The 57567-nt window shown below is 41.0% G+C and overlaps 1 long non-coding RNA gene across 3 annotated transcripts; it reads right to left on the reverse strand.

Moving 5' to 3' along the window:
- Positions 1-5247: 5247 nt before the first annotated feature.
- On the reverse strand, positions 5248-23168 carry LOC132655284 (uncharacterized). 3 transcript variants are annotated; one of them, XR_009593046.1, is made up of 6 exons: positions 23098-23168; positions 22843-23015; positions 21875-21946; positions 14772-14842; positions 12661-12789; positions 5248-6918 (listed from the first exon to the last, which is right to left on the reverse strand). It is a non-coding gene; the product is annotated as an uncharacterized LOC132655284 (long non-coding RNA). The 3 variants fall into 3 exon arrangements; XR_009593045.1 differs by lacking the exon at positions 23098-23168 and having other exon boundaries at positions 22843-23024; XR_009593047.1 differs by lacking the exons at positions 12661-12789; positions 23098-23168 and having other exon boundaries at positions 22843-23024.
- Between the last annotated feature and the right edge of the window lie 34399 nt (positions 23169-57567).

The raw sequence follows: 57567 nt of genomic DNA on the forward strand, positions 1-57567 counted from the left end.
GAGCAAAGCAACAAGGTTGCAAATTTCCTGATCTCTCAAGTCTTGAATTCCAGGAGCTCAGGGAAAGCATTCCTGTTACTCAGAGTCTTAGAGATTTCTCCCCGTGTGATGTGGGGAGTTCTGGAATCAGAAACTGGAACGACAGGAATGCCTCTGTGGATGTCTAACTCATCCATGGCAACAGTTAATATTGATGAAGGGGGCACGAAACACCCCGAGGAGCGGACGTGGAAAACATCGCCACATTGTGACAGAAGAGAATTTGTGGATGCTAAAGACAGGTCACTTTAGTCACAAACCCACAGAAAGGCCCATACTTTTGAGGTTCCACAGATAGCCATGCTGGTCAAAAATGCCCCTCCATGAACTGAGTTTCTGATTATAATTAGGACTGTTCTGTTGAATGTGAGTCCTAACAGATGTTAACTGAAAACTGCTAACACAGGTCTCAAGGGTGGAGAAACTTAGGACGTGGCATAAAAGTGAGCACTGCTGAAGCATTTAACATGTGCAGTGAAATTCTCTGCATGGCCAACCCTAAATATACCAAAGAACAGGAATCCCCAGAGACTCACTTTGGGAAACATCGCAGCAGATCTACGTATGACAAAGAGATAAAACTTGGAACTTTTTGCAAGAAATGACCAGAAGACATAAATACATATGAACCTGTTAGCTTTTTTTTATTTTAAAAATTAAAAAAAAAAAAACCTTTTCATTTTGAGCATGCTTTCCTAGAAAGAATTCTTTTAAAAGATAAATTTGAGGTTGTGGTGATGGCTCAGAGGTTAAGAATCTATGAGAAACACAGTTCAAATCCCCACTCTCCACATAAATATTAGGTAGGCATAGTGTAATACCAGCCTCCGAAGGTCAAGACAGAGAATCACTCAGAGCAAGCTGGCTAGTGAGACTAATCATATCAATGAGCTGTAGGTCTGATTGTTTCATTGAGTAATGTTCTCAGGAAAATAAATGAAGAGAATTCCTTCTATCGCACACTGGAAAGTGGTAGAAAATTAAAAACAAAACAAGCTTCTGCAGCTTCCCAGGGGCATCTTACAATCTCTAGGTATTTCTCCTAAGATTGTTTTAACGTGCTGTAACAGCTCTGTTCTTCGTCTGTGCTTTGTCTATGGAGACTAACATCCCTGCTGAGAGTTGGGATAACATTCGTGAGGACAGCAGGGAGACTGTAGATTAGGATTCATCTTGGTGTACTTCCGCTATGGCTCAGTCATGTGACTCTGCAGACTGAAGGCAAACTGAGAAGCCTTTGGCTTTCCACAGCAGGAAGTTAAAAGGGCGTGTGCTCAATGTTAAGTTTTGAGTTTCCTTTCTTTTCTTGAAGTGGAAGTGTGTGGTGAGCATAGCCACAGAGTAGAAGCCGGGAGACTTGAATTCCAATTCCAAATCACCCTCTATGAGATCTCTATCAAATTCTCAGTTGTCTTACCTATTAAATGAGAATTTGGTTCTAGTGAAGACCCCACCTAGATTAAATGGCTGTGTATCTGGTTAACAGCACATTAATCATCAATGTAAACCAAGTCACTAGGGAAAAAAAAAAAACTTATAGAATTTTAAACCTGCAAAAAGGACCTTTCTTATAATTCAGGATTTCTGTTGCCACAATTCTCAGTGAGCTAGTTATAGGAAAAGTGCATAGCATCTTTTAAGGAAGTTTTCTCACCTCACAAATCTTTGTTGCACCTCCCCTTCTTCCAGCGAACACACAAAACCCTGGAGTTGCATACTGCTGGGAAAAATAGTGAAGGGTCCCGGGTTTGAGGATCGTGACGCATGGGCCCTTGATTTCAGTGCCCAGTTCGGATGCCCATGCACTCAGCTTATGACAGCCCAGGTCATGGGCCATCATGCCGGCTCAGCTTCTCCAGCACCTTAGCAGATGCCCCTGACTTGTTGACAGCTGCTTTCCCTCCTTTCTCTACATCTTGGATGCCACAGATCACTGGAAAGCACACAATAAGGAAAATTTTTTTTTCCTGGAGTTTGTGAAGAGCTTATTTTTTATAAATGTCAGAATTTTCCTCACAGCCCCCAGTAATGCTCAGCAAACCCTGTCTTACACGCAGTAAGCTAACACAAGGTTGAGTTATCAAGACCTCACCTTGCTCTGTTCAACAGCTGAATTAGATAATTGGTTGGTCCAGGGTCTATATAATTTAAACAAAGCTCTCCTAAAATTTCTGTTATTTTCTCCATCTCTCTCCTACCTAAGCATGGGGTTTGTTCTTCCCTTATTTCCACACCTTACTTTTTTTTTTTCTACATCAAAGAAAGTGCTTTCCCCTGTTTTGTTTTTTTTCTCAATCATAAGTCATCGTCTACATAATTAACTATAATTAACCTCATTAGGTTGGGGATCACTACTCAGGGCACAATCCGAGATTTAGTTTGTTGAGTAATGTAATAATGTAATTTCTGTTTTTATGTTATTTTTCTTACAGAAAGAAAATTTGGGATACTGTTTATCAAATAGCTGTTTTCCCTTTGCTGTGCAACAATACTATTTCCACATTTCTCAGTTCTACTGTATAGGGCCTCACGCACCCCAGGAGAGGGCTTCCTCCTGAGTTATACCTCAGCTAGTATCTATTCTTGTATCATAAGCAAACTGTGTTTATTACTGTACAGCATTATGACTAATTCATGCAGTGTTCAGAAGGCTCCCCTTGGGTCTTATTAGCTTTCCTTAACAAAAATTGCTCATTATTCTTGGCCCTCTGCAGTCAATACAATTTTAGGGTCAATTTGTCAAGTTTATTATAAAAATCATAATGTATAATCATCCTGTGCTCTGTAGTATAATTATGACTAAAGATGGTATTTCAGCTGCTTTCTATCGTAGTGATAAAAGACTAAGACAAAAGGGAACTCATAGAAGAAAGGCTTTCTTTGAGTTTATGGTCCTGGGGCCTTAGAGTCCGTGATGGTGGAGCAGAGAGGGTGAGCACATGTCAGACATGGCTCACGAGCAGAAACTGAGGGCTCACATCTTGAAACGTAAGTGCAAGGCAGAGAGAATGAACAACAAGCGGGAGTCTTTAAACTCTCAAAGCCTGTCCCACCCCTGGTGTAATAGTGGAAGTGACATACTTCTTTTAACAAGGTAATACTTTCTATGCCTGTGCAAACAGCATCACCCACTGGGGATCAAGTATCAAAGCATCTAAGACCATGAGAGATATTCCTAACCCAACCACCACCAATGGGGTGAGAACACTTGGGGCATACACAGAGATTTTAACAATTTTCTCAGCAGCCTGATGGGGGCAATCAGTCTTGGCAGGAGTATTATGATGCAATGACTTATATAAAGCAGTAAGTAGCCGTGACTTATTCTATAATCCACCACCATATTGAGAACCATAATCTTTACTGGGGAAGAAGAAAGAAGCAAATAGGCTAGAAAAGGTTTAAGTGAAACAGTTGCCTTGGACTTCAATTAGATATGTTTATCATTACAATGTATGTATGTATATAAATATGCATGTGTTTGTGGATATTAAAGTAGCCTTCATTCCAAGATCATATACATAGCAGAGATATGTCTAGGTTTGTTCTCCATATGTTCACTAAAATTTTTAGAACTACAAACATAAAACCAATGACAAACATCCCTAGCAACCAGAAGATTGTATGAAATGCAGGCCTCTCGGAGGTACGACTTTTATTTTTTGTACAAGGACATGAAACACATGAGATGATTTTAGAATGTTTTGTTATAACTTAACTGTCATGCCAAAATGAATCAATCTGAGGGCGCTTCCTATGACCAAAAAGAGGCAAGTAAATATATTTATATCTGTGAGTTCGTTATGATTCTAACTGTTCATGTGTCATAATTAGATTCTGATGTCAAGTTGACAGAAACCTAAATGTGGAAAGATGGAACCTCAGTTGAGAAATTGTATCCATTTGATTGGCCTGTCTGTCATGTATGTGGGACCTTTTCTTGATTTCTAACTGATGGTCCAGCCTGATGGTCTGGATTATGTAAGATACCTGGCTGAGCACGAGCCACAGACAGCAGCATTTCCTCATGGTCTCTGCTTCTTGCTTGCTATTAGATGTGTGATCTCTCAGCCTCCCGTTCTGGCTGCCATACCTTCCGCTTGCTGCCCTGGCTCACCACCATGATGGATTCTATCCCTCCAGAACCATGAGCCAAAATAAACTCCTCCCTCTGTAAGTTGACTTGGTCATGATGTTTTATCGCAGAAGCAGAAAAGCAGCAAACACAAGCTCTACCATGTTTCATGAGGAAAAACTAGCTCAAATCACGCCCATCCAAATAATCATTCTTATTATTCCATCTCAAGACTTTTTTTGTGTCACTAAGAGGAGGTGGTCTGCCCCATTCCTGGGAATTCGGACTGTTACTTGTTCCTGCCCTAGAATGATTGGCATTGGAGCTATCTGTGTCATGCACTAAAAATGTGCACTTCCATTTAAAATGTGTAATCTAGCCTCAATGCCCCAGAGGGGGAAAAAAACTTCACAAAGATTCTTCTCTTCCTTCCTCTAATCTCATTCTTTCTTGAGTTCATTCCGACATGCTTTTTCTCCTTGTGATTTCACTGAAACAGCACATACCAAGGTCACCAGCAACCTCATGTTACCAAATCCAGATGGCTGAATATTTATTCCAAGTCTGAGATATTCCACGTGGGCAATGGCAGGTGGGAGATGCTGTCATTAGAACCCAGTAATGAATTTATAAAGATCACTTATTAACTGTTTGAATGAATATTCAGGTTAGGGTTACCGTCAAGTCACAAAGCATCGTCTCTTTATCCTGAAGTGTACATTAAGATGTATGGTACACTGAGTCTCTTTTAGAATCATTTCTTTGTTTTAATTGATTCACCCTCAAATCTTGTGTCGGGTACATAACAGACACCCAAATATATGATTTTAGATTGATGCTTACCCTGCAGCAGGGAGCTGAACATGTTAAGCATGGAGGAAAACACACACAAACATACAGACACATACACTTACCACACACCTTCTATGCTAACCTGGAAAACATACCAAGAGCTCTCGGATTCCATAGCTCTAGGCTAATCAACTAAAAGAAATAAACATATTAAAATATGTTGGCTCCTATCTATTATTTTTAGCCAAATATTTACAAGAAAGAGATGAACCCAGTTAAGAACTGGCTAGACTGGCTAGATTATCATTTGAAGTAGAAAAAAAAAATCACAGGAGGCCGAGTGAATTAAAATTATTTTTACTAAAATGTATTAAAATAAATACAATTAAAATTAATTAAAAAAAACCTACAAGGCTTCTTAGGACTGAGGAAACTAATGATTTCTGTACATCAAATGACTAAAGGTAAGATATTTAGGCCAAAGAGAAAAGGAAATCCAGCCCCGTCACCCAGATAACATCAAGGGCACCACTTTTGTCAAAGTCTATCTCAGCACGTCAATGGGTATTCCATGATGGTGAGCTAGATGAAGGAAGCACGTCTACAGAAGGCTGAGAACATCATTTGTGGTCTAGTTAGCAGTGTGTGAACTTGGGAGGAAGCAGGTCAGAAGCTGATGAAGATTTCAAGAAAACCATAGTGTTCAAGAAACCACAAGACTGACGATGTAAAATCACCCTCATACAACAGAAAGCAGCAGGTTCTAAAAAAAAAAAAAAAAAAACACGCCAACTCCTTACAGCACACTCTGCAATATCCACCTCTCACGTGGCTATAAAGCAAGGGTTCTCAACCTTTGGGTTGTGATCCCTTTTGTGGGTTGAACCATCTTTTCACAGGGGTCGCCTAAGACTATCAGGAAGCATAAATATTTACATTGCAATTCATAGCAGTAGCAAAATTATAGTTGTGAAACAGAAATGAAGATAATTTTATAGTTGGGTCACCACAACCTGAAGAACTGAGTAAAAGTGTCCCAGCATTAGGAAGGTCGAGAACCACTGCTCTAGGGCACGGAGTACTTCACAATCAACACCTCCGTCCTATTTTCGCTTCTGTGTGGTTGGACTAAAACTCTGACCAAAGACAACTTGGGGGAGGAAATGGTTTATTTGGCTTAAATCTTACAGCTTACAGTCCATCACTGAGGGAAACCAAAGAGGGAGGACCTCAGGATGGGGAGCTGGAGGCAGGACCTGAAGCAGAGACCAGGGAGGAATGCAGCTTATTGGCTCGCTCCCTCTGAGTTACTGTCTTTCTCATCCAGGTCAGGCCCACCTGCCTAGGGACATCACCACCAGTAGTGGGCTGGGATCTCCTGGGCCAATTAGAAATTAAGAAAGTGCAGTAGTGATGTTGCCACAGACAAGTCTGATGGAAGCAATTACTGGATTGAGATTCTCTCTTTCTAGGTACTTCTAGTCTGGGTCGACTTGACAAGAACTAACCAATACACCTCACCAACAGGATGCTGCCATTCCACTATAGAATAGAAACTGTTTTCAGGGTCTGTTGAGGTATCTTGTCTATTTCTTTGCTGGGTATAACCTGATAACTTATCTTTTAGTTCAAAAGACAGTAGACCTTGAAGAACAATATTTGGGCATTTGAGAAGAGTTCTGGGTACCATTTAGAGGCCCAGGATTTTGAGATGAACGCAATAATGAAGAAAGGGGAATAGATTTTTCTCTTCCCTGCACAATCTGTGAATGTTTGACGTAGGAAATGAGGGTCATAGGAGCCATCTGTGAAATGCTGGCTGTTAACAACAACAACAACAACAAATCCATTCCTTTTCTTCAGAGTCACAGACTTTATCTCTCAGCTTCCCATGTAGGAAAATGACTAAATTCTCTTCAATGGAATATGAAGACATGTCACTTTACCCTTGACCCATGAAAGCCTGTACTGTTTGTCCCAATAGGTCCTTTCTTCTTATTGGAAAACTGGAGCTGTAAAGGTAGAGATAGCATCATCATTACCTGAGACCATGGAGGAGAGAATTTCCATAAGTCCAGATCTTCTCATAATGACGTCTTGCCAGAAATTTGAGATTTTTAAAACCAGTTTGGCATACCATAATATGTCATATTAAAAGTAGAGAGGTCTGTTTTTGTAGAAGTTCCCAAGCTTTTCAATACAGACCAGAGTTGATGCACAGAATCCAAGATCTCTACAGTGTCCCTGATAGCATCTCTGTAGGCCAGTTTAGATTGTACAGTATCTTCTTATGACTCTTTAATAAATACAATCTTTGTTTTTGTTCTCCCACTCCTTCCTGCTTTCTTTTCCCTCTTTTCCTGTGCCCCTCTGTTGTACCCCCCTGTCAAAACTCCAGCTCTGGTTTCATCCAGTTCTGCTTCCATCCACACTTGGATTCTCCCGTGGCTAGCCTCTGCTTTCAATTCAAGACTGCTTACATAAAATAAGATTATAGTACAACCCCAGGCACCACACTGCAGTTTCATAGTCCGTCCATTCATCTAGCCTCTCACAGGGTATTTCACCTTCTCTCTTCGGGCATCTCCAGTTTCTCCCTCATCCTCATCCTCCTCCTCCTCCTCCTCCTCCTCCTCCTCCTTCTCCTCCTCCTCCTCCTCCTCCTTCACCTCCTCCTCCTCCTCCTCCTCTTCCTCCTCACTCTCTGCTGATGAGTTTAAATTCCACTCCAGTAAGAAAATAGGCACAATCAGAGGAGAATTTCCAGTAGCTTTCCCCACCTCCTGTACTGCCAGCCTGCACCTGTTCCTGTGCAATTTGCCTTCCCTCCTGGGTGAATCGCCTGTGCTCTTTTCAAAAGCCAAAACCTCCATATGTGCACTGGGCACCATTTCCGCACATCTACCTAAGGCTCTTTTACTCAGGTTGCTCTGTCTTCTCTCTCCTCCACCCTCACAACCTCACTTTATGCTGGAGCTCTACTAGTGTCGCCCGGAATATCTTGCAACATATCCCCCTTTTTAAAATAAGAAGTAAGAAAATATTTGAACATGCATTATTCCCCAATTCCCATCCCATTTGCTAGAATTTTTTAGGGATGCTCCTGAAAACAACAGTTTACATTCTTTTGCCTTCATTCCTTAATCTTGTTCTTTCTTTACCCCACCCCAAGCAGATTTTTCCTCTGCATCATTTTACTGAAGCAGCTTGTATCAAGACCACCAATGATTTTTCACATTATCAAATCCAGATGGCCAATTATTTATTCCCTTCTTATTCATGGTATATTATTCATTTTATCCTGTAATAGATTATTCTCTGGTCTTCTACAGACCCCCCCCCCCTTTTTTTAGTTTTGTGCCCGTTTTACTAATCATTCCTTTTCATCATAAAGTGACCTTTAAAATGTTGGAGTGCCTCAGACTTTGTCCTTCACATTTTTACTTTGTATACCAAATTTATTCTCTGGATTTTGTCAGAGTTCATAGCTTTTTAGAAATGTCTGTACAGATGGAGCCCTAATTTCTGCTTCTAAGCCAGACATCTCTGTTAACTTCAGGCTTGCCCAGCCGACTACCTTCTTGACATCCTCGCTTACATGTCTAGTAGTTATTTCAAAATTGGCATTCTAAAATAGGAAAGCACTGATTATCCTTACACTCAAGCCAGCTCGATACAAGTGGCTCATTTTTTAAAATTTTATTTATTTTTTATTTATTACAATTTGTTCACTTTTTTCCATTTTTTTGAATTTTTTTCATTTTTTTATTTTTAATTATACTTTATTTACTTTGCATCCCCCCTCTAGTTCCCTCCCTCTTCCCCTCCCAATCCCTCCCTTCCTCCCCCTTCTCCACACACTCCCCTCCCCAAGTCCACTGGTAGGGGAGGGTTTCTTTTTCTTCCTTCTGATCCTAGTCTGTTAGGTCTCATCAGGAGTGGCTGCATTGTCTTCCTCTGTGGCCTGGTAAGGCTGCTCCCCCCTCAGGAGGAGGTGATCAAAGAGCGGGCCAATCAGTTCATGTCAGAAGCAGTCCCTGTTCCTATTATTATGGAACCCACTTGGACACTGACATCTGTGCAGGGGTTCTAAGTTATCTCCATGAGTATGAGTCTCAGGAAAGACCCCTCTGCTCAAATTTTTTGGTTCTGTTGCTCTCCTTGTGGACCTCCTGTCCTCTTCAGCTTTTACTATTATTTCCCACTTCTTTCATAAGATTCCCTGCCTTCTGCCCAAAGTTTGGCCATAAGTCTCAACATCTGCTTTGATAGTCTGCAGGGCAGAGCCTTTCAGAGGCCCTCTGTGGGGCTTAAGCACCAACATCCATTAGATTTAACAATCCCCCTTTCCTAAATCCCTCCAGCCAGTGTATCAGAACGTTCTGGTTCATTTGCATCATGCTGTGTCCAAAATCTGACTGCCTTTCACCACCTTCATCACCGTGGTCTCTCATCTCAATTACTGCAGTCGTGTCCTGTAGCCCAAGCTACTCATCTCTCCCAATCTCCTAATTTCCTTCTTCCATATGAGAATACGTTTTCTTTGGGCTATCTGGTTCTTCAGGATGGAGATGATACTTCCTAACGTTTCTTGAAGCTCAGTGTAGTCACTTGGATTTCTAGAGCCTGTCTTAAAAGGTAGGTGAGAGGGACCTTTTCTTACTGTTCGACTATTTTCTCTCCATCCCTCTCTCCAGCACCAAGGGGACTTCTTCTGCCATAAGAACACTCTTGTGTCAACTCTCTTCTGTCTGCATGTATGTAAGCATTGAATTGGAAAGGTTTTGATTCTTCAGGGTCCCTGGTGAAACACAGCTTCCACCCATCTCTGGTGTACAGACACTGCCAGCCAGGCTGCACTGCCACTGCTGAACTTTGCCAGAGCCAAAAGGCTTTGTAACTTGTCTCCTTACTTCTGATTTTGTCCCTATTTTCCCATAACATCAACCAGAGCAATCCCTTGATACTTCTGTTTCTCAATGAGAACAATTTTTATTCATGAATTTAGTCTATACATGTAAATGCTCAATTTACCTTAACAAGAACTTTCTTTTCAATTTTTATTCTAAGTGCTTACATCCCTTGGTCTCTGTCTTTGGAGCCTTTCTTTTTACTTTTTTTTTTAAACCTCTTCTTCCTGCTCCTATTAAGTTCCCACCCAAACCTTTTTTAGATGTTTCTGTGTGTCCATCCTGTCTTTCTCCTCTTTTCAATTCTCAACTCTGTCCACTCTTTGTCACATTCTTTCCAATCTGGATGGCATGGCCCACTCTTCATCGGTCAAGCTCTTCCTGCCTAGAAGACTCTGAGCCTTGTTATCCTGTGATCTATTTTCTCACTTATTTAAGATGGCTCCCAGATGTCATCTTATCATCCCCTCTGGCTACTTGGTCTATATCATGACTGTCTCCACTAGAACAAGCCTCATAGAAACTAGGACTATCACTTTCCTTTTGAGAAAGCAATTTTGAACTACACTGGGCCCAACTCCCCATTGAGCCATGGTGGGATTTAAGACTCAAGGTGTGGCTGGAGGGTGGGGAAGGAACTTTAGTTATCCTTCCCAAATGATGTCCACCAAGATTCTAACCCCAGTCCCAGACATCCACCATGGGTGTTATATTTGGTTAATATAAAATTAGTGTCAAATACCACCACTCCCACCCCATCCTCGCAGTTCCTTTCCCTTTACTCACTTCCACCCACCACCCAGCTGGATGGCTTTCCTTCTAAACAACAAGCAAAAATCTCCCACCTGCAGGAAACCAAAGAGCACGGGTCACACTGGAACTCTGTCATCATGTACTCTCTTGCTTTACTAATTCGTATTAGCGTGGTTCTGAATGATATGGTTGCTAGGCAGATAAGGGTATTTTTGTCCCTTCCTCCTCCCTATTTACAAAGAAGTATTCAAAAGATAAAGAGGCACGTTGAGGTCCAAAGAAACAAGGCACCAGTGTGGCATTACAGGTATAAAGGGATATTCATTTCACATTGTAACTCTCCACACCCACTGTTCTGAAGGCTGATGATCTCCACCAGATGACTTGCAAAGCTTATGACTCGTTCTGAGAGAGTTGTTTGCTTTGGATCAGAATAATCCAAGCCTGCTTTCTTTTAAAATGTCAATACGGACAACCAGGCTTTGAAGACATGCAGAGATGACTACAAACAAATTAATCTTTCCTAAGAAAGGATCTAGCCTGGTGCCAAGGAACAACTATTCAATATAAGAGGAAGGTTAATTGCATTATTTAGTCAGAAAGTGCATTATTTGCAAGTCACTATTGGCATCAATCCGAACCACTGTCAGTTCAAGTTAAGTCCATATTCTTCAGTGTGAACAGTTCGTAAAATATTTATGTAGAGTCTAGTATAAAATATTTATGTTCTGTCTTTATTAAAAGAAAATACTGTTGTTTCCATTTTGACTTTATGCTGTTTATGATTGTTTTCAAAACCACGATTTTGGAAAATCCTAACAAAAGACACTTTGCATGGAACTCTGGGCCTTTTGTTGACCAGTTTGTCTGAGATTAAACATTTATGTGAAACTGTTCTACTTATTTGCTTATCTTGTATGTGTGTGCATGCTCATGTGTGCAGCTGGTATGGACATGCGTGCATGTGAGTATGCACACATGGAAAGGCCAGCTATTTACACAGAGTGTCTCTTCCTCACTCACTCACTCACTGCGTTTTCTTTAAACATAGTCTCTCCATCAACCTGGAGCTTGCCTATTTGGCTGATTGGCTGGTCAGTGAGCTTCAGGGATCTGGCTGTCTCTGCCTTCCTAGCAATGGGAGTATAAGCACACACCACACGTGTGTACTTTTACATGGGAGTCCTTATGTTTGCATGGCAAGCACTTTACCTTCGAGTCTTTCCCTCAGGCCCCACTTTGTTTTTCATTCAACAATATCATCAAGCGCATATTTATCTAGCAAGGACAGTCATTTTACTAGGCACTGAATTTACAACAGAAAAAAAAGAGCGAACGAAGTCTTCATTTTGGGGAGATTGTGGTCTGAATCAGGACGGAGAGGATGAACAATAGTGTGAAAATGGAGTTTTGTTCACATCTGTATAAGCAGCACGTGGAGTTCAATGAGGTGAAGGGATGAGTGGATATGGGAACCCATAGATTAATCAGCAGGGATGCTCGCTCTGTAGTGGTGGGATGGGGTGGTGTGGGAGGCTACATCTTAGCTCAGTCTCTCGTAAATGGTTTCCTCACACTGTGATAGTTAATGACAGTCGAACAAGAAAAATGTTTTGAGACACAGGTCCTTGCTTTGATTTATGCTCTCTAAAATGTTAGAACTGTTGTAAAACTAGGAGCACCCACAGGCACGCACATATGCCCACACCCTGCAGAGTTTGATACTTTCCATTATCTAAAGCAAATCAGACATCTGTGCAGAGCAAGGCTGTCTTGTTGAGAAAGGGAGGCTCCTTTCAGTTTCTTTAGAAAGTCAGAAAGAAAATAACCATTGACCTAAGCCCCCCCCCTTTTTTATTTTTCTGGGTTTTGTTTGTCTGTCTAGTGGGTAGTTTCTAACTGCCTCAGTGTGTCGACTCAGAACTTTGTACTCTAGTGCTGTGCTGCACTGGCAGAGTTTTGTCTGGTCTGCTCTCTCTCTCTCTCTCTCTCTCTCTCTCTCTCTCTCTCTCTCTCTCTGAGGAGTTCCAGAAAGATGGTTTATCTTAACTTACAGACCTTGTTTACACTGAGCAGGAGAGAAATACATACCCAAAAGCTGACCGTAATGCCTCTGTGATAACCATGAAACACCATGTCTTTAGCATTGTCTAGACACTCTGACAAGAGCTTTCCAGACAGTACGCTTCTCCTCGATCATCAAAGGACATGGCTGCCACCCTAGGTCAACACAAGACATGTAAAATGCTGAAAAGAGAACTAGGGTGACCTCATGATAAAGGATTCTCACAGACGGGGACAGAGCTGTAAAATCAGCAAATCTGCTCATAGTTCTGTGACACGGCCCTGCCATGTTTGTACTTCATGTCCCTCTTCCTCCACATTATATATATATATATATATTCTCAGTTCCTCTGGGTCATGTGTCAGAAGTGTATGCTGTCTTCAGCAATAAAGACGTGAAAGTTCAAACACTGTGTGTAAGGTGTTCCGGGTGCTGAACCCCTCTGCCTAGAAAAGGTTTTCCTCAAGTTCATGACGTAGAACATCTGCCCTTTGGGGACTCCATTCTTTACAGAGACATGCCTGTAGCCTCTGACATGGTCAAAATATCTAACAATAATTAGGAGGAATGTAATTAGCCTGTGGGCCTCCCATCTCCTCTTCCTCATTGCCAGCTTCTGTTCCAGGTTCTCCACTGAAACGGTCCCAGAAGGTGGCCAGCAACCTCTAAAACTATGAACAATGGTTCAGACCTCACTTTCTTACTTGCCACCATTCTCCACCTGACTAGCTTTTACTGGGCGCCCACAGTGTTTCAGACTATGAACCAGATGTTGAAGTTGTATTTTCAAGTAGACAGACAGATGTACTTCTAGTGTTCATAGGGCTTTTTTGCCCAGTAGGAGACACTGACAAATAACAAATATGGTATGTTTGGAGATATTTTAGGAGTACACTGATCCCTTGCTTGAAATTCAGAAGTCAAGAAATGCTTCTAAAGCAGGTAGCACTTAACCTAAAACGTGAAAAGTGAATTGAAGTTAGCTTGGCTAAGGAAGAATGTTCCAGAAGGGAGTAATTAGATTTCAAGGACAAAACCTTCTTGAATGGGATTGGTGCCTTTCCTAAGAAATGAGAACACAGGCAGAATCATTCATTAAATTAAATGATGATTGTACCAGAAGATCACTATCTGCTACAGACTTGGTGGATAGATGATGAATCTGTCTGTCTCTTTGTCTCTGTCTCTGTCTCTGTCTCTTTTACTCTCTCTCTCACTTTTTCTCCATAAATTTTTTGCCCAAGAATAATGCTGTGTGCAAAAATTATTTGAATAGGATTCCTGGTGTCAGGATTTATTCCCTTACAGCTACTGTTCTTCCTCTGGACCCATTGTTCTAGAAGCTTCTCACTGCAGCATCCAACAGCCAGTCTCTTGTGCACCCCTGTACCGTATTCAACGCTACCATTTTTATTTATACCAGGAGCTGCCAGCAGCTGAGTCCCACAGGCACTTATGCCATGGGAAACTAGAAAATACGAGAGTATGATGTGAGGTCTCTACTCAAAATCAGGTGAGTTTTAATAGGGAAATAGCCTTTCTTCAAAACAAGGATACAACTATACAGCAGGAAATATACAGCAGTGAGTACCTGAGCTAAAATCTATTGGTTTTACCACAGACTATGCCATTGGAGTAATGGGCAGCCCTTAGAATGAACAGCTGAGGTACCATTATTGGAGATGACATACTGCAGGAATGAGTGTCATCCTCTATGATATAGTATGCTCCCAAAATCAATGGTCATTAAGTGGCATCACATCCCAGTAGCTAGGATACACATATTTATGCACCAATGAAAAGAATCAGGGATGGACTTGCTTATCATACACCGATTCTGCAACACTCAGTGTTTGATAGTGTGCTATCCAATGCCCTGATGGAAAATCTCTGGTCCTCAGTCTAAGTTCTCAGACAAGACAATCCCTGTCTGTCTCCCTCTGGGTCATTTCCTAGTCTCCTACACATCGTAAATTCCTTCAGCCTGGTCTTCTGTCTTGAGGTATTTGAGAAAGACCTGAACTAAGAAGCAAGGGTAATTCTAACACATATTTCACAAGACTGATAGGATAAAGGGGTAAGATGATGTGCCAGGGCTGCATCTGATTTAGAATAAGCATGAGTAAATGTCGGATACCTTCATCTTTGTCATCATCATAATCATCACCGTCTTCTTGAAAACAGCTGAGATGGGGCTGTTTCAAGGTCCTAAAGAGAGACACAATTAACACACTACATCACTCCTTCCAAATGTTTGTAATAGTAACATCTCTACCTGTCTTCTTGCTTTGCAGCTGAGTACTGGGATATTCTCCATGTATGCACTATTTTAGTGCAGTGTAGTCTCCCTGACCTTGACAGATTCCAATAATTAGGAGAATAATTATAATCCTGATAATTATAGACAACATATGTTTGTAGGGAACAGAAGGCTAAATGGGTCAATTTGTGCTTAGACAATATGGAGTTGATATAGATATGCAGCATGGGACAAGGTGGTTGATGCTGGACATCAATTAAAGGCCTATGAGTCAGCACAAAGTGACTGACACTGGATGTACCAGGAACCCAAAAGCATTGATGCAATCTATTAGATAATTATTCCTGGTAGAATGTCACTTGTATATGGGTTTTGAATAAACATAGTTTTGAGGTCAGGGGCTTAGCCCGAGCCCTTTCAGCCTCCCTCTGTGTATCTGTCTGCAGCATTCTCCATGTATCCTATGTGCTGGTCTGTATGTGTGCCTATGTACAGCTGTGTAAGGACCACTTGGGCCCTTGCCATCATGGCCTTCATTTGGAGGGAATAAAGTGTGTCTTATTTGCCCATCTCTCCTTGCAGTCTCTTCAGACTCCCAGACTCTTGTGACCCCACCCCATCGTTCCTGGCGTCAGAACTTGAACCTCACAATGCTGAGCTATTTCTATAGAGTAGGAGAGCGTGTTGAGTTCTTTGCATGTGTGTCGTAATGAAGGCTGTTTTCATTTCATAGCTGAGAAAATGGGCTCGGAGAGAGGGACTTGCCCGTGGCTACCCAGGGAGCTTCTTCATTCCAGCCCAGTCTTCTCACCACACCTTTTATCTATCTAGATGGAACTGTGCGACTCTAACTCTTCAGGATAATAAAACACTGTCCTTCACGGGAGCAGAGAACTATCATCCGTTCAAACAACCCAAGTTCACAGGAAATCTAACCCCGAGACAATAATTTTAAGGAAGAGAAGACATGAGTCATGATCTAACATAGAAAGGGTAAAGCATAGAATTCTACTTATGCCAAAACCTTCTCTGTGATTTAAACAGATGCAGGCCCTTGGTTTTGGAACCAGAGTGGTTACGGGGAAGGGAAGTTCTGCTTAAAGCCAGGATGTATATAGAAAAAAAAATGTCAACCTAAATACTCCAAAGTGGATGTGTTTAATAAGCATCCTAAATATAAATGTGTCTGTTTAATACTTATCTTCATAATCAATGATTAGATATTTTATATGTAATAATTTATGCTGATGTGGAATCACTCAGAAAATTAAGTTTTGATCTCATAAAACAATCCACTGATATGACCAATCTAAACCGTACTTACTGTCTTTAACTACATTAAGAAAATGAAGTCACTTTGTTAGCACTTGGGCTATAGGAAACCTACTTTTACACATTCTTTGTTCCTCCATACTATTTGCAGTCACCACAGTAACTGATTTTTAAGGTAAAATAATATTTTTTATTTATTATAATTTATTCGCTTTGTATCCCAACTGTAGCCCCCTCCCTTGTCCCTTCCCAATCATGCCCTCCCTCCCTTTTTTCCTCCCATGCCCCTTCCCCAGTCCACTGATAGGTGAAGTCCTCCTCCCCTTCCATCTTCCTAGCCTATCAGGTCTCATCAGGACTGGCTGCATTGTCTTTCTCTGTGACCTGGTAAGGCTTCTCCCCTTCAGGGGGAAGTGATCAAAGAGCCAACCACTGAGTTCATGTCAGAGACAGCTCCTCTTCCACTTACTAGAGAACCCACTTGGACACTGAGCTGCCATGGGCTACATCTATACAGGGGTTCTAGCTTATCTCTATGAATGGTCCTTGGTTGGAGTATCAGTCTCAGAAAAGACCCCTGGGTGCAGATATTTTTGGTTCTGTTGCTCTCCTTGTAGAGCTCCTGTCTGCTCCAGGTCTTTATATCTCCTGCTTCTTTCATAAGATTCCCCGCATTCTGCCCAAAGTTTGGCTTTGAGTCTCAGAATCTGCTTTGATACCCTGCTGGGTATAGTCTTTCAAAGGCCCTCATTGGTAGGCTCCTGTCCTTTTCCCTGTTTTCTCCCTCTTCCAATGTCTATCCCATTTGCCTTTCTGAATGATGATTGAACATCTTACCCAGGGTCCTCCTTTTTGCTTAGAAACTGATTTTTTTTTAACAACTTGGTTTTTTTCTCTCTGAGCTGAGCTAAGGAATTTTCACTTTTAAAATTCTCATATCACCCCTATGAGGAAAGTACTATTGTTAGTCTCATTGTATGGAGGAGAACTTTGCACCAAAGAGGTTGAACTCTTGCACAGTATCACTTAACTACCAATGTGGAGAATCAGCACACATGACATGAACAACAACATAGAGGAAAAGTATAAGCTTTCAGGTGTGTGGTTCAAGGGGACAATTTGACAGATGAGATGAACAGAAAGACAACAGTGTGGAGGGGGCTTTGAGGAGTTACCAAGCCTATATGGCAGAGTGGGAGCCCCTATCTGATAAGCTTCAGAAGAAGGGAAAAGAGAAGAATTTTTAAAAGTTTCCTTATTTAGTCTGTAGTGACTAGGCTATTATTAGGAATATCCAGTGAGTAGTCTGTCAATAATGCCATGTGATCAATAAACCCCTCTCCTGGAGTCCCTTCCTGTGAGTTTTAAGTGCAGAGAAGTCAAGAATCTAAAGAAATGTTTCTTTGCTTCTAGGGACCAAATTACTGTGGATTCTGACCAAGTTACTGTTCAATCAAAAGGGAAGAGCTTTGCAAGGTGGTGTGGGCGTGGCTACCCCGCCTGACTTTTGTTTGAATTATATAGGAGAAAAGGGAGTCATGGTTATTTTCATGACTCTTTCTTGCTGTTCAAGGGCATAATGGGTGAGAAGGGTCTTGGCATAGTCTCTTGTAACAGAAATTTGGAGAAAGATGCTGTCAGTGTGTCCTTAGGTGAGGGTTCTATGTAAGAGTTTCCTGTGATACAAACTAGTTAAACAGATGAGAAGACAAGATGCAAAGCCCAGAAGGAGGAAGGGGGTGAAGATGTCTCAGGATGGGTCCTGGCCAGGCCATTGTCCCCAAGAGGCAGAATAGCAATGGCGTTTAGATGCTGCTGGTTTACACAGCAGCAGCACTTTTCCTATAAGAAAAGGATGGACACGTCTTTTCTTAGCAGAAATGTGGTCCAGAACTCTGGTGTTTTGGAAAAGAACACCTGCAAGCAAGTCTGTTTGGGTTTGGAAGGTTGTGACTGAGGCAGCTGTTTCACCTACAGCACCTGAAACAAGCCTGAGAATGCTGTAGAAATAGCAGATTGAAAAAGTGATCCCAGCTATGCATATACCAAGGGTGGAAGAGATACCCAGGCCCACAATGAGGAAGAGTAGGCTAGGGGATTTCTTTGAATATGAAGGTGAGACCAAAGAGGGGGGTGAATCAAAATGAGGAATGGTTGCTTTTTGGTTATTTGGAAAGCGTTCAATATCTGGGTGTTGGAGGACAAGGGTATCAAAAACGGAACCAACTGGCCACGAGACAGACAAAAGTGGAAGTTTCAGGGAGGAAGAAAACGAAGAAGTTGAGACAAAAGGAGTGTGAGAAATTATGAAGCTGTGAGAAAATATTAAGGGTGACACCCCGGTTTTCAGGTTATCTAAAAGAAAGACAGACAATGAAAATATCAACCTCAAAAACAAAACAGGTTCAATACAAAAAAAGAAATGTGGAAGGGAGGTCTCTAAATCAAGAGACCAGAGAGCTCACTATTAACAAACAAACTAGAGAAAGTTACAGAAGGGGGAAAGGCTTGGAGAGGAGGTGGATGTCAAAGAACTTCTCTTGTGGCCAGCCATTAACAAAGGTCAGTGGGGTGAGCGTGGCAGAAATCTAGGAAACTAAGTAACTCTCATAATGACAATGCTAATTATTATGGCTTCAGGAAATTCTTACCACTTAACAAAATTGGTGGTGCTTCAGATGGTATAACCATGCCTAACAAAATTATTTGATTGGTATCCTTTCTATGTATCCCAAATAGCTAGGTCCCAACGTGGCCGAAATCTGGGGAGATAGGTTGACCCAAACTCTCACTGACTTCTCAACATGAAGATGGGATATCTTTCTACAAGTGTCCTCTACATAAACTTCTCTGAGAAGGGCTCCTCTGAGGACTTCATTTATCACAGACATTGACAGTTATATCTTGCCAGAATGTGAAAACAGGGTGAAAAGAACAGTCAGGAGTCAACCGCAGTCATGAAGTTACAAATATCCTGTACCATCCAGAACTGTGAGACAAGGTAGTAATCAAAGGTGACTATAAATTAGTAGAGATCAAGACACTGTCTCTACCAAAGACCACACTATTTTTGGTCCACCTGAGATGTATAGAGACCAATGAGCTTTTTCCAGGTCAACTGATGAAACCTTAAGGAAGTGATGGCACAAGCTGTACAGCAGATAAGTATTAATAATAAAGATATTTGATCCAACATGTTCTTAAGTCCTCGACTGCATTCCATACTTAACGAATTTGCCTTTCCAAGGAATCTCCTAAAGTAGATAGAGGGAAGAAACTGGGTGAGAGAAAGGGTGGGGAGGACAGTATAGGTGGGGAGGAAACCACGGGTGGGAATCAGGTGTGGGGAAAGTTGGGGGGAGAGATTACTAAGAGAGAGAATGTAAATTGGTGGGAGGGGCATCTCTGAAACAGAGAGGCTCCCAGGAGTCTATAGAGGTGACTCTAGCTGAGACTTCTAGCAGCAAGAGCCTGAAATCACCACTTCCTGTAGCCAGAGGACTTTCAGTGGAGGGAGGGGGACACCAAGTCACCCATAAAACCTTCAACCCAAAATTTGTCTTGCCTACAAGAAGTGTAGAGGTAAAGATGGAGCAGAGATTGAAGGACTGGCCAGCTAATGATAGGCCCAACTTGAGACCCTCCCCATAGGAGAGAGCCAACTCCTGGCATTATCAATGATATTCTGCTATGCTTGTGGACAGGAACCTAGCATAACTGTCTTCTGAGAGGCTTCATCCAGCAGCTGATGGAAACAGATGTAGAGACCAACAACCAAACAACAGGCCAAGTCGGGGAGTTTCATGGAAGAGTAGGAGGAAGTATTGATGCCAGAGAGGTCAAGGACACCACAAGAAGACCTACAGAGCCAACTAACCTGGTCCCATGGGAGGCTCACAGAGATTGAACCACCAACCAAAGAGCATGCACAGGCTGGACTTAGGCCTCCTACACATATGTAATAAATGCGCACCTTGTTCTTCATATGGGTCCCCTAACAATTGGAGAAGGGGGCTGTCTCTGACTCTGTTGCCTGCCTTTAAGTACCTTTCCCACAGCTAGGTTCTCTTCTCTGGTCTCAGTGAGAGAGTCCTGCTGCAACTTGATGTGCCAAGGGTGGGTTGGTACTTATGGGGTTCTCTCCTTCTCAGAGAAGAGGAGAGAGGAGAGAAGAGAATGAGAGAAGAGGGGCATGACAGGGTTACTGAGGAGGAGGAAGGAGGCTGTGATCAGGCTGTAAATTGAATGATTATATAAATTAATGAAAATAATAAAATAATTTAAATTATATATATGTACATATCAATATATATATGAGTGATTCTGGAACCTTCCACTAGAGGGCTTCTACTTACATGTTTTGGAGTCACATCCTCCAAAAAAAGTAGTCATCTTCCAAAGCTTCTGGGCATCTAATGCTTTCTCTTTTTTAAATTTATTTTTTTATTAATTATAGTTTATTCACTTTGTATCCCAACTGTAATCCCCTCCCTCCTCCCCTACCAACCCCACCCCTTCCCTCCACCCATGCTGCTCTCCCAGTCCACTGATAGGGGAGTTCCTCCTCCCCTTCCATCTCACCCTAGTCTATCAGGTCTCATCAGGACTGACTGCATTGTCTTCCTCTGTGGCCTGGTAAGGTTGCTCCCCACTCAGGAGGAGGTGATCAAAGAGTAGGCCACTGAATTTACTTCAGAGACAGTCCCTGTTCCCCTTACTTGGACACTGAACTACCATGGGCTACATCTGTGCAGGGGTTCTAGGTTATCTCCATGAATGGTCCCTGGTTAGCAAATCAGTCTCAGAAAAGATTCCTGTGCCCAGATATTTATCCTTCTTTTTCTGGAGCTCCTGTTCCCTCCAGGTCTTTCTATCTCCTCCTTCTTTCATAAGATTCCCTGCACTCTGCCCAAAGTTTGGCTATCAGTCTCAGCCTCTGCTTTGATACCCTGCAGGGTAGAGTCTTTCGGAGTCTCTCTGTGGTAGAGTGGTCAAATTCTTAAAAAAAAAATCACCACCTACTTCCTTTTAAAACAGTAACAGAAAAACAGAAGCTATCACAGTATTTCCCCTGTTTTTTGTTAAGAAGGTTGTAGAGTGTTACTATAGCAAGTGACAAGAAGAGGTGGTTTTCCTGCTGGGGAAGCAAATTTATCTGCCCTTTGAAGTTCTGTTAACTATCACAGGCTATGATTTTGATATAAATGCTGTCTACAGAGTCAAGCACTGAATACCTGGACCCCAGCTGGTGGCACTATTTTAGGAAGCGGAGGAAACTTGACGTGATGTCTAGGTAGAAGAAGTGGGTCAATGGAAAATGCTTTTGAAGATTATTATATCTGGCAATTCTGCCTTTTTTTCCTTTATCTGAGTCCTGTCCGCTTGAGATTCCCCATACACTCCTGGAACCACTATATCCCTCCCAAGTTCATGCAGCTAAACAACCATGGACCAAATCCTATGATGTTGTGAGTCAAATTAAATCTCTCCTCCTGCAAATTATTTTCTCAGGTAATTGTGGTGACAACTATGCAAAAGTAACTAATATATCACATTATACGTCTATGACAATTTACTCCACATTGAGCCAGCACTTGAACTGTGGTAGCTTGTCATCCCAAATAATCATTATAATACATCCATGGAGCGATTCATTATTGTCTCTTATTCATTAACAAGAGAAAATAAGAAAAACTTACGTTTCTCACCTTATACTTATGCAGAAGTGGAAATTCAGTAAAAGGTGTTTAATGTTGAAATTCTCCCGTAAGTAGATATAACTGGGGAAAATATACGGAATTAGTTAACCTAGGTCCACTTTGTGCATGTCGCATCCAATGTTAGTAACCCTCAATTATTTGTGAGTCAAGCATGACCCACAAAAATTTCCTTGTTTCCTTGGGCCCTTTTCCTGGTTGTTAGTGAGGATTTACATGTTGTGCTCAATTCACAATATCTAGGCTGATTTGGAATCAGCCTCCATAACCATTACCTGATGAATACACAGTGGAAATGTGGCACATATACACAAAAGAGCTTTATTCAGCTGTAAGGATAAATGAAATTCTCAGGTAAGTAGACATAACTGGGGAAAATATACTGAATATGTTAACCTATGTCCTGAAAAACAAATACTGGATGTTTTCTCTCCTGTGTGGATCTAAACTTTGAGTCTTTAAATTTGTGTGTTTAACCTGAAATATGTGAAAAGCCAGGAAACTACAATAGAGTCATAAGGTGGGGCATTTATGGAGGAAGGGAGAAAACTGGAGTTGGAAGGTTTAAGCAAGTGTATAGGGGGCTAGATAGTTGAGGGAGCAGAGAAGAAGGGTCAGCCAAAATAAACAATGTATGAAAAAAAACATATGGAAACCTACTACTCTGTGACCCAATTAAAATACATGCTTAAAAAAAGATTTAGAAGAGAGATACGTGTCATATCTGGGTAACACTGCTCTTAGAAGCTATTATTTATTTAAAAAACCTGGGTTACCTCCTTATGAAATGCTGGTCAGAGAAGCCCCGATGTCCCCAAAACAATACAGTCTCATGCCATTTATATCGGTTGCCCATCATAAATAAATAAGATTCTATTGCTGAAATACCGCACAACTTGATTGCAAGCTATAGAGAAGAACCATCAGTTACAAGCTCTGCACTGTTGGCTGGTACTTACAGTGTGAAAAGGTGCCAGGGCAGGCTGCTGAGGGAGAAGGCATGAATGGCCTTACCCAAATGTGAACCCCGCAAACAACAGTGCAACCTGCCAGTCCAGATGCATGCAGTGGTGCAGTAGCGGCACGACTGTTACTGGGTCGTAATCAACCACCTCCAGATTGGAGATGAGGCCTGCTTCACAAGAGAGAATTTCGTAAATGAACAAACACGGAAACAGAGACAGGAAGATCACAGGCCTTAAAGAGAAACTTACTGCTGTTACTTCACTAAACACGCATGGCACCAAACTTCTTCCTAAACCCTCTGTATCCCTAGACAAACGCTGCTGTCAGCTCTACTCAGAGAATCTTTCAGAGAGCCTCTCTTTGCAGTGGAGAGCAGTGAGTGCAGAATCTCATGGCTGCTCAAAGTTCTGTGAATAGGTGATAGTTGAGTTCTCAGACCTAAACTGGACATTTGTACCACTACCCCTCCAAAGGCTCAGCAATTGCTATGGAACAAGGAGCAAGAGAACTGTAAGAACTGGAAGATAGGGAGAGGAACTGAAAATGTTCTCTTCAGGGCACAGCACGGCCGTTGCAAACAGCAGCGTGGGCTGCCTGCACTGAGACTCTACAAGGGCTCGTCAATACCCAGCCATAGGTCAGAGAAGGGTGCCTGGGATACATTCATTGTCTTCAGTTGTGTAGCTAATGGTGAGCCCACGAGACTCCTATGGATAATTTCAAATCCATGCCCTCACAGATAGCCCTGGTTAAAATCATCAGGTCACAGAATAAAACAAAAAGACAGAAAATGTGGAGCAGGAGAGGGCACCTGTAAAGGAAAGGGCAAATAGGGGAGGGTACAAGGTAAGAGCAACAAGAATTCATTCTGTACATGTATGAAACCATTGAAGAATGAATGCAATCAATGAAAAAGAAAGGGAAGTATTAAAAAGACAAAACAGGAGGGAGATCGGGGAAAGGGGCGAAGCAGGTCAAGGTAACGTCTAGTGATTATGATCAAAGTAACATTCACATACAGAAGTCTCGCCATGAAACCCGCTGCTGTGCACAATTAAAATCAGGACTTTCCAGAACAGGTAGATAGTGAAATCCGGAATGTTGTGGTCCCCTACCACTTTCCCTTTTAGGTTATTAACTTAATCTCACTACCTGCCTTCTTATATTCCCCCACAAAGCTGCAGGATCAAACTAGGAAGGTCTTAAACTAGCAGATGATCTCAGCGCAGAGCGCTGCTGCTCACCTGTTGCCTCTGCTGACCATCTGGTTCCAGCTCTGGACCCAGCGCTTCCTCTAAGTGGAGCTATGCTGAGTCATCAGAACGCCCGGTGGAGAACACCTCTCCACTGAGCTGTGACTCGGTGGATGTCCTTGGCCACGAGAACAATATTTTTGTGTGTGTATCTTTTTGTGAAAATGATGACATGGGCATTTTCAGTGTCTTTCATTTAAGAATCTATTGAAAATCCTTTTCAGGATTTGGGTATAAGAAAATGTTTAACACTCAGAAATGGATTTATAACAAAAGTAAAAAAAAAAAAATTAATCCTTTCTCCCCTCTGTGGTGTTAGGGGTTAAATTCAGGGTTTTGGCACATGCTAGGCAGATACTCTACCATTCAGCTACAACCCTGTCTTTCTGATACAAGGTCGGCTTGTTTGTAGTTCAGGCTGCTCTCAAAGTTGCAAACTTCCTGCCTCAGCCTCCAGAGCACCAGAGTTACAAGCTGCACCACCACACCAGGCTCTGTGCAAAGTGTTTAGAAAAAATGAGAAACAAAATTATGAGCATTTTTGCAAATATCTGCCCTCTCCTGAGTGATTTTAAGTTTTTTAACAGAATATTTAAATTGAAAATATCATTTTGGCATTGGAAAAATTATTAATCTTTTAAAAATTTGTTAGTTATGTAAGAGTTTCATGTGCTCTATTTTGATCATACCTCCAGCCTGCTCCAATTCTTCCCAGATCCACTCTCATTCCCTTTCTACACAACTTTGTGTCCTACTCTTTATATCCATCAAATCCAATTTGTTGCTTTTATATTCCTGGATATGGCCTTCTACTAGAGTATCTACTTACCAGGGGCTACACTCATAAAGAAAACAGAAAATCCATCTACCATGAAGTCAAATTAGTATATATGACATGAAAGTAGAAATAAAGGGGAATAACAGGAGGAGGAAAAGTGAGAAAGGGGAGAGAGTGTGAAAGCAGAAAGGGGGAGTATGTAGGAAGATAAGATCAACATATTATACACTTAAAACACCCTGTGTAACACACTACCACATGCCATGTACAACGAAACACACAATGAAAATAATTACATTTTGAAAGTAAGGAAGATTCAAGGCGGAGCCTGTAGCTCAGATTGTGTAGTGCCCCAAGCTCTAGTTTGGTCCTCAGCATTTCACTAATTTGGCACTGTGGTGTCATGCCTATAATTCCAGCACTTGGGAAGTAGATCAGGAGAATTTGAAGCTCAAGGTAATCTTCTACTACATAAAAAGTTGGAGACTAGTATATGATTCAAAGGTCCCTTAAGATCAAAATGAACACATGAATAACATTTAGATACACCAAAATTGGCCAGGCTTCAACTGAACGTTACTTACACCAATAACTAGGAAGTTCTCAAGATGAATGAGAAAAGACTGTAAAGAGATGACAGTATCAACACACCACAGACAACCCAATAAAGATTATAATTTAGTCATCAAAATGTATATATCCCAAAGGAAAAACAATGTCTCATTTTAAAATTAAGATGTTAAGGGGATAAAGATTTTGAAACCAAAAGAAATAGAAAACATAAGAAACTCAATATGTGACTTAAAATAATGGAGGCAACAGGAAGAAGGATGGATTTTAAGATACAGAGAAAAAAATAAATTTAAAAAATTAAAAGAGCCTCAAAGTTAGAAAGGATTATATTAAATCTCAAAAAAAGGAGAAAAAGAAAGTAGAGCCTGCAAAATATTCAAAGAATGAGAGATGAAATTTTTCTAAAATATAGCAAAGTCAACATAGAACTACATACTTGAAAAGCCGAATAAACCCCAAATGAGGTAAATCTAGAGAGATCCAAATTTTGAAAGCTAAATACAAAGTATCTCAGAAGAGGAAAACAATGCATTATCAACAAGGGAGAAGCAATCATACCAACAGCTGATGTCTCACTGGGAACACAGGCAGTAAGAAAAGGACACATCTTCAGTTGCTGAAGTATTGCCAACCCAGAATTCTACATCTAACAAAATATTCTTCAAGAATAAAGGAGAAATCAAGATAAACTCAATGAGAGGAAATTAGGAAAGCTTGTCATCAGGAGAGCTACCCCAAAAGAATGGCTAAAGGAAGTTTTCTAATCAGAAAGCAAATTATAAGAAGGAAGCATGAAACATGAGGAAGAATGAACATAGCAGACACTAAATACAATGCAATGTCCTTCTCCTCTGTAGTTACTAAGTTGCATTCAGTGGTTGAAACAAAAAGTTTTAACACTATCTGACATGGTTCTCAGTGTAGGCAGAAAATACATCATTGGAAGAGGGCAAAGGGATAGAATGGGAGACAATGTTTCTGCCTTTTGCTCATCAAATGTCAACACCAGAAGACTTCAAGAAGTTATGCATATAATGCCTAGAGCAGCCATGGAAATGGCAATACAATGATTTACATTCCAAAGCACTACAAAGAAAAAGGAAATCATTAGAGAGAGAGAAAGAGAGAGAGAGAGAGAGAGAGAGAGAGAGAGAGAGAGTGTTCATGGGACATATATGAATTCAGGAAAACCCCAAATTGGTTGCTCACAATAATAACAGACTTAAATTGGCTGAACATATTCTCTGAGTTAGAACAGAACACTGATGTTGTATTTGAGGGGTAACAAAGTGGAGTTTGAGGATCTGGGTGTAAGAGCTTCACCTCCTTTGTAGAAGCATATTTAACACTGGTGAGATTCTTAGCGAATGTTTTGTAGTCTGTGTTTTTACTAGAGTAAACCCACCGTTGACTGGATTACATTTAGAAAAAGCAAGGAACTGATACTGGTTCGCTAGTGAATTATGCATTCCTAGAGTGAGCTGCTTCAATCTCTGGAGCAGGTTTTAAACTGGATGATTATTGCTTTAGTGGCTGTAACATTTGTTATTTCCTAAGTCTGTAACTTCTATTTTATCTTTATTGTTATTTCTTTTTGAAAATGTGAATTTCAAGATTTAATGGATACAACCAAATAACTACAACAATCTCCTTGTCTCAATATCTTCAACCAAATCTCATAAAAATTTATCTGTCATGGTGATATGTTCAACAATTCTAGATATCATTAAAAAAAAAAAACATGTGCAACTTTGACACCTGCCACGTTCAGTAAGACCAGAAAAATAGCCCATATACCTATTCTGAGGTCCACATATAGTCTTTCAGATTCCCCACCAAGTTACCAAAATCCGAGTTTCTCATCTTATCATTTAATTTGTTTCCTCTTTTATATAACACACAAACAGGTTTGCCTAGAGGAAAGTAATAATTCTAATTGTAACTCTAATTGTTACATAATCATCAGAAGATGCATTATTAAGATGAAATACCACAGGTACCAGAGAGGAGACTATCCTAACTGTGACTGAATAGAGATCTGTGTGCAAAGACCAGCAGAGTCTTCCAAGACCTCCCCAAACAGTTTGGTTCTACGATAGCAACAGGATGGTGGGGCCAATGGAAGGAGAGCTAGCTGTTGAGCTAGTTTCTGAGACACCTCTGTACTTAAGTAAGACTACTTTTCATATTGGGTTCATATTTACATTTGTTGGGCATTTTGAGGACTGGATTCACTTGCTTCCTTAAGAACTCTCAGCCAAAAAAAAAAAAGGTATAGAGACACTGGGGGAAGTCTGGGTACACCTCAAGAATTGATGCTCAATCCCCATTCAGAAAGGCAGAGGATGGACATCGGAGGAGGGAGAAAACAGGGAACAGGACAGGAGCCTACCAAAGAGAGCCTCTGAAAGGCTCTACCCTGCAGGGTATCAAAGCAGATGCTGAGACTCATAGCCAAACTTTGGGCAGAGTGCAGGGAATCTTATGAAAAAAGTGGAAGATAGTAAGGCTTGGAGAGGACAGGAGCTCCACAAGGAGGGCAGCAGATCCAAAAAGTTTGGGCACAGGTGTCTTTTCTGAGACTGATATTCCAACCAAGGACTATGCATCGAGATGGCCTGGGACCCCTGCACAGAGGTAGCCCATGTCAGTTCAGTGTTCAAGTGGGTTCCCTAGTAATGGGAACAGGGACTGTCTCTGACAGGAAATGATTGTCCTGCTCTTTGATCACCTCCCCCTGAAGAGGGAGCAGCCTTACCAGGACACAGAGGAAGACAATGCAACTACTCCTGACGAGACCTGATAGACTAGGATCAGATGGAAGGGGAGGAGGACCTCCCTTATCAGTGGACTGGGGGAGGGACACAGGTGGAGGAAGAGGGAGGGAGGGTGAGATTGGGAGGGGAGAAGGGAGGGAGCTACAATTGGGATACAAAGTAAATAAACTGTAATTAATAAAAATAAAAATATTTAAAAAAAAGAATCAGTCGATGTCTGAAAGTAGCTATTGACTATGTTACACTGGTGTCTCAGGCAGGCTTAGAGACAACAGGTAGGTGAGATTAGACGTATTTCCTTAGGACACTATTCCTGCTCAAGACTTAGAGAACTAAAAAGTATTAGATCAGGATTGTCAAGTAATGTATTCCTAATGATCTTAAGCACTTAACTGCTTGTCTACTATCCTTATCTGAGAAATGAGGCAGTCCTTTTCATGGCTCTAAATAATAATATCTGAATATCAAGCATTCAAAGACTATTGACAATGATGAGTCTGAGCATGTTAGAGTTTCTTTCCTCTTCTCTTCTGTATTTGTCCCTACAGTCTATTTGGGGAAAATATACAGGGATTGTAGTATAAATTGGATGAAAGCCTTCAATAATTCAAGGTTTGCTGACTGAAAAATATCATCTCCCATGTCAACAACTGGTGAAAGGTGTTAGTTTGGGATTTGCAAGGTACAGTAGCAACTTTCTGGTTTCAACAGAGAATGTCTATGGCTTAAATCCTTTCTATTGAAATTTTTGTGAGTTTTCTTGACAGTAATTTATAAGGCAGTGCAATTAGAGATGAGTGGACAGTTTTTGAAGGTGGATTTTGATGCCTAGTGATGACAAGTAATGTTGCTCATGTTTTATAATATTGATTGTAGATGTAATTATGATGAAGAATTAATGATGCTTATAAATATATTTGAAAGTCAGTGAAGAAAAATGAAGTTCACAACTTGTTGAAGTTATTAGAATGTTTGTCTCACTAAAAACGTGCTTTTAAAAGTCTTCTCATATCTGCTTCAGACACATGTGAACCAAACTCCAAACTTTGTTTCTTCGTTCATAAATAAGTCATTTTTTTCATTTTTTAAAGAAAATATTCAATGTAACAAATTGAATCAGAGCAATGCATACACACAAACAAACAAACATTAGAAAGAGTGATACACAGTGGAAATATCAGGAAGAGAAAAGAGAAAGGCACAAATGCAATATTCAAAGCAATAATAACTGAGAAACTCCCCCAAACTAATGTCAGACACCAAAACAGATATGCAGTCAGAGAATACCAAGAGAGATAAATGTAAAACAAAACAAAGTCCACATAGAAAACACTAAAATGTCCCCAAAATAAACTAAAACAAATTAATATTAAAGCATTATGTTATCTTCACACTTGATAAAATCAAGGATTAAGAAAATATATTGAAAATGTTCTATTAGGGGTTGGTCTGGTGTTATATATTCTAATGCCAATTACTGGCCCCCCAAATCTGCTTGCCACCCAGAAGAGCACATTCTTTTTTTTTTAAGATTTATTTATTTATTTATTACTTATGCAATGTGTGTTAGCATGTACACCTGCATGCCAGAAGAGGGCACCAGATTTCATGTTTAGATGGTTGTGAGCCACCATGTGGTTGCTGGGAATTGAACTAGGACCTTTGGGAAGAGCAATCAGTGCTCTTATCCTCTGAGCCATCTCTCTAGCCCCCAGAAGAGCACATTCTTACCTACACCTGTCTTTGTTGTATAAACTTTGTTCTACTGAATTCAAAGTTAACTGGTTAATAAAGTTGCTGACCCTGTGATTGGGCAGAAGAGAGGTAAGTGGAGCTTAGGTTCCTGGGCTTGAGGTTTCAGAGGGAACATGGGGCCTGGAGGAAGAGAGAGGAAGAAGAAGATGTAGAAAGTGGAGAGAGGAGAGGGAGAAGAAAGAAGCTCGGGGACTGGACCAAGCCAGGGAAGTACACCAGATGGACAGACTGATGGAGCAGAAGCCACCAGGAGTCATCAGATCAGCAACTGACAAGCTCTTATATGTCCTTTAAGTGTAGTAGAATTATAATAGCTCAGAACCTGCCCAGCATAGTGCCTACAGCTTAATAATAAATCATAGTGTCTCTGTGTCAATTATTAGGGAACTAGTTGGTTAAAGAAAACTGCCACCATATTAATTTCTTCATATGTTATTATTTATAATAATTTTTACATTTTTCAGAGAAAAATACCTTCCCTCTGAAGGAATAGAAATAATAATTATAGCTAACTTTTCCTAAAAAGTCATGCAAGCAAGAACAATAGAGTAAAATATTTCAACCATGCAAGCAATAAAATAGAGTAAAATATTTTAAATGTTAAGAGGAAATCTTAGGTTAGTGAAAACACCAATTTAGAATTTCATACCACATTAAATTATATTTAAAAAGTAAAAGATAAATATAGACTTATTCAAAGGAACATTTAGGGAAATTGTCCCCAGCAGAACTCATAGTTCTTGGAGAGAAAGACATAAGTTAAAAACTCAGATCTCCTCTATTGAGAATTCTCTGTTTAGCTCTATACTCCATTTTTTTAATTGGATTACTTGATTTTTTTGCTATTTAACTTCTTTAGTTCTTTATGTATACTGGATATTAGTTCTCTGTCAGATATAGGGTTGGTGATGATCCTTTCCCAATCTGTAGGCTGTTGTTTTGTTCTGACAACAGTGTCCTTTGCTTTACAGAAGCTTTTCAGTTTCATGAGGTCCCATTTATTGATCGTTGCTCTTAGAGCCTGTGCTGTTGGTGTTCTGTTCAGGAAGTTGTCTCCTGTGCCAATAAGAAAGAAAAAGAGCACCAAAGAAAGATTAACTTAAAGTAAAACAAACACTTTCTGTTTCTTATTCTTAATTGATAAAATATAAAATAGTGTGTTTAAATAAAATAGTTACATTATATAACTATATATAATTGTGTGTATGCGCAAAATTACTGTGGTGTGTGTGTGTGTATAAGTGAAACAAGTGACAGCAAAGATGCAAGGGATAGGAGGAAGGAATGTACTTTTTTATTGCTATCATCAATCAGTTGCATTATCTATGAAAAGGCATAGTAGTATTTGAAGAATTGCCTAGTCTAGATAGGACTATATATATTAAAGAAATGTAATCAATAATTCATCTACCTAAGCAGAAGGCACCACCAGAGACAGAGTTTACTAGTGATATATATCAAGTATTTAAGGAAGAAGTTACACTGATTCTCTATAATCTCTTCTAAAATATGAAAGCAAACGGTCTCATTAATGGAGTCAATGTTAATCTAATACCAAAACTAAAGATATTACAAGGAACCGACAGAGTGATTTATCTTATGAGCAGAGATGTAAAAAAATTTTAACAATATCTTAGCAAATTGCATTAAAAAAACAATTGAAAATAATTACACACTGCTACCAAATGGAACTTATTCCAATACTTCCAGACAGGTTCAATATCTGAAAATGAACTGGTGAAAGAAGACAAAAAGATATCAATAGATACAGAAAGACCACTTGACAAAACCCAATACACGTGGTTAGCGTATTTTTAATCTATTTTATTGGGTTCTTATATCTCTACTTTTCTTCCAATCCTTACTTCACCCAATCCATTCCAATCCCCCAACACTGGGTAGGAGAAAAAGAAGGTTAGAGGGGAATGGGGTGTAGACCTGTATAGGCTACTTCTTGCTAAATGGGGGATCATCCTGAGAACTCTCACCAAGCTGGAATCAAAGCAAAACCTCTTCACCTCAGTAAAATGCACAAAATAAAGTGGGAAGAAATAAAATCCTTGTTGGGATATTTGCAGGAATCGCTGCTGGTAACGAAACAATTCAATGAAGAGGTGAGAATAAAACTCAGTTCAGTGTGACTTAGTCAGACTGGATCAAACTTCTAGAGTCTGATGCCAGGCAGGTTATTGCCAGTATATTTAAACACAGCATAGTTTGAAAAAAAAAAAAAAAACAAGTTTCCAGGCAGCAATCATTTCAGTTCCAGGTGCACCATAAAGCTTAAGGTATGACTGCACAGAATGTTCTTTGCAGAGCACATGTGACCATGATCATAGGTTCTATAGCTTAAAGGCCTAAAATCTGGTGTTGTCTCTGAGAGAGCATAGAGATCCGCAGGCTATCGCCACTAAGGATGGGTTCTATTAACTGTCAGCTAAAGATAAAGGCCTAGGGAAGGAGAGTCTGGGATAAACATTCTGGCAGAACTGGGTGGGGCCTTCCTCTACAGATAGCAAAAAGTGACAAAGTCACCAACAACATCCACTCCTGGTTTTCTAGGTGCAATGCAGGGATTTTATTTCCTCCATTTGAAGAGGCATCCATGCATGTTTAACATTCCTGGTTTCCTTAGTGCTCATCTGTGACTCCAAGGAGCTTCGTACCCCCAGCAATCGCCCCTTTTAAGGTTAATTTTCTCTTGTGTATATGTGTGTCTATGTGTGTGTAGGTGAGCATGTGTGCAGGTGCCTGTGGAAGCCAGAAAAGGGGATCAAATCTCCTAAGTCTGGAGCCAGGGGAAGTTAGAAGCTGCCTGACACAGGTGGTGGGGACCAAACTCAGGTTCTCTGTAAGAGCAGTGAGTTTCCTTTACCACTGCAACCATCTCTTCAGGCCAGAAATGTAATGCTTTATTCAAAGGTGACATGATTAACCACATAGAAAATATGAACTGACATAAAGTACCTTGAGGGATTAATAAGCAATTGTAGCAAGATTTCAAGATTAAAGCATTTTTAGATGAAAATTGGTAATTTCAGTTTCGCCAACAGTGAGCAAGCAAAACTAGAAAGTAAGAATACATCACCATTTACGATAGTACCCGTTGCACTAGTTTTTAGATTCTATTTTATTTGGGATTCCTCAAAGCCTTTCCTTTCTAACCCCCAACCCCATGTAGGAGAGAGAAGTAGTGGAAAGAGAGGGCATAGACCCCTTTACTTCTCCTGGCTGTTTAGGGTTGAAGGGTTTTTTGGGGGGGTTATTCCAATCTCTGGCACAGCAGATGTAGCAAGCAGTCTCCTCCAAGTGGCTGCGTTAAAACACTTTTCTCGTCTGTCTCCCAGCCACCAGGACCATCTGTCCCTGCTCTCTCCAAATTGCCACTTGCCACACACCACCACTGCATGTCATACCTCTTTCTGGACTCTCTTATTTATATTCTCAGAGCCCTAGACCAGACCCCTCTTAACGCCATACTCAGCAGGCCATTACCAGCTGTGAAAGATCACGCTCCACACAAGACAATTACCAGCTGTGGACAAACTTGAGATCAAAACAAAAACATATTTACACAACATTACTGAGTTTTTAAAAAAACCAAAACTTCCATTAGAAGTATATAAAAACTGGGATATATAGATGCAAATCTAACAAAAGGAAAAACAAGGAGAGCTTTCTCAGGAGTTAAGAGCCTGACTTTGGTTCTGAGTGCTTACATGGCAGCTCACATCCACCTTTATCTCCAGTTCCTGGAGATCTGACACCCTCTTTCAAACTCTACAGACAATGCACGTATGTACAGACTCACACACAGACATACATATACAATATTAAAAATCAAAATAAATATTTAAAAAAACATACAAGGTCTCTATGAGGTCTCTTTTCTTTTTTTTCTTTTCTTTTTTTTTTTTTTAATGCAGTTTATTCAGGAACCTTGAACAATCATCTGACCCTGGGTAAAGCCAGCCCACTTTAAATAGCCTCTGAGTAGCCAACCTCAGCATGCCACGTGGGCAATGCAGATAGGTCCACATACATGGAAGCAAGCCAGATCCTCAGCCTTAGCCAAATGTGGAGTTGTTTGTGACAGAGAGCACTCACCATTGGGAAGGTGGAAGGCGGAAATCAGCTCCATCTTTCAGGCGTGGCATTACGCAGCTCTCTACAGTTCCCCCTTTTTGTTTTGGACGCATCAGGCAAGAGTAGAGGTCTATTCTCTGATATTAGAAATAAATTGGGACTTTGTACTGATGTTCATTTAGGTGTCATCCACCCAAAGAGCATCAGACCCGTCCGATATCTTTTTCTCAGAGGCGGGACCTGGGGCATCAACCCGCATGCAATCAGACATGCTCTTCTTTGGGTCCAAAGCGGCTGACCCTGAGTGCAGTGCTTAGCCTCGCATCCTGAGTGTAACATTTTAGCTTTTTATGGTAGCCAACCATGCTTGGGGAGACTGTCCTGCTTCAATGGCTGTAAAGGCCTGAATGGTCATGGCTGCATTACGCTGTTGTGAGACTCTAATCTTGCATATATACCACAGGCAAACCAAGGTGACCAACACCAGAAGGCCTGCTAACGCTCCCATGCCCGCCCCTTCCTTCAGATGATTCATGGCTGCAGCAATCCATGATGATAATCCTGTGGCTGGTCCTGCTTCCACTCTGGTAGAATTTACCATGACAATGGCCACTCTCAGCTGCTCCATCGTAGTATCGAATTCTCCAGTCCAATTACCTAAAATATAGCTAGACAATTGTTTAGACAGATTTGCAGCACAGGGAAAATTCTCATGTTGTATGCTAGTGACTCAAAGTCCAGCATACTTTCATTGACAGCCAAGTTGAGCGATTTGCCATTGGGTATCAATTTGCTCCTGCAGATAGAGCCAAGTAATTGTGGTAATGATACTTGCTTTTTTGCCCAATGCTGTAATGCTAAATTTACTAGCTGGTTATTCGCATGCCTCGCTGGGTGCCTGTGCCCGTTGATGCCCTCACGCAATGACTCTCTTCAGACAGAAAAGGGATCTTGGAATTACAGCTGCCATTGTTACTGCCATCTTATTGGCGGCAGTTGGAGCTACCACCACGGCATTAGCCATGAGTCATACTGGGCAGACTGCTCAGACCCTGAATAACCTTTTAGCCAATGTAGCTCATGCCTTAGATGTACAAAAAGGAATTAATGCTCAACTAAAAGGAGGTTTGATGGTGTTCAATCAGAGTGAGGTCTCTTTTAAATTCTGTTGAAAAACATCAACTAAATAAATGAAGATGAATTCTATGTTTAATGAAATGAACAATTAATAACGTCAATCTCTCATTTTTTTCCTAATTTAATGTGTAAATCCCACTAGTAATAATTAAAATCTCAAGTATTTGCCTTATGGCTATCAACAAAGTTATTCTAAGCATATGGATAATGCAAATAGCCAACTTTACACTGAAAAAGAACAAAGCCAGAAGACTGGCTGTACGTTTTTCTAGTTTTACTATAAACCAAAACTGTGTGATATTAAAGAAAATTTAATGAACAACTAAACAAAAAAGAAAAATAGGCCCTCATAGAGTCAGATCTTCTTTAGAAAAGAGCAAGTACAATAAAGGAGACAAGGCAACAGATTTTCAACAAATAATGCTGGAAAATTTGAACATCCTTGTACAAAAACACAAATCTAGACACAGTTTTAATATGACTGATTTCTCTGAAGGTACGAGTTGAATTTTGTTCCTATTGGGAGTATTACAAAGGTAGAAATTTAAGTTGACCCTGGTCTTTGAAATAGAGTTAGAGGAAGGTGATTGGGATGAAGTTAGGGCATCAGGATGGAGATGCCATGACTAAGCCCTGGGAGCATTGTAGATAGAGTGGTCAGGATACACACATGCTCCTTCCTTTTCACTATTTGATGCCGGTGCTAACTTGGTGTTGTGGTTTGAACGTGAAATGCCCTCACAGGCTCATGGGTTTGAACAGTTCACCCCACACTGTGATGATGTTTTGGACGGTGGTAGAAACTTTACGAAGTGAAGACTTTCTAACTGGAAGAAGAAATTGGGGATGAAAGGACCGGTGGTGAAGTTTGACAGCCTGGCCCCACTTGTTGTCTACTTCCTGAATGTTAAGGCAATGTGACCAGAAGCCTAAAATAATTCAATAGAGAGGCTAGGTTGTCAGAAGTATAGGAACATTTTTTATATATATATACAACACCAAGGTGATGATGCAGGAAAGAAATAACTAAGACTCTGGGTTTAATCATAATTAAACATTTCTGCTCTGTAAAAGACTAGACAAAGAACTCCTAACAGTAAGCAACAAACACTTAGTTTAAACATGTGCATAAGAGAGGATAAGAAATGGCTTATGCCGTACAATCACAAGGACCAGAATTCAGATCCCAGCATCCACAAAACAAGCTGTGCACCTATAACTCCAGCTCTGATAGAGACATAGATGGGGGTGTGCTGAGTCTTGCCGGCATCTGGCCTGGCATAGAAAATGTGAGCTCCATGTTGAGGGAAAGACCCTTCCTCAAAGGAACAGGCAGAGAGTGACAGAGGAGAACACTTGACTTGGTCCCTCCCACCCCCTATGCACAGGCACCCTCACTCACACATACATGTGAGTACAGACACGTATGCAAATAAATAATAAATAAATAAATAGATTTTAAAAAGTATGTAGAAGAAGTCACACAAACATTAAACATACAAGAAGATGTTCAACTTCTTACTTTATTAGGGAATTACGAATAACAAGATACTATTAGTCACCTATTAAATCTGAATGTTTGACATCAAATGCAGGAAAGATACTGAACGGCAAGAATTTTCAGTTATAAGTGATGGAGATACAAAAATTACACACCTGCTTCAAAAGACAGATTGGAAATTTGCTAAAAAGTAAACATTTTTACCAGATGATGTAGCTATTGGACTTCCTTCTCCAGATGCTTGAAAGCTTATCTCCACATCAACACTTGAACATGGATGGTTGCAGCAATAGAGTTCATATTGTTCCAAACCTTGAGAGCAGTCACGACGTCTTTCTACTGTTTATGGAGTCACCCTATGAATGGATCGCGGATTGTCAAACAACGTGAGGTTTGCCCCCACATCAGTTACTATATCAGTAATGGATCAAACACACAGATTAAAAGCAATGATCCCAAGTAAGTGACAAGACTAGAGGACTGGGAACATAGGTAGAGAGACAAGAGTTGACGAGAAGTGTGGCTTGGAGTTGTAAGCATGGTCTCTGCCTTCGAAGACTGCACACTTGAACAGGACGCTGAAAGAGTAACCCTTTAAAGACTGTCAGAAGAATTGAATGTCATCACTCCTACCTCAGTCTTACCATGGAAGCCCATTACCAAGGATGATTTCTAAACTGCACACAGTCAAATCCTTCCCACTATCACTTCCATCTGGCAATACTGTGTTTTTACTTTTCTGGGTGAACTCATTTATTAAGAGCAAATGAGAACTTGGAATCAAATTGTGTTGGAAAATTGTCTGTATAACAAGGCAGGAGCTCCACAACTTTCAACCAGATGAACACAATGCCCCTCAATAGGAAATTCACCTGAAACTCTCAAAGAAGATATAAAAAGCACATAGCAAAAGTCACTGTGCGGTTTTCATGTCTGACGCTGAAGGCACCCCACAGATGTTACAGTCTTTGAATCCAGGATCCCTTGCCACACTGCCCTTGCTTTCTTTTCTGAGCACAATTTCTGCTTTCTTTTAAACTAAATGAAAGTGTGTGAAATCAGAGGAAGTTCCACCTATCGACCCGCCTGGAGATTTTATTTCTTGGAAAAAAGAAACCTAGAGTGAACGCGCAGGGTGCTTGCTGCCTTTCCGCACATACCCTGAGGCTCTACCCTTCGTTGCTAAAGGGGGTTGCTGAAGCACAGTCGGAGAAGGGATATACGAGTTTTCGTCCAGAGGGAAGAGAATGAATAAGCGCCATGCTGGAAGCTAGACCACCACTTCACTAAGATACCAAAAGGATAAATACCTTTCACGAGGGGCTTGAGCAGGGAGCTACTCACTTCTCACTCACTTATGAGGTCTTCAGTGGCACCTGCAGTGTTCACGGAAGCAGTTTAATAAAAAATCTGCATTCAGCATGGACACAAATGAGACTCATTTCACCTCTCGCCTTCCACTTCTTTCAATACGTTATGCTGGATCACCTTCTCAGCCCTTTGATGACATTCCAGACAGATTTCCAGAAAGATCCATTACTTTTCTAACCCTGTTGCTCTCTGTGGACAGTTCCCTTCAGTTTTAAAACCTCATTTCTAGCTACTTTATTTTTTTTCCAATCTCAAACAAACCCTGAACCTTGTTTCTAATTCTAAGATGCTTCTCTTTCCTTTCTCCCCATTGCTGTGATGACTGTCCACTCCTCTTCCTCCAGTCAAGATCCATCTTGGGCCACAGCATCCCCTGGATGCTGATCATTAATTATTCCTTCATCTTCTTCCTGTTCAGTTGGCCTTTTCAGCCCTACTCCCTACAATAGAGGGATTCGAGGGAGTGGTAAAAGTTTTCTTTTCTTTTCTTAGAAGTCACTGGTATATTTCCCTCTTGACACCACACAGCCACTTGTATAGGTCCCCACTCAAGCGCTGTCTTCTTAGGAGACATATGGGGAACTCCTCCAAAGATATGGTGGGAGTCACTGCACTGTTTATAAAGTTCCTGCATGGAGGAATGTGCCATTGGGTTGTTCATTTTCAATCACATTTTAGCTCCAGTCTCCACGGACATTCTACAACCTCTCTTTATCATGTGTGTTACCTTCTTGAGAAGATTTATTCTAAATGTCTCAATCCTAGACACCTGCCATAACAGGAAGTGGAAACCAAATGAAAACCCTCTTCTTTTCCCCTTTCTAGATACTAAAAATGTCACATCTTCACTTTAAGTAGGATTTTGAGGGTGTGTGACACCAGCTAAGAACCAAGGCCTTGGGACATGCATAGTTAGTCATAAAGACAACTATAACCAGTGTCTGAGACACTGTGTCAGGTGGGCAAACATACAAGACAGACAGCATAAGGAGGACATTTTCAAGGTCAGTAAATATTAGCAAAGCCCACCAAGTGTTCTAGGCATTGTGTCAGGTGCCAGGGATATAGAAGTCAACAGAACCCAAAGGGGTTGGGGGGATTCATTTACAAAGCATCTGAAGGTTAACTGCAAGCAAACACAATCCCCAATCACACTCTTTCCTACATGGATGTGTAATTGCATTCACTGGGAACAGACTGCAATACCGATAAACTGAGGCATAATACAGTTCTGTTGCATTTTCAAGGGGGTGTCTCAGTTTTTCCAATAAGTCATGAATCATGTTTATTTGGAGACCAATTTCACCCCCATCCAGCATCCACAGGAAGAAGTGTACTGAGCCAAGAGCCTCAATTATTCCCTCCCACTTGCCAGCACTAGTCTGGAGAAGGCTTTGAGCACCATACATCACTGCCTCTGAATTACAGCTAATTTCTCAGAGTGTTTAGAAACTCATGCAAATGGTTGTCTTTAAAGATGCATCAAATTAGAAGGGTAAAGCGAATAATATCCTGTAGACAGGATGGCATCAGCTCAATCAGTGAGCATGTCCTCTTACTAGTTAACCCTTCAGTTACTGTGCTACCTGTCATCCAGTTTCATCATGTAAGGGCATACCATTTGTTTTAAGAACAGAGGGCGTGCAAACATGAAGACTTCAGTTCAGGTCTCAGTACCCATGTAAAAGCAGGAGGTGGCACATGTCTGTAACATGTCTGTAATGAATTGGACATGCCAGGACAGGTGAAATTTTGAGCCTTGTGTGGCTGCCAGTCTAGCCAAATTGGTGAGCTCTGGGTGTCAAATTAAAAAAAGGTAGAATACAACTGAAGAAGACATCTGATGATGACGGAGCCCTCCCCCCAACTCTCTGTATGTGTATGTCACTCTGTCTGTCTGTCTGTCTCTCTTTTCTCTCTTCCCCCTCAGTGTGTTTTTGTGTGTGTGATTTTTTTTTTCAGGCATTGTCCCTGTGTAGTAAAATCCTATGAAAACTTTGTAAAATTATTTCTTACAAAAACTGTGGAAGAGAAAGAAAGAAAGAAAGAAAGAAAGAAAGAAAGAAAGAAAGAAAGAAAGAAAGAAAGAAAGAAAGAAAGAGGAAGGAAGGACGGAAGGAAGGAAGGAAAGAAGGAAGGAAGGAAGGAAGGAAGGAAGGAAGGAAGGAAGGAAGGAAGGAAGGAAGGAAGAACAGGTAATGCTGTCTCTGTTTGTTTTGCTTTTATTTTTCTAGACCTGGTTTCTCTGTGTAGCCCCAACTGTTCTAGAACTAGCAGAGGACTGCCTGCCTCTGGCTTCCAAGAGCTTGGATTAAAGCATGGGCCACCACTGCCCAACAAACCTAGATTTTTGTAAACCAGATGCTTCCCCTGAAGATTGAAGAAAAATGTTCAGACAAGAGCCATCAAGAAGTAAGATTTCCTCTTTCTTGTTTATCTTCTATAGATTTCAGTATGTTTATCATATCTTATAGGTCTATATAAGTGAGTATATACCATGTGTGTCTTTCTCCTTCTGGGATACCTCACTCAGAATGATCTTTTCTAGATCCCACCATTTGCCTGCAAATTTCATGATTTTCTTGTTTTTAATTGCTGAATAGTATTCCATTGTGTAAAAATACCACAGTTTCTGTATCCATTTTTATAAAGCTGTAACAAACATGGTTGAGCAAATGTCCTTGTTGTGAACTTGAGCCTCTTTTGGATATATGCCTAGGAGTGCTATAGCTGGATCTTGAGAAAGCACTATTCCTAGTTGTCTGAGAAAGTGCCAGATTGATTTCAAGAGCGATTGTACAAGTTTACAATCCCACCAGCAGTGGAGGAGGGTTTCCCTTTCTCCACAACCTCTCCAGCAAGTGTTGTCACTTAAGTTTTTTGGTCTTGGCCATTCTGATGGGTGTAAGGTGAAATCTCAGGGTCATTTTTATTTGCATCTTTCTGACGGCTAAGGACGTTGAGCATCTCTTTAAGTGTTTCTCTGCCATTCTATATTCCTCCACAGAGAATTCTCTGATTAGCTCTGTACCCCAATTTTTAATTGGATTGCTTGATTTATTGCTTTTTAACTTCTTTAATTCTTTATATATTCTGGATATCAGCCCTCTGTCAGATATAGGGTTGATGAAATCCTTTCCCAGTCTGTAGGCTGTCGTTTTGTTCTGACGACAGTGTCTTTTGCTTTACAGGAGCTTTTCATCAAGTGCTTCTACTAAAGAAGCCAGCAACTGTAGTCCCCTAGCTAACTAGTTAAGGTTCACTATGTGACAAATATTCAGGGATTCTTTTATTAAAAAAAAAAGTTCAAGATGAGCACATAATAATGAAATGTCTGTGATTGGGGTGTTCCCCAAAGGCCCCAACATCATCTGGACCCCTCTCAGACACTACAGCCTCCTCAGCAGCTCCTCCACCCTACATTAGAAGACAGCTGCAGGTGGGAACTCACTGACGTCCCTCAGGAAATGCCTTCTGTCTGCAAAGCCAGAAACAAACACCTCCTTGAACACAGACCTCCTGCTCTGTAGTTTCCATTCATTATGCTGCCATTTGGGACTCAGAGTAATTTCAATTCATCTTTTATACAACAGCCTGTCATACACTTAAAGGTATATCTCATATTTCCCACCTGAAATATATAAAGTAGTATATCCTGGAATTTTTAAAACACAACTATGACATGACTTTAAATCTTTTTTGTTGTTATTCTAGAAACTAGCCTGTGTTCTTGGCTTATTTTCTAGCCACAGCTTGGCCATTTCTAATAGAATTTTGACTGTTCTTCTTGCACCATCCATAAACTATGTTCTCAGCTCCACCCAGCATCTGGAATATTTATCTTAAGTGTAAATAGTCGTATTTCCCTTTCACTCAAAATCCCCTAATGACCTCACACTCAGAACAAAAATTTTAACCCCTTATCTTACTCTATTAGACATTAACTCCGTAAGTTTCAAAGAATGATAGACAACTGGCCTGAAATTGACTTCATCATTACTGGGCGACTTTGAAAGTGCTGCGGTTTTGTTCATGTTTAGATTAACACTTGAGTTCACCGTATCCACAGCAGATTCAACCTAACTTTGACTTATATGATGCAAAATTATAATACTCAACCTCTGACACTATGTTTTATGAACTTTTCAACTCTTTGTAGATCCTGGCTCTTTTGATCAAAACTATGTAGCCTTTTCGCTATTGTAGCACATAAAATGTGAATGTGCTTTTATCTTTTCATCAAAGATGTGCATCCGTTAATCATTGTAAATAAACTCAAAATAGCATGACCCAAACAAAAGTGTAGTTCTGGTTCATGCTACAGCATAAACCATCAGCTCTTGTTTTGAAATTCATGTGTTTTAAAGTGAGAAGTGAGAGAAAAGAGGGAGGGAAAAAGAGACGGGGAGGGAGGGAGGAAGGCAAGAAGGGATGAAGAGAGAAAGAGACAGAGAGACAGAGAGAGAGAGAATACATCCATGGATATTTGCAGTGTCCCATTTTAGCACCATTCTTGTTCTGCTCAGAACTGTAGCACTTTGACTACTTATTGTCTTCCTGAGTAGACTGTAGGCCATGAAGGTGGAGTTCACTTTGTCCTGCTTGTCTTCAGATCTAGTCTTCTGAGCAGCTCATGATAGGTATGGTGGCTACCTCTGAATACACAGTAAATATTATAAAATAAAAGGGGATTCCAGCTTTCCCTCATAGAAATCCTTGTGTGAACCTCAGATAGCAGTTGGAAATGTTTCATGGGTTCACGTTATTTATCCATCCATCCATCCACCCATCCATCCACTGACATTAATTCCTGAGCCCTGGCTGACAGCCAGCAAGTCCAGAGAATCAACACAGATCATGAAAACAGGAGTAACCTGCCTTTGTAGGGTTCAATCTATTGTTGGTGACACATCAAGTCAGTAGTCATAGAGATGTGAAATTGCAAATGCTATGAAAGAAAAATACAAAGGCATTTAACCTAATGATGGGTCCCTTTAAAAAAAATTTTTTTATTAATTACAGTGTATTCACTTTGTATCCTAGTTGAAGCCCCCTCTCCCATCCCCTCCCCATCCTACCTTCCATCCCTCTTCTTCTCCTATGCCCCTCCCCCAGTCCAATGATAGGAGAGGTCCTCCCCCCCTTCCATCTGACCCTAGTCTATCAGGTCTCAGGTGACCCAAGGAATGTAATGTTTCAGCTTAGACATAAAGCATTAAAAATAGTTAAATGGCAAGTACTTCCTTTAAGCCCCTGTGTTCCTTACAGCGGGTTTCCTTAAGACTTCTTAAAGGATGAAAGCAGAAAACAGCTTTTCCCCAAAGATGCTTTCCATTGATTCCTTTCCTCTTTGTACCCATATGCCACTCCATTATCTGGGAGAATTTTTTTATATTGGTGTTAGACTTCTTTGAAGAACACGATGTAGCCGACAGAGACCTGAGGGAGTGGATCAGTGAGAGATGGGACCACCTTGGGTAGCCAGTCCAGGTGAATTTTCTAATGACCTCAGCTCCTGCAGCTAACTGTGATTGTGTAAGAGATCTTACCAGGAATTCCTAACTTAAGCACCAACACCCACAGAGCCAGGACAGATAATAATGATAATAGTGACAGTGCTTTTAGGGCATTTGTTATACAGCAACAGGTAACCAGAATGCTTATCAATGATCACATCATGCCTCTATTGAGGACTTAGCCTAGGGAACTGCGAACATTAATTCATCTATTTTTACTGCGACGAAAAGGAAAGCAAAGCCTGGTCCTTCCAAAAGATCCAAACTTACCCACTCACACATCAAACCTCCCCTCACTCTTAAGGTGAATAATAAATTAGACTGTCTCTAATGAGACCCATATCTTGGGTCAAACATTTTCAGAAACTCTAGCACTAGAAACTCACAGTAGGTAATATTACTGTCAATTTCTCCTCCTGCTTTTCAGGATCCAGTTCCGGTTGGAGAGGGGCCACCTCCCTCTACTATTTTGTCTTTTGGGTGAATTCAGAGTGCGGAGAAAGAGGATAGGAAGAGGAAATGAAGACAAATGCCTTGAAATTGGGAGGTGTTTTTGTTTTTACAGCATGCATTATTAATACTACTATTAGCATGATTAGCTGTCTTCACAAGCTTATACACACTCTGCGATGTTTATGCCTCCTAGCTCACCCACAGGCAGAGCCATCCACCCCCCTGAAGGCTGAAAGCAGGTGGTTCTGAATACAGCAGGATTCTGCTTGCTTGGAAGAGTAGGATACATATGCTTTAACGGCTGCTAAAAATATATCCAGCAGAAGAGCCGTACTCCACCTGTCAGGGGTGGATAAGAGTATCTAAAGATTCAGCAGCCTCAGAAAGGGCCCACAGAACAAAGGAAAAGGTCAAAAAATAGGAAGGAATACAATTTAGTAGTTGAGGAAAGATAGCCAATAGAGGACAAAAGGGCTTTTCTTTGTTCCAATAATGGGCAGACCATTTTACTTGGATAATGACGATTGCCTTAAAATGTGATTTCAGACTCACAAAGCAGTTCAATTTAAGTTCTAGGGTGTGCTGGTGTCACGCTTCCTTGAGCAGCCTGGAGTAAGTAATTCAACATCTCTTACGGAAGCACGGGCTGTTAAAGAAAGCAAAAAGAACTTCCAGCCGGAATTACGGATTACACGGGCGTACCCTTTATTATATGTCTGTGTCGCCTGCCTGGGTTCATTTTTCCATCAGCTTTCGATTCCTTACTTGGAGGTTTTCATAGAAGAATCCATTTTTGCTTTGTTAGAAATGGCTCAATGTTAAAAGAACATGCCCATGTAAAAATGAGTGAAGGACGTTCTCTTTCATGTCATCAGAAGGATAGTGGCCTGGCATCCAGCAGGAGGTGGAAATTCTGGTCAAGGAACACTTTCGTCAAACAAGAAGACAGTGCTTATTATGTGCTAGAGAATACTCTTAATATTAATTCTCTTCATTTTTAAAATTCAAATGGAATATATGATATTACTCTTTCCATTTGACTGACAAGGAAACTGAGACATAAGGTTTAGGTAAATCACTTAAGGGCCTGGAATTAGCAACTCTGAAAGTCAAGTTTTGGACTCATCATTCCAGTGTAAATATCTGTGTATTCAATCAGTCAACTGCACTATGATGGCTCCCAATTGAAAGGAATATTTTTATATTTACCTAATTTTCAACCTTATTTTGTCCCTAAAAAGACCCACCAGTTGTTTTTCAGCGTGCAGGGCCTTTACATACAATTTCTCATCTTCACATCTCATATCAGCTCTCGAAAGTAAGCATAGCAGTAGTTATCATTCCAATTCACAGATAAAGGGATTGAGCCATCACTTCCAACTTCCTTACATTTGTAGGAAAAGGAAGACCCTGCATATAATGAATGCCTACTAATAAATATTAAAACAACGGTTCAAGTAAGCATGTGCAAAGCCACAAACAGATCCTTCACAGTAGTGCATGGCTAGCAAACCTGCGAAGACATGTTTGAAATTATCACTGAGTAGGGAAATGTAAATTAAGGCCAGAATAGGGTACCAATTTTTATGCTTTTTATAGGCGAAAATGTAAAAATACATCTATGCCAAACGTTAGAGATAAAATAGAGACAGGATCTATCCGCTGCTGAAGGAAATGTGAATTTGGAAAAGTTTGACAATTCTCTACTTAAGTTAAATTCATATATTCTATGACCTGAAAATTTTATTCCTACATATATTCTTAAAATACATTCTTATTCAGCTACAGTATATATATATATATATATATATATATGTGTGTGTGTGTGTGTGTGTGTGTGTGTGTGTGTTCATATCAACATTTTTTACAATAGCAAAGATCTAGAAACAACCCAAGCATCTATTAACAAGTGACTGGATAAATATAGCCTATAAACATTCATTCAATGACCTATCAAATAGCAAACAAAGTGACTGGTTTGTGGAAGCATATATTAATATAGACAAACACTAATAACACAAAAAAGGGACCAGAAAGGAAGTCTAAAGATAAATATACCTACAAATGATGGAAAAATGAGACCCGAGCTACTATTGGTGAGGAAGGGAGAGGGTTGCATTGGCCATTGGGGGAATTCCATACAGGGAGGCTGCAGGAAGACTTATAACATAAGCTCCAGTGGCCCACACTCATACCGCCCCATCACCTGAAGTGTGGACCTGTAACTTGATTCTAACTAATACAACAGGACTAAGTGGACGGGCTGCCAGACTTGTGATGGAGTGAGATGCTATGGCAAAGATGGAGTTTTTAATTAGAGAGAGAGAGGTCTGGAGAGATGGTTCAGAGGTTAAGCGCACTTCCTGCCCTTACAGAAGACCTGATTTCTTTTCCTAGCACCCACATCAGGGGACTCACAATCGCCTCTAACTCTAGCTACAGAGAGATTTATCGCCTGTGGCCGCCATGGGTACCTGCAGCCCAAGAGAGCTAACAACAGACTGTAAGTCCAGTTTCAGGAGATCTACCACCTTCTTCCGGTCACCACAGGAACTGCATACACACAGTGTCAGACACGCATACAGTCAAAACACCCACATGCATAAAATAAATTTTTTTAACTCGAATATACTAACTTATCTAAGATTGTATCGTGATACAAGAGTATAGTTAATCCGTTCATGTACACCTGTAATAAAAACATAGAAAGTTTAAAAAGTGAAAAGGAATAGAGAAGCTTTGGGAGTTTGCTCTCCTTGAGCCAGAAGCACAAATCAGAATTTCCAGCCCAATGTGCTATCCTTTCTCTTAATATTATTATTATTTTAAATGTATTAAGTTACATGGCAAAGTTCAGTAATTTTACAAATGTTTACAGTGTAGAGTGATCAAATAAAAGCTTCATTCTTATTCTTTTTTAAACATGATCTTGGGGCGAGACGTTTCTAATATCAGAGATCAGACCTCTACTCTTGCCTGATGCGTCTAAAACAAAAAGGGGGAACTGTAGAGAGCTGCGGAATGCTATGCCTTAAAGATGGAGCTGGTTTCCGCCTTCCACCTTCCCGATGGTGAGTGCTCTCTGTCATGAACAATTCCACATTTGGCTAAGGCTGAGGATCTGGCTTGCTTCCATGTATGTGGACCTATCTGCATTGCCCCCGTGGCACGCCTGGGTTGGCTACCCAGAGGCTATTTAAGCTGTGGGCTGGCTTTCCCCGGGGTCCGAGGATTGTTCAATGTTCCTGAATAAACTGCATTGAAAAAAAAAAAAAAAGTCAAATTGGATATATTTAAAAAAAAAAAAAAAAAACCATGATCTTGGAGTATAGTTATTCTTTGAATTTTTCATATCCATATAAAACATGTCTTGGTCATACAAACCCCTTAGAGCATCCAGATACCCTGGGGTTCCCTCAACACATTTCCCTCACAGGTACATATCCTTTAAAAACATATATATACGCAAGCGTGGGGGCCTCCACTGGGGCACTGAACATCCTACGAATAGCCACACCTGCTAAAATCAGTGGCTCTTCCTCCCCAAGTACCATCAAGTGCCAACAGCTCCTCCACTAGCAGTGGGGGTGTACTAGCTGGATTTGTGTATCAACTTGACCCAAGCCTCAGTTGAAAAAAATGACTCCATGAGATTCGGCTGTAAGGCATTTTCTCAATCAACAGTTCATGGGGGAGGGCCCAGCGCATTGTGAGTGGTGCCATCCCTGGGCTGGTGATCCTGGGTTCTCTAAGAAAGCAGGCTGAGCAAGCCAGTAAGCAGCACTCCTCTGTGGCCTCTGCATCAGCTCCTGCCCCCAGGTTCCTGCCCTGCTTGAGCCCCTGTCCTGACTCCCACCAAAGAAGGACTGTGATCTGGAAGTGTAAGCCAAATAAACCCTTTCCTCCTCAATTTTCTTTTCTGGTCATGGTGTTTTGTTGCAGCGGTAGGAACCCTAACTGAGACAGGGGGCTTTGTGTGTTCTTGGCCCCATCTACACTGGAGTTTTAATTGGCTTGTTCTGGAATAGATAACATGAAGGTAACCACAACCACTGCTGTGAGTTCACGTGTGCCACTGCGACATCATGTCCAGAAGACACTTAGATAGCACTTCTCCTATCCTCCAGCCCTTCCATTCTTTCCAGACCATAATGATTGCACATACCCATTTATGGAATAAAGCATGATGTTGAAATATATGTATTTACTGAGGAAACTAGAGCAGTTAATGATTCCACATCTTGGTAATTAGCAAACATTTGGAACCTTTGAGATTCTGTCCTCTGAGCATTCATAAACTACATAATGGGTTCTTCCGAACTCTATTGTTCTGTCAACTACTAGAACTTTTTACTTCTTTCTAGATGTATTAAGAACATTATTCCTTTCCACTGGCAAACACTGTTACGCTTTCTAACTGACATTTTCTGACATTTCTACATAAACAAAAATTATAGTTTAGCTTACTTAGCAGAATACCTCCACCACTATGCATTTTTCTATAACTTATATCATTCTACTTACAGCTGAATAATATCCCCATTGCATATGTAAACTGTATTTCTGTTATCAGTTCATCTGCTATGAGGCATTCATGCTTAGTCAATTAATACAGCTACTATGGAGAACAATGGAGAAGTCTCTCCAGAAACTGAAGAGCTACCGCATAACCCATCTATTCCACTTATGACAGGTACCCAAGAAAACCTACCGGCAAGTCCAAGAAACCTTACACCTAGCTGTCTGCACCCCTAAAATACATTGCCCTCCAGTCTGAATGTTAAAGTTCCTACAAGGGGTTCAGAAACCAGTGGTCATTCACAAATTGAGTTATCCGATGAAAGCTTAAGCGGACACACCTGTCTTTCCAAGCTAAATCTTCCTAGTGATGCTATTTCTACAGAAGAGCCTATAATGCCTACACAGCCAGGAGTACACTTTCCATCGTTACGGACATAAATAACTACTCTGCACTCGGCAGACAGAACCAAGAGTCACTGATCTAAAGGCCTTCAGATGTCTGACGGGACAATGGTGTATGAAGAAACTTGGCTCCATGGCTGGATGAGCTGGAGAGCCGCGAGTCATGTTTAGACACATATCCAAAGAGACATAGAAAATGAGAGAGCAAAAGTCATGAGTGCTTTTGGCTGTCATAGTAACAATTCAAACTTCCTCTTCTATTTATCCATATTAAAAGAAAAGATGGTGAGAACATAGCAGAGAAGCTTGACCACCTGCTAGTGAAATACGTCATTGCATAGAAACACTGAGAGGTGAATAGTAGAGTATTTGAAGAGCATGGCATATCCTACACACACACACACACACACACACACACACACACACACACACACACAGAGTGTGACCTTGAGGTGGTAGACAGACTATCCACAGTTGGTTTCTGACACAAAGACCTTAGCTAGCTGGGATTTCAGAAGACAATATTATCATGGATAACAAAGTAGGTAGAAATATGTGCCCTCAAGAAGGCAAAAGGAGGAGGATGCAAATGGCAGAGAGCACATATAAAGAGATGACATGCGCTAAGGAAGGAAAAGACAGTAGGTTAACGCAATAGGAGAGCAAACTCCTGAGTTTGTGGTGACTATAAATGTTGGAGAGTAACTGAGTCATCACAGTGGTGGTCCCAGAGCAGTGATGGGCACACACACACTGCTGAGATGACCAGACACCATGGCATCACCTCATGTGATGACAAAGACATTTCTTCTTTGCCGGGCTTCTCCGTTGAGTCTAAAGGTAGTCACCCCTTACCTGAAGTTAGCTCCTGGCTGTCTCTGATCTAGGACCTCACAAGATTTCCTAGTTCTGTGAAAAGTGTAGGCTCTAGCCAGGATGCCTGGCTTTTATCTAAGCTCCTTCATTTCTAAAACTGGGACTCGGTCAGTGTTTCTATTTTCTGTATCTGTGGGATGGGTATATTATTAATACCTGGAATTATTAATATTGAAAACAATCTCCCCCCCCTTCCTGAATTACTAAACTTATCAGGAAGGGACTTTCCTTTCCTCTTTCCCCCTGAGGGAATGGAGGTCAGTCAGTGTAACACTACTGTCAACCCTGCCTTTTAATCTCTCTTTCTGTAACAAATACAGTCCTTGTGGGCATGCAACAATTTGTATGATGAGTTAAAAATGTGTCAGTCATAAGTGACAGGTCATCCCAAATTATAGGGGTTTCAACGGGCTGGAAGTTGTTGCTCCTTATAAGACAAATCTAAAGTAAGCGGTCCAGCCAAAATGAGAATGGTGTCATCAGGGCCATGGACTCCTTACAGAATAATTGCCATCATTAAAATTAAGAATTCCATTTCACGCCCAAAATGGCAAGTCCCTGCCCTTCATTCTTCTTGCCAGAATGGAGGGAGAAAAATGAGGACAAAAACTCAAACTTCCTGTGTCCTCAAAAGCTGAGAGCAGTTCTCCTTGCTCTCACCCCCTGTATGGAAATCATATTCAGTCGCTGCAAATGAGGCACGGAGACGGAAACTCTGGTCTGGGGAACCACCGGGCTCTGCAATCTGCAAAAGTGGATGCCTAAAGAAGAGGGTAAAATGTTTGAATTGGTAACTCGCAGTCTCTGCCGCAGTGGGTTTATAAGGAGACCCTGAAAAGGCTTCATTAGTGTCGTTGCTAGGAAACAAGCTCACCCCAGTCTGGTGGGGCTGGGTGGCTCTGACTAATTCCAGCTTTCAGTACTAGAAAGCTTCCTTGGCTACAAATGTAAGCCATAGTCTCCAATACCATCTTTGCCACCAACAAAGATAATATATTTATATATATTTATCTCCATCTCCTGGACAACTTTGCCCTGTGTTCAAGTGTTTCAGAACCAGAGTGATGAAAAAGGGGTGGCATTGTTGATCCCCCCCAAGGCTCTCAATGTAACTCAATAAGGTAGTCTTCAAGAATGCCTCAACAAACATGAGAGTTGCATGATCCTTTATGAAGCCATGTCACAGAGAAAATCCAGGATGTATGTATGTACATTTCAGCTAGTCTTACCTCCAAGTTTAAATTTTATTTGGTAGCTAAATATGTGCAGATACAGTACTTTAACCAGTGTTACTGGCTAGCTTCTGCTCTGAAATGGTTGGATTCTGAGTGGCAGCCAAGGCTGTAATGTTTATCCCTTAGCAGAGCGGAGGTTTCCCTTTTTGGATCAAAACTGACTATTCTCTAACATGTACTGTTTTAACATCTATAAAGTGTCCATTTTTAGCAAAATCGCAGCTGTGTGACTGTAGCATATTCCTGTGGAGGAGGGCCGCATTGCAAGTTGCTGTAAATGGAAGAAAAGCACTGACTTTGAGGTCTAGTACATGATTCAACCACTCCCTTTTATTGTGGATAAAAGAACTGAAGCCTAGAGGTGGACAGAAGCATGTCCTTGGTCACCCTACACTGCATATAAGTTCAGCAATTTCCAGACCAGTACACTTCCAAACACACGGTAACATATAAGACTCTCTTCTCTCCTACCGCCCACTTTCCCTATAATCAAGAAACCTGAAAAAGAAATGAGATGCATTATTCAACTCTCTATGCCGCACTATTCCATATGTAAAGTGAGATTAGTAATATGTCTCCCACGGTTGCTTAGATTAATTTAGACAATTATAATATCCTAGTACAATCAAAATAAGTGTACAACCCAGTAAGTGCTCATTTACATGGGGTAAGAGACCCCGCGAAAAATGTTTCCAGTATTAAGCATAAGGGGAATGTAACGTCTTCATCCTGACCCTTGTTCATTGATTCGTCGATCCACGCAATTGAGATTAAGGAGCAGTCATTGACCTGGTCATAGCCAAGAGCTGTGCCGAGCACAACACGTAAACAGGTAAATGACTACATGGTCCATTAAAGACAGGCGAGCACAAGTGTGAGGTGTGAGGGAGTAAGCTGTTAACCCTTGATGAAGGCTGGCTTCAGGAAAGCGGACGAACATTTCCTGTAGAAACAACAATTTGTGCTTGGCTTAAAGGCACCCACAAATATGTCAGGTGGAAGCCGATTCCCTCAGAGATGAAAAGTCACAGAAGCAGTAAGACAGGAAGGAGACAGATACCAGAGGCAAGCTGGGTGGGAGCCTGAACCATGAGAACATGAAGACTGCTCAGTTCATTCACTGCTTTGTGGTGAAGTTTTAACCGCAGTCAGTGAAGAGCCTCTTGAATGCTTTTGAGCAGTGAGAACTGTGGTTAGGTTCTCTTTGCATTGAGGAGAGGGGGCAAATTGATGAGGCAGAAAGCAGGGACATTAGCAGAAGGAGACATGACTTCAGGGCCATCCACAAATATCTCTTTTTTTCTTCCATAAATATAGAAACCTTATTAATTTACCACTTGACAATTTCATGCATTTGAATAATAGATTCGTGACACACTCATCCTTCCACCCTCTTCCCACACCCTTCTTCCTCTCACACCATTTCCCCCTCTTCTTCCCACCCCACTTTCATGGTTTGTTAATGTTTTTGCTTTGTGACCCAATGGGCTTAGGCAGGGGCCACTCATATGGGCAGATGTATGAAGCTATCCATTGGTTCATGAGCTACTCACCAACGGCTTCCTTTCCCCAAATCTGTAGATGTGAATTAATCAATGTCATGGCCATGTCAAGCCCTCCTCATTAACCTTCTGCTCTTACGCTCTTTCCGGCCCCTCTTCCACAACACTCCCTCAGCCTTACAAGGATGACAAGGATGTTCTGACTAACACTGAACACTCACTAGTCCCCTTCTCGCAGCACCTTAACCAGCCATGAGTGAGATGACCACCACTCACTGTGAAGGAAATCTGCTTTGATCATGGTTAAGAACAGCACCAATCTATAGGTATTTTTGTAGTTTTGCATGTGCACAGAGCATGGACAAGGAAAGTGCATTAAACACTTCTTACATGGTTTGCACTTAATATGACATGGGAATAGGTCTTCCAGTGAGGATAACTACACATTCCTACTTGTGGATTTGTGCTATAATAGCAAATAAACTCAGGAAACATAATTATTGGGACAAAAAGGGGGGTCTGGAGTGATAGCCCCGGTAATGACCACTGGCTGCACGTGCAGAAGACCTGGGTTCAGTCCTCACACTGACAGAATGTCTAGCTATCAACTGGCTATCTCTCCAGTTCCAGAGGTTCTGACACCCTTTTCCGGCCTGTGTGACCACTACCTACATATTGTATGTAGACATAAGTGTAGGCAAAAAAAAAACACAAAAATAATTTTTTAAAAAATATGTATATGCACAGTTCATACATTTCTAGACACAGATCTGTTTGTACCCTCTCTGAACGCTTTCTCAGCAGACTTTGTTTCTGCCCGATTTATCCTCCTACATGAACAGCTTAGGTCATGTCCACCCAAGCCGTTCTGAACTTCCTGAGTAGAGTAGCTTCTTTATTTCATATTGATTAAAAATTCTAAGTGTATCTATAAAAGCCAACTAACATTCATGTTGATATTCATAATGGTTATGCTGTCTCAAATACATCCTAAATTATACTTTTAAGTACAAAATGTACATGAGGAAAAATCAAATTTAATTTGCCCAGCTTTGGTAAGTTCCTTAGTGGTTCCCCATTGCTGCCGAGATTAAAGTATTTCTCACAGGGGAGAGGCAATGGCCTAATTGATTAGCGTGCACTAAAGGGGAGGGTTATTGCTTGAATATCTACTATGTACTACACCCTACCCAAGACCTATGAAGCTGCAGAGGAAAATAAAACTAGTTTCCCTGACACAGATAAAATCAAACTATACTAGGAACTTAGGAGAAGATAAGAATTCCTTTTAAATTTTGAGAAATTAAAAGCCAATAAACAAAAATCACTTCCTACAGTGTTTTTTGTTTTGTTTTTTTACCAGGCCTTAGGATATGAGAAAATGCTGGCTAACTAAGAAGTCAGTTGAGAAATTCCAAGTAAAATGTACTAGTTTTCATGATTACAGAAACAGTACAGGCAGAGTAGACTGGTTTCTATGTATGTTGGAAGGCTACTTCGGAGTCCAGTGGGAGTAGGCTGTAGGGTATAAATGAAGTGTGTTGACAAGCTAAAATATGGCCCCTCCCCCCAACTTCACAGGTTAGCCCCAATATCTAAGAATGAAGCTATAGGTGGTGGAAGGTTTTTTTTTTTTTTTAAAGACTTAATCTAGATTAAGTGAGATCATCAGGGTATATCTCAATCCAATGTGACTGGATTCCTTAAGACATGAGGAACGAGATCAAGAAAACTCACACAAACACACACATACACTCACACGCACACACACATACATAAAATGCATCAAGAAGGAGATCTCAAGGAGACACCCATGTCTACACCTTGATTCCAGGCTTCTTCCTCCAGACTTGAGGAAATAAACGACCCAGTGGACCAAATGTTGTTATGGTCCCCCCACCAAACAAAGACGAGCTATAAAGTGTTAATATATTATGGTGGCTTGGATAAGTACAGCCCACGCAGATTCATTTGTTCGAGTGCTTGGCCGTAGGGAGTGGCACTATTAGAAGGTGTGTCTTTACTGGAGGAAGTGTGTCTCTGTGGGTGGGGTTCTGAGGTCTTAACTGCTCAAGCTACGCTCAGTGGGAAACACAGCCAGTCTCCTCCTGGATGCCTACAGATCAAGATGTAGAACTCTCCACTCCTTCAGCGCTATGTCTGCCCGCATGCTGCCATGTCTCCCACATGATGATACAGGACTAAACCTCCGAAACTGTAAGCCAGCCTGAACTAAATGTATCTACACATATGTAAAAGACTATCAAAGACGCCATTCCTACTCCTTACCTTAACCCCGAAAGGTTCACGTTACTGTGTGCATTGAAGGACTCTGGCTCACAGAGGGTAAGTGTCTTGCTCAAAGTCCACATCTAAAAGAAGTGGAAAGATAGAGAGCTCTGAGCGCTTTAAAATGCTTTTATGTGCTGGTGTCATCGAATGATCTCTCATGGGTATTTCCCATATTGCTAAGAATCTGAATATGCCAACTCAGCCGATCATCATGAGTTGGAATAAACTGCCTATGGAATCTATCTACCTACCTACTATCTATCTATCTATCTATCTATCTATCTATCTATCTATCTATCTATTAGGCAAAAGCATCTTGAAAGACTAAGAATAATAATAAGTTACAATTTTCAAGAAATCTAGTGGATATCTGAGACACCCAAACACTGCAGCAGGTAAGAACATGCCTGCAGTTTGTCCTGGACCCTGGGAAAGACAGTGTGAGCCTAAGCGGATGTCCTGGGGAGGGCTCTCTCACATTCCTTGAGCCCAGGAACCATGAAAGACTGAGCAAAGCTGTTCCCTCCCTATTGTTGGGTCTGATAGAGTAAAGGTGGGATGTTAGTACATTACCCAGAATGCACCTAAGGAGGGAAAAAAAAACTTAAATGGTTCCTTTCACTGTTCAGGAAACATCAGTGATCATTTCTATGGTTTGGAAAAGAAAAATAAGGAAATTCTACTCTTCTAGGCATGTAAGTTATTCACTATAGTCTCTGTAACAAGTTTTAGAAGTATTTAGGTGATCATCTCAAGACATTAAGTCTAATAAGTGCATGTGAATTTGCATGGTGGAGTCCAAAGAGTTTTAGTAGCTAACCTGGGGACATAAAAGAAAAGAAGAATTCAAAAGAGTTGTAGGTCACTCTCCTGAATCCTACCAAAGCATCTGGAACACCACCATGTCTTGAGCACGCAGCATACAGAACATAGGGTTACACTCAGGCCTGCTATCAGAATCTCTGATCCAGCATGTGCTAGTTATTTGGCCTAAGGTAAGCAATGAAAATGCTACCATTGAAATGTACTCAGAGCTCTTTCTGAAAGACTGTGTGGTAATGTATGTAAAAGCACCTGGCCCATACTCAAAACACTATAAATGGAAACTTGTGTTGCTCTTGGAAACTATTATTAGCCCCCTAGGCATCCTGTGACAGAGATCGCTATCTGGGTAGCCCATGAGAACACTCATTTTTGCTCACAGTCCTTGAGGTTAAAAAGCCAAATTCAAGTTGCCAGCAGGCTGGCTCTACCTATGAGTTCTCAGGAATACTGTACTTTGACTCTTCTATCTTTTGTTGACACTGTTCCTTGGCTTATAGATGCATCATGCATACACACACACACACACACACACACACACGCACACACTAACCTACTCCCTGTGGCTTTGTTCTTATATCTCTGTGTCTCCCTGTGGTTTTCTCACAATTCTATGTCTCTCTATTCATCTAAGGAAACCATCCATATACCAATATGACATTGCTTTAACTAATCACATTTGTAAGACTTTCTAAAAACGTCTAATTCTGAGGTACTAGGAGTTACCATTTGGGCATATCTCTATCTGGAAGTTGAGGAAGAGGCATGGCTTGTGTTCAGCTTCTTCTCCTGGTTCTATGACAACCAGCCAAGAGGCCTTGATAATTCCTCTTATCCTCACCATATCTGTTTTTTTTTTTCATTGCTGTAACCAAGTACGTGACCAGAAGCAATTCAAGAAAGAGTTAATTCTGGCTTACAGTTTAAGGAGATACAGTGCATCATGATAGTTGGCATGTTGTCATGAGTGGGAGACGCCTAGTCACATTTCACATGTAATCACAAAGCAAAGAGTAAGCAGGAAGCGAGATCAGGCCATAAAAGCCATGTTAAAGTTAGTTTTATGAAATTGTGTTTGTTTCTTAGTTTCTCTCTTAACCCAGCTATGACCCAGATAATTGTGGCTCTGTTTTGTTATCTGTTAAACAAGCTTCACAACCCAGTCAGCTGAGCAGTTATCACTCTATTCTTAACCCCCTAAACTAACCTGGATTCCTTTCAGGGTAAATCCCAGAGATACCTGCACTTTATGGCTTTTCTGCTGCAGCTCCTCTCTCTTGATTTCTCCTGGGCCTCTGTCCAAATCCCCTTACTCCTCTTCTCTGGCTGGCAGGAAATACAGCCCTATTCTCTCCCCTGGTCATCAATTGGCTGTAATCCACTTTATTGGCATATCAGGGGACAACTGGGGAGCATTATTTACACAACATTAAGACAGGAGGTTCTCAGGACAAGGACTGCAACCAGATGTGGGAGGAACAGAAATCAGCATTTGAATTACACAATAATTTATGCCTACAAACCTGAAGGCCCTAATTGCCTCACTTTCTCCAGTGAGACCCTACCTCCTGAAGGTTCCACAACTTTCCCAAATAGTGCCGCCACCTGGGGATTGACTGCTCAAAGAAGACATAACACTCGGGGTCTTCATTTATACATTTTTACATGGAAATAAGAACACTTTCTTGGGGCTGGATAGATGGCTCTGTCTGCTCTTCCAGAGGCCCTGAGTTCAATTCCCAGCAACAACATGGTGGCTCACAACCAACTATAATGTGATCTGAGGACCTCTTCTGGCATGCAGCTGCCCACACAGAGAGAGCACTCATATACATAAAAATATATCTTTAAAAAAAAATGAAAAGTGC

The sequence above is a fragment of the Meriones unguiculatus genome, chromosome 7, assembly GCF_030254825.1.
Source record: "Meriones unguiculatus strain TT.TT164.6M chromosome 7, Bangor_MerUng_6.1, whole genome shotgun sequence".
NCBI lineage: Eukaryota > Metazoa > Chordata > Mammalia > Rodentia > Muridae > Meriones > Meriones unguiculatus.